Source organism: Amborella trichopoda, chromosome 5 (genome assembly GCF_054954075.1).
Source record: "Amborella trichopoda isolate Santa Cruz 75 chromosome 5, AtrichopodaSantaCruz75HAP2 v2.0, whole genome shotgun sequence".
NCBI classification, from domain to species: Eukaryota; Viridiplantae; Streptophyta; class Magnoliopsida; order Amborellales; family Amborellaceae; genus Amborella; species Amborella trichopoda.
Window position 1 is genome coordinate 23,035,748 of NC_142340.1, and position 72,089 is coordinate 23,107,836.

Here is a 72,089-nt window from a genome sequence, read left to right on the forward strand (position 1 = left end):
GGTCTAGCTGTATGACCTTAAATCATAGTGCACGTTCTGGCTGCATGATGATAAACTGCTTTTCACAGGTCCAAGAGGCATGACCATAAACTCGCCCCCACATATGCGCACACGCCTTTTACGTGTACTTTTCACGCAGGCCTTCCCTAACCTACCTCTTAGTGTGCGCGTGCCACCTTCATTACCTCCCCAAAGAGTTCATTCACTTCATCACCATACCTCATTCCTCAGTGAGTCTCACCGGCGCTCACAAAACGGGGAACCATCCTGCCATCCATACTCGTTGTAAGTTAGTACCATCATCCACTCACATTCATACATCATCCATCTCTCATAGGTAGCCTAATGCCAATTTACCAAGTGAATCAAACCGCCACCATACTCACTCCATGGCCTCTACAGCCTACCATTCATCACCACCACGATCCAGCTATATGACCTTAAACCATAGTGCACGTCTTGACCGCATGATGTTAAACTATTCACACAGGTCCCGGAGGCATGACCTTAAACACGCCTTCACACAAAAAAAAAAAAATGGAAAAATAACGAGCATGGTGTACACCTTAAACAAGGGAACACTATGAACAAAAATGACAGACGGACATGGTCACGAAACCATGAGTAAAAGAGTTCCGTGAATAAAAACCAGGCACGATGAAAACCCGAAAGTGCATCATGAGTAAAAATAGATGAAAAGGGTGGACATAACCGAAAGGTTATGAGTAAAAGAGCCCAAAAAAAAAGAAGTTGGTGAAAACCGTTTCCACGACGCCGCTTCCTAAGTTCAAGTGAAAATATGTAAAGGACGTTTGGATCAATAAACAGGTTGATATAGCACTTGTCTCAACAAGCGACTTTAGCCCTCACTCAAAAGAAGAAAGTCCCTGGTGTCATAAATGTCAAGACTCCAAAAATATGAGCTTCAAGGAAAGGATTCACATCGCCTGAGTCCAGTTGCCAAAGGACTCGAAACGTAGAAGACTCATCAAGATGGCAAGACAAGTCTCATGAGGAAGAACATTATTCCCATAAGGTCACAAATACACTCTAGAAACAAACATTACAAAAGGCAAGAAATTGATAAAGCAAGGGGAGAACCTGCCAAAGATGTCAGCTCTCTTAGCCAGCACGACGAGACCTTCGGGATCGGCTAATAGAACCTGCCCCTGACTAGACTCGGTAGACAAGACCCATAGTGGTACTCTGAATGTCAAAAGCAAACCTAGAGTAGCTGCAAACAATGCCTACCAAATCAAACCAACGAACCCAGACCAAATGGGAACAATGACCATCTACGTGGCACTCAATTGCCAGACAGGCCTGATTTTGACTGATGAGGTTTATACAAAACCCTCAACATCAAAATCACCAATAGTCCACACGAGGGTGAGGACTTCGACAAGATCCCTCAATAATGTCTCTTCTTCCCTTAAAGTATCCATGAACAGACCCGCAAACAATGCATCCCTACGTCTGAGCAGCCTAGTGACACCATTACGTGAATCTCCTAGGCGTGCACGTGATCCTGTGGCTAGGAAAAAAAATAGTAAAAGGCGAAAGAAATTTTTCAAATGATTGACCTGCTTACTTATCTTGAAGCACAACATTTGGTGGGGCAAGTTGTTTAAATGCATTTTTCAGCACCTTGGTCCCTTATAGGAAGGAGGTTAATAAAGCCTACAAAAAAGTGGAAATTCCCAACATTCTCATAATGGCCCTAGAATTGCTCAAGATATTCATCGGCACTTCAAATGACCACCTGCCAAGTTTTATCGCCATCAGACAAGTCTAAGGCAGTGAACACAAAGAAAAACATTTCAGCAAAATTGGTCTGTAACACCCTGAAATGGATCCCGTAACCAAATCTATACTTTTGGTGTGTTAAACAGTTGTGGGACCACCTCCATTAGATCCGTCATGGTCAAAAACCCCTATGGGTCAAGTTTCGGCTTAATCGGGCACTCCCGGACAAAGTTATGGGTAACAGACTAAAAAGGGGTAGGCCGCACACTATTCTTGTGTGGCCTCACTACACTTAAACACCATTAAAGGTGGTTGTTTTTACAGTCACAGGTAGTCACTTTCGAGGCCCATATCTCACTCGTTCTAAGTAGGATAGGTCCAAATTTGGTGAGCGTGTTCATCTAATCAAGACGAACAATTCGATATGCGGTACGCCCCATGACAACTCCCGAGCAGAGAGAAAAACTAAATGAAAGTTACTGATTCGTGAAGGAAGTGGCAGGAAATTCAGCAACAGCACGCCTCATTCAAGTAGCCAAATCACGACGCTCCATACCCGATCGACACGAAACTAATTGCATTATGTGCGTAAGGTCCGAGGCTATCTCTGGTATGAACCTCACGTGGATTTCAATTCTCATGATCATTGCTCAAAAACATGATTCATGGTTCGAAGTTGGTATCAATTTTGATCGTCATGCTTAGCCCTACAAGAAAACAATAATCTTTCGATCAAATGGGCATCAGAAAGACCTCGGGTCAGCCACGGAAGATCACGCAAGTTCTTAGGCAGCAGCAGGGACTGCTCTTGAATTCCACACATCGTTAGGCACAGTCTTTTTGAACCCATTTTAAGAATTTCTTTAGATTCAATAAAATTGTAATTATCTTCAATTCTAGGTAGTTTTGGGGCTGACACCCACGTTTTAGCCCAATTCTATATAAACAGGCACTGTCTTATTGTAAAAAAAAAAAAAAAACAGAGAAGAAAGGGATTCATTCTTCTTGGATGAATCAATTAAATTCTGATTTCTTACTTGAGCCTGTGAGTACGTCTTGGAGAGAGAGAGAGAGAGGAGAGAGAAGAAAGGGGCTGGTACCCTTTGAGAAGGTAACTTTCTCTCTCCATCCCTCTTTCTCTCTCCCCTCTCTTCTCTTCTCTTCTCGTCTCTATCCCTTTCTCTCTCTTGTTCTCGTCTCTATCTCTTTTTCTCTCTTCTTCTCATCTCTATCCTTTTCTCTCTTTTCTTCTCATCTCAATCACCATCCATCCTCTTCTAATGCAAACAATGAGGCCAAGCGTGGGTTGGTTTTCTCTTTCTATTGTCACAAACGATGAGGCTTAGTGACGGTTGGTTTTCTCTTTCTTTTATCACAAATGGTGAGGCTTAGCGCCGGTCGGTTTTCTCTTTCTCCTATCGCAACTGACAAGGCCTAGCACCCTTTGGTTTTCTCTTTTTTCTATCACAACCGACGAGGCCTAGCATCGGTTGGTTTTCTCTTTCTTTTGTTAGTCGGTAAAACCTAGTGCCGACTGGTTTTCTCTCTCTTCTTCTTTCAATCGATGAAGCTTAGCACCGACTGATTTTCTCTCTCTTCTGTTAGTCAGTGAAGCCTAACGTCGACTCATTTTCTCTCTCTTCTTCTGTAAGTCGATGAAACCTAATGCCAACTGGTTTTCTCTCTCCTCTTCTATCAATCAACAAAACTTAATGCCGACTAGTTTTCTCACTCTTCTTTTGTCAGTCAATGAAGTCTAACACCGACTGGTTTTCTCTCTCCTCTTTTATCAGTCGGTAAAACTTAGTGTCGATTGGTTTTCTCTCTCCTCTTCTATCAGTCGGTAAAGCCTAACGTCAACTAGTTTTCTCTCTCCTTTTCTGTCACAGTCGGTGAAGCTTAACATCGACTGCGTCTACTCTCTCTTCCCCTCTGTACAACACAATCGGTGAAGCCTAGCTCCGACTGTGTTTTCTCCCTCTTCCTTTTAACGCACTCGGTAATGCTTAGCCCCGATTATGCCTTCCTTCCCTCTCTCTCCTTATCCTCTCATCTTTCATGCTCTTCTCTTCCTTTCTTCTCCGTCCTTTTTTCTTTTCCTTCTTCTCTTCTTATTCTTTCCTCATAGCCTTAATTCTGCCACTCCTTCGTTCGACTAAGAGGGATTGAGGTTAGCCTCTCGTGGCAGTCCTGTCGTCTAGCTGTAATGTTGTTGTGCTAAGATTACTTGGCCTGCTTTATTGTCATGACAGATTGACCAACGTGCCTAGCTAGTCGGCATTAGTAATTATGTCTAGTAGTGATCCTATGAGCCGGTCTTAGTTAGCGAGCCCATTTTGGTACCACGTCAGGCCACTTATCCACCAGCCTAGTCACCGCTCTGATCCTCTCGCTTAGTCGAATTCTTCTCTCCCCCGTATTTCTTCTCTTCTTCTTTTTGAATGCGCATACTTGTGTACCTTCATCAAAGAGGAAAAGGGCGAGGTCTGACCCACCTGTCTTATAACCTTTACCATATATGTGTGTGATTATAGAAAATTAGAAAAATACAAGCTAAGGGAGGAGATTTTGCACCAGTTTTATTACTGGGGGGCTTTCTTCGTGATCTAAGAGGGCACCCATGCAGTCAGCCCGAATAAGTCCCAAACCCACCTTTAAATTCCTCTCTCATCGGTTGGTAACACCTGCAACCGTTTTCAAACGAGGTTCCTGAAAGAGTGATATCAAAAACATCTCGGGTCTTCCCTCAAAACCCGAGACGAGCACCACCCAATCCCCAGAGATCCGGAGGGTGAGATCGAGGCACCTAACTACCTCCGTCTAAGTACATTCATAAAGCTTTCCAATGATGGTAATTTCAAGGTTTTTGGATACCATTAACTAGGTCAAAAGCCTTGCCCAAGGAGGGCCACAGTGCTGAAAAAGCAGCGACTGTGAACAGTGTCATGCCTTGACATTTAGGGCCATATCTTTTTATCCATGCAAAATATTATCATGACAAAAAAATTAAACTTGGAGTATACACACATGTCTTTCATTTGGGACCGATTTGGTCCTATTTAGATGCTATTTGGTCATCGAACATATAGATGCAAAAACATTCACAGTTCTGGAAATTCACATTCTTAAGTTAATATACTTTTAAATAACACTAGCCAAGCTACACTTTGGGCTTGTAACCTTATTCGTGATAAGGAGTCTCACAGTGAGCGATTTCATGAGTTTCCATAAATAAAAAGATCAACATGTGGTAGACACAATCATGGCATTGAGAAGCACAAACTGAAACTTCAACCTCATGTTAACCCATTCATTCTTCACATTTTCCTTTATATCATCTAATTCATTTCAACATTTTTACAACACTCATGGATGCATAAAGCTAAACCCACTTACCTTGACTTCTCACAGTATCACAAATCCTCACTCATGGCCTTCACAGGTTGTCCTTGGCTTCACCAGTGGGCTATCTTGAAAGAGGCATCAGTGAACTTCAAGAGAGAGGGAGAAGTTGAGAAAAATGGGAGAGACCCATGTTACCCAAGGCTTAAAAGGAGAGGGTGGTTGGAAAACATTGTGGCTGATGCAATCACTCATGGCTCTGATACGTACAGGGCGGCTCTGACATGTACAGAGGTTGTACGTTTGACTAAGACACTCTTGGCACCGCACTATCAAACATCCAACTGGCGCTGCTCTCTTCTCTTCCAACCGGCGCACTACTCTCTTCTTATCCCATCAACGCTGCTCCAACCAGCGCTACTCTCTTTTTATCCCAACGATGCAGCTCCAACCGGCATTACTCTCTTCTTATCCCACCGGCGCTGCTCCAACCAGCGCTACTCACTTCTTATCCCACCGACGCTGCTCCAACTGGCGCTACTCTCTTCTTATCCTACTGGCTCTGCTCCACTCGACGCTGCTCCAACCGGCACTACTCTCTTCTTATCCAACCAGAGCTGCTCCAACCGGCGTTGCTCCACCCGACGCTACTCCAACAGGCACTACTCTCTTCTTATCCAACCGATGTTGCTCCAACCGGCGCTGCTCCACCAGAAGCTGCTCCTTAAACACGCGTGGCAATGCCACAGACGACAATACTCCATACGCCTTTTTGCGAGCGGCGAAAATCCTTATGCCTCCTCGCTCGACATTACATCTCTCTTCTCGCGCGACAATACTGGCTTGGGAGAAAATTGTGGCTCTTACAGAGATTATTGATGAAAAGTGAGATAGGCAACTACATCGGCCATTGCATGCAGGTGGTTATTATTTGAACCCAGCTTTCTTTATGTTGATAAGGATATACACACAAATGACACAATTATAACTAGATTTAATAAGTGTGTAAATGTGGTAGTCCCTGATCTAGATATCTAGGATATTAAATGTGCTGATGAGCTGATAAATTACAAGTTATCATTAAAGTCTTTTTGAGAGTCCAATGGCAATGAGGCAAAAGGATCAAAATTGATCCAGGTAATAATATTCTTAACTTAAGTTCATCAAGTTCAACTATTCAAGTTATCAAGTTTCATTTCTATAATTTTATTATTTATTTATGATTTTATTCTATATCTTTACAGCCAATTGGTGGAGCCAACAAGAGTGTAGTTCTCCCAATTTACACAGTTGGCCATTCGGATCTTAAACCTAATCACTTCCTCGTCCAATTGTGAGCAGAATAGGATTACTTTTGAAGGGTTAAGGGTAATTTGTATTCGTAATGTAGTACTTTAGTAGTTATTAGTTTTGACTATTATGTAATATTACGATTATATATTTAATAATTTTAATTATTTAATATTCTATTAATTAGTTTCATTTGATTTTATTAGCTTCATACAAAGAAAAAGAACATGCTTGAATCAAAGAGGCTCAATAACCTAGTCTATGTCAAGTATAATTAATTCTTGAAAGACATGTTTGCTAAAAAAGATAAGAGAGACCCCCCTCAGATCAAAAAATATGGACAATGCTATGGAGTGGGTGGTTGATGATGATCAGGTCGAAGGGCATAAAAGATTGACATGTGACTTGGTCATAGATGCTTCTAAGACATCAGCCGACCTTCCTCGGCCCACTAGGCCTTCTACACAGAAGGCGAGGGTGGAGGAAGAGGAGGAAAAAGAGACAGATTCAGACGAGACAGAGGAGGACGACCATTATGTCAAGGAGGGTGATGACAATGATGATAGCAACAACCCTGATGCATATGATGCAAATGCAATTGACCCTATTTTTTTTTCTGATGATGAATGATAAATGATGATTGATGAATTGATGATTAAACTTTGAACATTGATTGAAGATTATTTTGAGCATTTAAGTATTTCTTTCATTTTTGTTTTCTTCATCTTGATTGTGTATTGTCGATAGTGGATTTGTGATTCCACTGGTTTGGTATTTGGTAACGTTGCTTTGGAAATTTGGTTGGTAACTTGGTAAATTTTAAGTTTTAACTACGTTTATGTGTAGAATGTGGATTTGTGGAGTGTGGATTGTGGACTTTCAATCAGATTATGGATAATTCATAACTCATAATTTGTAATTCATAATTGGATAAGGACTTATGGTTATGCTTATGAAGTGTGTGCTCTTATGTGTTGTGTAGTATACTTTTGAATTTTAATGTGCCATAAATCCCTAGTTCTTATATTTTATACAATAAATAGTTATACTTAAACTATTAGAGACTATAGAATCTTTTTTTTTTTTTTTCTATTGGGCACCTAGGTTCTGAGCGTCCGCCTAATCATTGGGTGGCCTGGACCCCCTAACCGCCTAGGACCCACCTAGTCCTTTTTGAAACACTTGTTAGAACATACTTTTTTCCTTTCTCCATGTTTTTGAACAAGATCCAAATTCAAGGCAACACGCAGTTAATACCGAAATTTTGTCATACCTGGAAATTTTGTAGTTCGATACAATTTTTTTTCCTGCAAATACCTTGATACACCACCGTCTGGTGAATTTCAACCAAGTTAAGATAACTTTCACATGAACTTCACCATAATGCCGTAGAGAATCATATGGAATTTTCGGGAAGCGATTACATTTGGCCTGCAATCCAGACTCAGGTTCAACAACAACGCCTCACAGCCCCAAATACTTCAGCACAAGAGCAACCCTAATCTTTGACAACATCTCATATTGCCATCAAAATTCCAAACACCACAGCATGAATAACACATAAGATCAGCAAAAAACACAAGGAAAAACTCACAATTTATTAAGTTCAACCACAATGAGAAGATAAAAAATTTTTGGTGTTTGTAGAAATGGCAGCATACACAAAAAAAATCATGCAAACTTATCTAGGGTTTCAAACTACATGATTCTGAGAGCAGTTGTATGGGAATTTCTCTTGCAGCTACCTTCTTGAGAGAACCATGAACCAATGGTACCACGGCTGCTCCCAACATTACTGCTATTACTACTACTATGGGTAAAAGGCCAATTATCCCCCAGTCCAAACCCCAAACTAGATGCCGAAGAAATGATCGATGCTTCATCGACTCGACAAAATACATGACACAAGATAAAGGCTGGTGGTGGCCCCCCAACTCTCGTTGAGATCAAAGCTCTCGCAGTCTCAAATTAGGGAAGGATGGCATCACTCACATGAGTCACGTCGATGCCAATTAGCACATCAAATCCTTCAGGGCTTAGTTCCTTCACTGCATTGATATGATCTGCATTTCCCCATTCTAGTTTCAGGCAGTGCAGCTTGTCGAGGATTGAAGGCTCCAGATTTGAATTAATATTTTGATGTAAAAGGTTGAGAGATTCTGAATCGCCATTGGTTGCAACTACAAGGTCCGCAAATTTGGCCACACCAAATTCCACCTGAGCCACAACCCAATTCTAGGATCCTCTTCCCAGCAACAATTTTTGGATTTTCTGATAACTGAGGACATCAGGTGAGCGGACTCCCATAGCATCAAACCAGTTGATTTGCAGGTGTGCTGGTGTTCTCTATGAAGCCCTTTTATTTTGAAGTTGAACCCATTCAAAGTGATCTCTGCGCACTGAAAGATAGTTCAAGATCCCCAAAAATAAATAAATAAATAAATCTATAAATACTTAAAAGAAGCATCATAAAAAAAACCGGGTAAGCAAGTGAGGATTTACGCCCCCTACCCTTTGGTAAGAATGGAGTCAGAGACTTCATCATAGAGCTCGTTGGTACTACTGTCAAGGCCCCCCCAGCCCATTCTCATAAAAGGTAAGTCAGTGGAGATTTAAGCCCCTGCCTTTCGGTGAGAATAGAGTCAGAGATTTCATCTTAAGGCTCGTTAGTACTACCACCAAAGCCCCAGCCTATTCTCAAAATATGTTGAGAGTGAGATTTGAACCCTTAAAAGAAGCATCATATTCAAATCTAATACACATCATAGAATTCATCTTAAGAGAATTTGTGAGGATCCCTTGTCCATGGCATGTTTCTTGAAAGCCATCTACATTACAACACAAGACATAAAGTTGCTATCAACTTGGGTACTGTTATGTATCATTCAACCCATCTTAATTGCTGTAAAGACCTGAACCAATTTGTTTATTCTCAAATTATAAGATATGGAAGTCTTTTTGGGACCGAAAAAGTAAGTCAATGCACTACTTCCAATAAAGGAATTGCAAAGGGGATCCAAAGCCTCATGAACCCCAAGAGGAGCATATGCCATAAGCTCTTTGAGCTGATCTCCCATGTGTCATGCGTCATCGCCCACCTTGCCCCTTTTATAGTTGTAAAAGGTTTGTCCTACATCTCTTAGCATATCAGCAGTGCTTCCATTTTATTGAAATAAGAATGTCTATCCATCACCAGACCATTCAAAACCCATAAGTATGCTTATTTTTATTTACTATTTTATTTATTTATTTACTTATTTGTTTATTTACTTATTTATTTATGATTTACGTAAGTGACTTTCTGTAAGGGTATTCAAATTTATGAGTAACAACTTTTACCATTTCATGAGAGGTTAATACCCATGCAACCATCCAGTATTGTATTTCGAGTTCCATAACAAATAAAAAAGTAGAACTTTCAAGAAACTGTGAAATTAGAATCCATGCCTCATAAATTAGAATTCTTTAACTCATTATAAATTTGCTATTCTCCCAATCAATCTCTCACAATTTAGTTTCATGGTGAAATGGATGCAGCTATTTCTTATAAAAAAAACAAAAGAACAAAAGCTCACCGCATCATACTCATCGGGAATTCCGAACATTTCAGCCAAGCTATATGACACGTCTTTAGCACCATCAGCTGGCTTCTTAAGTGTTCTGATATCAGACTGGAAAACAGAACAGTTCATGATTTGGACATGGCTCTTAACTTCTTCTCCACCATTACTTGTCAGGGAAGGTGAAGATTCAATATCATCTACATAGCTGAATACGGCTTGAATCCAGCACCTGAGATTGGATAAATCGCCTAGAATTGAAGCAATACATAGAAATCAAGCCAAACAAATTAGAAAATGTCAGTCTTTTAGATCGTTTAAACAAATATTTGGGTGGTGCAGCAACAACATTTATGAGTTATGATGCATGGATAAAAAAACTGACAAACATATATGGGATGCAGGGATACAACTCAGATTTTCCAAAATTCAGGACATGGATTTTTGGAACAACAGAGTGAAAATATGTAAATATCAAGTTAGGAAACTAAAACACAAACAGGATCCAACTTAGAAAAGGACTAACAATAACCTCACATTAAAAAAGGTTAAAAGGCATAGAATGGGTGATTCAAAGGGATCATGTACGCTTCTAAAATTTCATAGCTACAAAATCAATAGTGCATATATTATATATATATTCGTGTAGCTGACCCCGTATAATTGGGATAAGGCTCGGATGATGATGATATATATGTTGTCAATGTCAAGTTCATACTATGTTTTATTGTAGCTATGTACCCAAGGACTTGTGTGTCTTTTCCCACTTAAAGGACATCATTGTACACAAGCAAAAACTAATAATACATATATATATATATATATATATATATATATATATACATATATATTGCAGCAATTTCATGCAACGGTTGTATAGTAATATAATGAAACCATCTTTAAAAACCATGTTAAGACCATTTGTTTACCCCAATTTTTAAATATACACTACTCGTTCCAACGAACAATTAAAAGGAACAAAAAAACAGAAAAAAAAAAAATTGAAAACACAACCGAGAAAGTGTTTTTTAACCCAATTAACACAGGGAATATATTTTGCAAAGATCCTTAGATTTAAGCTTTAGAAGGAATTTTCTTCCTTTACAAATTTTTTAGATCGTATCTATCATTGATGAACAATGTTAAAAAAATAAAAAATTGATTTTGAGTTCGTAAACCCCTAGATCTTGAAATTCACCAAATGGATGGTCTAGATTCATTGTTAGAGGAGACTCATTTTGATTATATCTAGGGTACAAATTGAATTTTATTTTTTTGGAATTGATTATTGGGATAATATACAATTTTTTGGGTCATACAAATGCCAAAAACATGGTTTTCTAGAAGTGTAGTTTCATTATATTACAATGACACAGTGACATGTAATCATTTCCTTTATATATATATATATATATATATATATATATATATATGTATATATATATATATATATATATATATATATATACATATATATATATATATATATATATATATATATACATATATATATATATATATATATATATATATATATATAGGGAATGATCTATTGCAACAGCTGTATAGTAGTATAATGCAACCACACCTCTAGAAAACTATATTTTGGCATTTGTATGACCCCAAATTTTACACACACATTTTCTTCATCCTCATAATCAATACTACGAAAAACAAATTTCAATTTGCACCCTAGTTATGGCAAAAATTAATATCCATCCAATAATGAATCTCGACCATCCATTTGATGAATTTCAAGATCTAAGCCTTAAGAAATTCAAAATCACTTTTTTCTTTTTTAGCAATTATTAATCTAATGATGATAACGCTATATAAAAATTTTGGGAATAAAAAAATCCTTCTAAGGCCTGTATCTAACCATCTTAATAAAATGGACGGCTTATATTAATTGGGCTAGAATGAAAACTTTCTAGAGCATTTTTTCAAAATTTTCTTTTTTGTGATTGTTCTTCAGAATGAAAAGAGTGTACATTTAAAAATTCGTGTCAAACAAATGTCTCTAACATGGTTTTTGGAAGATGGTTGCATTATACTACCATACAACTGTTGCATGAAATCATTCCCCACAAATATATATATATATATATATATATATATATATATATATAGGAAAATGACCTTGTAAGACCCTCCCACACCCATGTGTGTAGGACCTCAAAGGATCACCATTAAAATTGGCACAGATCTCTAGAAAAGTCAAGTCCCACACCCATATGATAACTTTTCTCAAGATCTGTGCCAAATTTAATGGTGATACTTTGGGGTCCTACACATATGGGTGTGGGAAGGTCTCATAGGATCATTATTCATATATATATATGGAAAATTTTATATAAGGTTGACAGCTTAAAATGTAGAATTAAGACGCACCTCTAAAATCCTTCGAAAATGGTTGTTTTGATATTGGAAAAACATCGAATTGATCATCTCCACATCAAGATGTATAGATATGGATAAAAAAGAGATTTCCAATGCTACAAATAATATATCTTAGAACACATTATCTAGACTTTCCATTTTTAAGATTTTCATGCATTTATAAATCTGCTTGATTTGAATCATTTGGAGTTTAAAGTTTTACAACTAGAGATAAAAATAGATTCTCATACCATCCTAAGAACTTTCGACACCAAAATTTCATCACATGACAAGGATTGGAGGTGCACCTTACTTTGATTGTTTAAGGTTAAAACCTTATGCAAACTACACCTATATAATATATATATATATATAGGAAGATACTACAAAACGCCTATAGGCGAAAATGAACAGTGATTCCACCTACCCTCATCACCGTCCAAAGTGCATCACATGGTCACAATTGTCCGATAGTGTTTCATTTTCATGTTTTTTCTACAAATCGGAATGATCTGAAATTTGGAATGTATGTTCATCAAAAATAAGCGAATCTACGAAAAATATCAAACAAACATTTTACATGAAATAAATTGACCAAAATAACCCCAAAAAGTTTTAGGGGTATTTTGGTCATTTTTTAGAATTATTTTTTGTATATTTTTATTAGGAGCGTCTCACTAAGATATACACACGCTCCAAATTTCAAATCATTCCAATTTTTAGAAAAATAAATAAATGATGAAACACTACCGAACAATCATGATCGTGCAACGAACTTTAGACAGTGACGAGGGTAGACGCAATCACTGTTCATTTTCGCCTATAGGCGTTGGGAAGACTTTTCCATATATATATATATATATATATATATATATATATATATATATATGGGTGCAGTTTGTATAGAGCCTAAGCTTTGAACAATCAAATTAGAGCCTACCTTCAAATAGTTTTGACAAATGTGCTTTCAATATTGGAAATCTCTGTGATAGCCTTAAATATATATTTATCTTTATTTTTAAAGTTTAAAGCTTCAAAAAATAGTGTAGATCGATAGATCTATGAGAACTTGAAAATCTTGAAAATTGACGGTCTGAAAATACGTTACAACGTTACAAAATACACTATTTCCAAAACTTGAAATCCATTTTCTCCCATGTCCATACATCTTGATATCCAAATGATCAATTTGAGGACATTTGAGCATCAAAACAACATCTTCTAATGAAATGTTTGAGGTAGGCTCTTATTTCAAAAAACGGTTCGCTCAACCCCTAGGTGCCTACACGAGTGCCAAGGTCGAGGCGTGCGGAAATTTTTTTCTCGGCGCCTAGGAAGGCTGTACCTGGGCGAGCTAGGCAGGCGTCCAGGGCAGTTGGTTTTTTTTTTAACTTCGCCTAAAAGGGCAAAGGGGGTCATTTTGACCCCCAAGTTTGTATAAAAGAAGTTTTGGGGTTTATTTTTGAACCCCAAAGTGAAAAAAAACAAGAAACCTTCAATCTTAAACTTATTTCTGAGAATCTAAAGTAATTTCTGAAAATCGAAAATACTTTTTGTGGATTGAAAAAGTTTTTTTTTCTCATTGAAATTATTTTTAGGGTGCTATTGGTGGCTTTAGAAGACTTTTGAGTTGATTCGTAGCTCGATTGAGGTAACCAACATTGAAAATCAAAAATTGGGTAGAAAACGTCAAGGTCAGCCTGTAATCTTTATTTGAGTTTTATTTTTCCAATTTGAGATGTCTTCTGCGGGGTCTACTAGGGGTGGAGATCCGGGATGAAAATATTGTGTTAACCCTGATAAGAATGACAAAAATAAAATTATGTGCAATTTTTGTGGACTTGTTTCTAATGCCGGCATAAATAGATTCAAGAAACATATTGCCGGTATTAGAGGTGATGTTGCCCCATGTAAGAAAGTCTCAGATCTTGTAAATAAAGAAATTTTAGAATACATTGAAGTTAAAAAGAGTAAAAAAATTGCAACAAAAAAAGATATAGCAGAATTAAAGTCAGGGGTCCATATTTCTTATGATAATATTGACACTGAAGAAGAGGATGAAGATGGCGAAGAAGAGGTAGCCATGGTTGGTACTCAGAGCTCTAAGACCAAGAGGGCTTTTGAGTCTAAGAAGGCCCGTACGAGAGGGCCTATAGATAGTTTTTTTACACCTAGCCCTGAGACAATTATTGAGAAAAGCAAGGGAGGAAAGGGGAAAAAACAAGTGACAATTGAAAATAGGTTTAAGAAGGAAGATAGAGCCAGGGTGATTCAGTATATTGCTCGGTGGTTTTACCATGCAGGCATTTCTTTTAACACTGCTCGCTTGAATAGCTTCCATACAATGTTAGAAGCGATTGAGCAATTTGTGCGAGGTTTGAAAGCTCCAATTCCTTATGAGATTGGAGAGCCACTACTGAAGAAAGAAGTCGAGTACACTAACGAATATCTCAAGACTCATAAGGAGGGATGGACTAAATTTGGGGTTTCTTTAATGACAGATATGTGGAGTGCTAGGAGGAGGAGTAACATGAATTTGTTTGTAAATTGTCCCACGGGTACAGTTGTTTTACGCTCAATCGATGCTTCCAATGATGTTCATGGTGCAAATTATATATTTTCTTTTATTGATAAGGGCATTGAGGAGGTTGGGGAGGAACTTGTAATACAAGTGGTCACAGATAATGCTGCTCCCAATCTAACTGCAGGTCATTTGCTTTGATAGAAGAGGCCTCGCATATTTTGGACTCCTTGCGCTGCAAGCAATTGGCGAATTGCCTACTATTAAAAGAATTACTTTTAAGGCTAAGGAAGTTACAATCTTCTTATACAGTCGCATACTTACCCTTAGCATGATGCGCAAGTTTACAATAAAGAGAGAGCTAGTGAGGCCTAGGGTCACTAGATTTGCCACTACCTACCTTAGTCTACAGAGCATGTATAAGAGGAGGATAGCATTAAGGTCTATGTTTGCTTCAGAGGAGTAGAGTAGGTGTAAGTGGTCTAGAGATGCCAAGGAAAAGAAGGCACGAGATATTGTTCTTTAAAAATATTTTTGCGATGGGAAGAAGCATGCGATATTAGTACTTCTTCCCTTGGTGACGGTGTTGCGCTTGATTGATGCTAATAAGCCCTCCATGGGCTTTATATATAATGCAATGGAAAGGGCTAAGAATGAGATTGCAGAGAATTTGGGCACTCATGCAGCGAAGTATGCCCCAATTTGGAAGATTATAGATGACAAATGGGATAGGCAGCTCCATAGACAATTGCATGCAGCAGGGTACTACTTGAACCTTACATTTTTTTTATGCAGATGCAGATATTGAGTCAAAAGGGGTAATTATTGATGGCTTTAATGAGTGCCTTGAGAAATTAGTTCCCGATCCACATATCGAAGATAAGATATCTACTGAAGAGTTAATTTCGTACAAGTGTTCTTTGATGTCATTCAGGAAAGATATGGCATTAGGACAAAGAAACAAAGACGAACCAAGTAGTATTCTTTTGACTTTTGTTTCATAAAATATAAATTTATAATTTTCTTTCAATTTCTAATAATGTTAAATACCTAAATTAATTATAAAGGTTGCCCACATATTGCAGCCCAATGGTGGAGACATGGGAGTAGCGCTCCAAACCTCCAGAAGATGGCTATATGTATCTTGAGTTTGACAACAACCTCTTCTGGTTGTGAGCACAATTGGAGTTGGTTTGAAATGATACTTTACTATTTTACAATTTTATATGTTTTTTTGTTTATAAGTTCATTTTGTAATATAGATTCATAAAAGGTAAGAACATCATAGACTCATAGTAGTTACTTATGCATTATTTTTCCTTATAAGTGCATACAAAGAGAAGAAATAGGCTTGAGCAAAAGAAGCTCAATGACTTGGTTTTTGTTAGAGAGAATCAAAGGCTCAAGGAGAAGAAAAACCAGCCAAAAACGGACCTATCCCTTCGAAAGACATGGAGAATGCTTCAGATTGGCTAGTTAGTGACCCTGGTATTGAGGTCTTCCCTGAGAAGGGTTTGACATGGGAAATGGTCGAGGATGGGAAATGGTCGAGGAGGCTTCGGGGCAAGCTTCTGATCCTAGGAGGGCTGCTCAAGCAACTTCTGTTGGTTCTCCACGGAGGGAGATAGAGGAAGAGGAGGCAGATTCAAAAGAATCTCTAGAAGAATAAGAATATGTTGAAGAGGGTGATGAGGGTGATGATTCTAATGATAACGGCCTTAATTCTAATGCAGATGGAAACAATGAAGATGATGATTCTAATTCTTATTGATGTCTTGATTGTCTTCTCTCTTCTTTTATAGTAACTTTATTGCACCACCTTGGTTTAAGCTTTAGACATTTGGACAATTTTTATTTAGTTATATGGTTTGTAATTCTTTTGCCTTTTTGGACTATTTCGTTGTGTGGTTTATTGGTTTTTTATAGTTTTTGAAGTCAGTTTGTTGAAGACTTGGAGAGTTAAAGACTTCGATGTTATTATGGTTTATTTTATGGATATGGAATATGGAGAATATGAGAATTGGAGACCTTACAATAGCCTATTAGACTTTTAAATATTTTGTATGGTTTGAAATTTTGAATAAGTTTATTCTCAACCTGATTACCTGAGAGGCTGAGACATGTGATATGTTTGTATATAAAAACGTATGTTGCGAACTTGCGATATTTTCAAATGGAATAAATTACAAAATTTGACACAAATATATGCATATATATGCATTTGGATAGAAAATATATTAAAGAAAAACTAAGAATTTGCACCATAAGGCGCCCGAGGTTCTGAGCGCCAGGCAGGTCGCCTAGCATTTTTTGAAACCTTGTATATATATATATATATATATATATATATATATATCTAGATAGCTATGAAAAAATCTTGGGTGAGCCCACTGCTCATAGGAAAAAATAAGCCCATCAGCCCAGATTGAATCTGAGCCAATCTGAAGATCACGGATGGCTGTTAGTGTTTGAATTTTAATTTTTTTTTTACAAATCTAAATCACTTGAAATTGTAGCCATGTGTTCTTCTCATCAAGCCACACCTAATAAAAATATAAAAAAAAAATAATTCGTGAAAAAATAAATGACCAAAATACCCCCGAAACTTTTTAGGGGTATTTTGGTCAATTTATTTTGTAAAATATTTTTTTGATATTCTTCGTAGATTCATCTATTTTTTATGTACACATGCTCCAAATTTCAAGTGATTTGGATTTGTAGAAAAAAATTAAAATTCAAACATTACCGACATCCGTGATCGTCAGATCGATCCAAATTCAATCTGGGCCGTTGGGCTCATTTTCTCTTGTAAGCTAGTTGGCTCACCCTAGGTATTAGAACAAGAGACTTCAGCAAAGGGTGGTCTCACAACAATAATGATGTGATCTCACCGTGCTAGGGTCTCCATCAGCCGTACAATCAAAAACTCTAAATCCGAATAGACAAGTATGGAATGTAAAACCACGGTTTCAAGTTCTTTATGTTGGATGAAAGACCCTAGATCTGATTGGGATGATTCAATGGTGTTAGAAACTATAGATCTGGTTGGGATGACTCCATGGTTTTAAAAACCCTAGACCTAGTTAGGATGATGTTCAACACCCTAAATCTGCTTGAAATGATTCGATGGTGTTGTCGGAAGCCTTAAATATGTTGTACCCATGTTCTTGAGTTGTGAAACTCAATCATTTTTTACATCTCTTGTATGAATGTCTTAGATCCCTAAGGGAAGTGACTTGAGTTGCTAGTATTGATCAGTGTGTTTTTTAGTTGCTGATGGCATTGCATTTTCTTGGTTTGTATGTTCATTGTTGTGACCAACATGTCTAGTATCAGAGACTCCTCTACCATATCTAATAGTCCAGGTGCGACCTCCTGTATGAGTCTCCATGGAGATACTGAATTACATATTATGGCTGTCAAACTTGATGGAACAAATTATTTGAAGTGACCACAGTCTACAAAAATATTCAATAGTGGAAGGGAAAATAAGTATACATCAATAGTAAGATTATTGAACCCAAAGAAACAGATCCCTCACATGAGAAGCAGGATACTGAAAATCTGACTGTAATGTCTTGGTTAGGGAATTCTTGATCCTTCGAACTGTGAGGTCTCAGTATATCAAACCTACTCCCAAAGCAAAAATGTGGGTCAAGTCTACCAAGATAGGAAAACTCCCATCTTCGACAGGGGGAGAGGTATCTTGCTGCACATTTCTACTTACTTGGTAGCATGTGGGAGGAGTTTTCTTCTTTCTTTCTTTTTTAAAATTAAATCAGTGGGAATAGTTAGACCATTAGCATTTGTTAAAGCTAACCTGTAAGGAATTTGCAGAGCAAAAGCTAACCTGTAAGGAATTTGTATGAAAAGCATTTGTTAAAGCTAACCTATAAGGAATTTGTAGAGAAAAACATTTTTTTGGTTCCTGACAAAATCAAACCCTGAATTTGGGTTAGCTAGGGTTCAAATACTCAGTAGGAATGCTTTTCCATCACTCAACCAGGTGTATTCCTTTGCATAAAGTGAGGAGAGTAGAGAAGTGTCACCCTACCTGCTCAAGTAGCTAATCAATCTGTGCTTACTTCAGCCTCATTTACATCCTAAACAATTAGGGGGGTGGACCTCAGAAATTTCGCAAATGGGAGGCCTAATCAAGGAGATAAAATAACATGAAATGTGATTGTTTTAGGGAAAATGACCATAATAAGAAAACATGCTGGGATCTAGTTGGCTGGCTAGCTAAATTTAAGGGAAATTATAAAAAATATACCTATTTTTTCAGATTCTTAGAAATAAACCCTATATTTTCCAAAGGGTGTGGTTTCCAAAAGGTTGCAACCTTAAACAATCCATTTACAGTGCACCTTCTAATTTTATCATAACATATAATTTTGATGTAAAATATTCTTAAGATTATCTCAAAATCTATTTTCATATCTAATTATAAAATTTTAAACTCCAAAAATGATTAAAATCAAGTAGATTTATAAATATATGAAAATCTTGAAAATGGACGGTCTAGCTAATGTGTAGTGAGATGCACCATTTCTGAGACACAAAATCATGTATTTTTTCATAGTCATTCATCTCGATGTCTAGATGATTAATTAGAGGGCTTTTCAATATTAAAACAACCTTTTCCGATGGATTTTTTAGGTGCATCTGTAGTTCTACATTTTAAGGTTGCAACTTTATATAAATTTTTCCCTTTTCCGAAACCTCATCCATACCCTTTTTTCCACTATTTGCATTTTTTGACGAAAATACCCTTCACGGTAGTCTTAGATCTTAGAAGGCATCACAGTCTGTGATGGAATTTCAAACACCGTGAGCTTATAGAGCATCACGGCCTTTTAAATATTGTAATGCCTCCCTTGACCATCACGGTCTTTTAAATACCGTATGCCAGCCTTGACCATCATGGCATTTTAAACACCATGATGCCTCCCTTGACCGTCACGGCCTTGTAAACACCATGATGCCTTATAATCTCACGGTGTTGGAAATTCCATCACGATCAAAGGAGGTATCGAGGTGTTTAAAAGGCCGTGATGGTCAAGAGAGGAATCACGGTGTTTAAAAGGCCGTGATGCTCTATAATCTCAACCGTGATGCCTTCATGGATCTAAGACTACCATGAAGACTATTTTCATTAAAAAAAATGCAAATAGTGGTGAAAAGGGGTATGGATGAGGTTTTAGAAAACTTGGGGGTTATTTCTAATAGACTAAAAAAAGGTATATTTTTTATAATTTCCCTAAATTTAACCATTCAGTTTAGTTTAATGCTTATAACGCAACATCGATTGGGGGAGATTTTGTAAGCATTGATTAGCAATTACTCAATGCACCCCCAATTTCTACTCCAAAGGAGATGATATCAGTTCCCAAAGAGGAGATTCAGAGTGAGAGACTTCACCAGTTGTTCTTCTAATTATATCGCCCATCCACTACTTCTTCTTTTTCACACTCAGGTATTCATACTTCTGCTCATTGTGTCTCTCTTACTCAATCTGTACTATCTTGATTATGAAATCCAGAGCATCAGACCACATGACCAATATGTCTTCCTTTCTTAATCATTTTGCACAGGTAGAGACAAAGTTAGGATCAATGATAGATCTTTGTCATCTATACATAGAAAAGGAACTATAAATATTTCCCCTTAAATGTCAGTATCATCAATTCTTCATGTTCCCAGTTTTGCTACAAACTTAATGTCTGTCAGTAGCATTACCAAGAGTCCAAATTGTAGTGTAACCTTCTCTCTCTTAGAGGTTGAAAAAAAGAATAAACACCTTTTAGAGGTTGGTCGTGCTCTCCTGTTAAGTATGAATATAGCCAAGAAATTCGAGTAAGAACTTGTGCCCACCGCATTTATCTTATCAATTGGATGCCATTACACATCTCCTTATAAATTTCCCTGTCTTAACCATCCACTGCTTAGTGCTCCCCTAAAGTCTTTAGCTGTGTTTGTTTGCTCATATTTTTGGTCTGTACTGTACAAAGTTGGATCCAGATATGTAAAATGTATTTGTCTTGGCCATTCGTCTTCTCAAAACGATTATAGATGTTATGATCCTACATCACGGAAGAAATGTCTCCCTGGATGTGAACTTCTTTGATTCCACACCTTTTCTTCACATATCTCTTCAAGGGGAGCGTAGTGAGGAAGCGAAGTCTTTTACTTGTCTTCATATTCCTACGTTTACTGATTCTGGAAATCAGACCACAGTGGGGAGAAATCTCATGATGGTAAAGAGATGGAAATAAGTCCATACTCAGCTGAAACCAAAAACAAAACAAAAAAAAGTGGAGAGCATCATAGCTAACAGGCCTTCAAGCCAATAGCATACCTCTATCCGAGTAATCCACTACATCCCAAAGTGATGATTCTGATCTGCCCATTATTGTACGAATATTCAAATAAAGCTCTATTGTACACCCAATTAGCAACTATGTTTCTTATGAGTCCTTGTCTTCTCCCCCTATCATGCTTTCATATCTTTTGTTCTATTCCATCAAGTCTTTCTAAAGCCTTAGCTCATCCCAATTGTAAAGAGGCAATGTGCAAGGAGATAAGACCATTAATCAAGAATGGTACTCGGGAACCGGTAGACCCTCGTAAAGGGTAGAATCGGTAGGTTGCAAATGAGTTAAACTGTAAAGCACAACACTGATGGTATAGTTGATGGATACAATACATGATTAGTTGCCAAGGAGTTCACTCAGACTTATTGAATTCACTTTCGAAAGACATTTTCTCTTGTGGCTAAGACAAACTCTAATCGTATCCTTTTGTTCTGGCCAATCTTCAAGAATGCGGAGGGGGCCACCTATGCAGGCGCCCAGACACCTGCGACCTTCATAGATTATCATTTTTTTTATTTTGTTTAATAAACATCTTTTTATAGATTTTTGTATGTGATTTCTAGTTCAGAAAGATAAATCAAACTGAAACATTCGTGACTTTAACTGTGAATAAAGTAGTTAAAAGTAACACTAAAAGAATGAAATTTACTGGTCATGGCTGGGAAATGTTAATTTTCTATTATACTTATCCCAAAACTCAAGATATCTATTACATCTCGCAAGTCGCAACAGATAACTGATATAAAAAAGTCACAAGTGACAATTCAAAGGCCATAAACTAGAAAAGGCAGTCTTCTTCACCCTACAAATATGATGAACTCAAAGATTAGGTTGAGTTTTGTCATTGCTGGCAACATGAAATGTACCTGAATTTGATGATGATGCCAAGCCATCATCATCATAGTCATCCTCCCTCCTCCTCATAATGACCTTCTTCCCTTGTCTCCTAAGTCTGCATCCTCCCCCCCACTCTTCGTCTTTACCTTCTCCTTCTTCCCCTTTCCCTTCTCCTTTGCCATCGCCTTTTCCCCTCACTCTGAGTTTGAGATCTAGTAATTCAAATGGGGCATGATGCCATACCAGTAACCTCTTGTACTTGGTTCCATGTCAAGCTCTCTCCCTCGAACACAGGCTCATCCGCGGCATCCTCCTCAACCAACCATTTGCTTGTTTCATCCAAATCTTTCACAACCCCTACTCTCTCTTTCAGAATCAAAATAGAAATAAGCACGGTTGAGATAGTACCTTGCAAGGTGTAGGGGTCTCTCCAACTATAAATCCCATTTGTCATCTATAATTTTCAAAATGAGGCCATCTTTCTTTCATCTTTCTTCAAATTCATCTAGATTTCCTTCCTTGCAACCTCCATTGGCTTGTAAATATGCCCTATTGCTAGTTCCTTTTCACTATCCACAAGGCGCAATACTTTTACGAGTGGCTCAAAAAGATAGATGCAATATTGAACCCCACAACAAAACTTGGGGTGTGATAACAATATCATACACCTTTTAGCCCTTTGCCTCCTTAGACCACTTGCTTCCTTCCAATCTGAGGAGACAACAAGATTTCAAATCTTGTCCTTTTAACTATTAAGAGAATCCAAAGACAAGTATGAAGTTGCAAACCTTGTGATCCCCGGACTAACCAAGTTAGCCCCTTCTGCATACTTCCTCATCATGGCTAAAACATGTGCCAGTAAATCAAAGTTGTTGCAACTTTTGCTTTTGTATATGTCCCCTGTACCAATTTCTGCTTGGCAATTTTCTCAAGCATGAGGTCAATGCAATGCACAGCGCAAGGCGTCCAGAAAATGTGTGGCGACCTCATCTCCAACAATCTAACAAAGCCACATTGGCCTTAACCATAACAGTAACAACTTGCATAACATGTGCCGCCCGACCTCCTCAATACACTTATCCAGAATTCCAAATATGAAACATGTATCGTGAATCTTATCAAATGCGTCAATGGACATCGAAAAACCTCGTTACCATAGGACAATAAATCAATAAATTCATATTACTCCTTGACTTCGTATTGCTCTAACCAATGGCCCCTAACCGATCAACCTGGTGCCCAGTGGCCAGGCGGGCGTCAAGAACCTCAGGCGCCCTATAGTACAAATATTTTAAATATATGCATATATATGTGTTTGGACACACATATATGCATATATTTTTGTCAATTTTGTAATTTATTGCATTTGAAAATATTGTAACATACTTTTTTATAAAATATGACATATTGCATGTTGAGAATAAACTTGTTCAAAATTTCAAAATTCGAACCGTACAAAATTTAAAAAAATTTAAAAGTCTAATAGGCTATGTATTAGTAATACTCTTCAACTCTCCATATGAGAAAATAATTCCAATGAGAAAAGAAAAGTTTAGGAAGCTCCTTCAAACTATAAAAAATACTTTTGATTCTCATAAATAGGTATAGCTAAGAGAGCGAGGGCTTATGGAAGTCTACTTTCAACTTTTGGGGGTTGACAATAACCCCAACAACTTATTTAAACCTTTTTAGGGGTCAAAAATTACCCCTTTTTCCCTTTTGGGCATCCATAAAAATCGAAAAAAGGACCACGTCGCACGAGGCACCCACCCCAGTATAGCCACCTAGAGTGAGTCACCCAAGTCTAGGCATGCAGCCAGCGGTGTCTTGGACGCCTAGGCGGCACCCAACTAGGCGCTGAGCGAACCATTTGTTAGAACATGGCTCCAAGTATATGTCGAAATGGTAACCCCACACCTGCCTCATGCATCCTTGTGGGTCTTCAGATACTTGTTTGTTAGCTCCACCTCTTTTTTCAACAAAGGAACCTTGAGCTCATAAGGTGTAGGTGTGCCCTATATCGTGAGCCAAACTGCCCCACTGCCTCCATCATAGCTTGGAGACTCTTCAAATTTATTAAACAGCAGACCTGCTTGACAGTATCATTGTGCTAGACACTAATTAACCCGATCCCTATCCTGCTTCTTCAATTGACTCTCTAGACTAGTATGTGGCTACACCCTTTCTCAAACTGCCACCTCAAGATTTGGAGGGGGGAAGAATGTATCAATAGGCCTCCTTCTTCGAGGTCTCTTATTTACAAAGTGCTTGGTCTAGATATGGAGGCCCCTCCCTTTTCATTTTCATCTTCATCTTCTATTCCATAGATATTTACAGATCTCCAAATGTCTTCATATTGTTTCCTTGTCTCTTCTCTCTTTTTTTGGCCTTCTAAAAGGCCCAGCATCTCTTTCCTATCATCTCCAAGGTCTTGAATACATGGTGCTACATCCCCTCTCATGCCTGCCAAATGCTTCTTCAATTAATTAATGCCAACATTGTACCTTTTGCGAAAATTGGGACACAATCCATATTTCCAACCCATGTCAACTTTAGTTGGGAACTCGAGGAAGACATTTTCACCTACAATCTTTAGTTATTAACTTATCACCTAATCCTCAAAACTACACAAAACCACCAAAGTCAAACTTAAATAAATTTACAAGAACTCGAAATTGTAGATAAATACACAAAAGCAAAATTAATTTACAACTATGTAGTCTAAATATTTAAAATTTAAATTGATCATCCCAAGATTATTAAAAAATAATCATCTAAAAAATTAAAATATGCAATAAAGTAGAAAAAATACATTTATGGGAAATTTACATGCGGACAAGGTTTTAGTAACCTTTATAACGAAATAGCCCAAAAATATGTCGTTATTACCTAGAAGGACAGATCTCCAAATTTTTTTATTTTTTTCCAAGTTGCCCCTGGTCCGATGTTTGCACTCAGCCGGTGATTTTGTTTAAGTGAACTAAGTGGTCCGATATTAAAACCATCAGACCACATTCTGTTGATTTTTTTTTAAGTGAACTAAGTAGTCCGATGTTAGAACCATCAGACCGCATTTTATTGATTTTTTTAGGTGAACCATGTGGTTCTGTTGATTTTGTTAAAACGACAAAAGGGATCTTGATAAGGACTTCCCTTTTCAACTTGACATGCTAGCCTCCCATAGCACATTGTGAGCTGTAATTATGTTGATCCATACTGGCCCCATTATTTTGCTCATCAATTTGGGATTGATCAAGATATATACACGTGTCATGACCTAATACAGCCAAATAGCCCTCACTTTTGCTTTTGGTTTAGCAAGGATCCTCACTATCAAAAGCATTACCTAACACAATGGGAGTCAAGGGGCTTGCCACTGCTTGGTTCACATCAAAAAGATCCAACAGAATGCAATCCGATGGTTCGAACATCGGACCTCTTGGTTCACCTAAACAAAATCAATAGAATGCAGTCTGATGGTTCTAACATCAGACTGCTTAGTCCACCTAAAAAGAATCAACAGAATGTGGCCTGATGATTCTAACATCTGACCGCTTGGCTCACTTACACAAAATCACCAACAGCAAGCAAACATGGCAAAAACTAGAGAGTATGGGGATTACCAACAGGTGCGATGCACAACATCGGACCAGGGGCAAACTTGGAAACAAATAAAAAAATTCGGGAATCCGTCATTCTAGGTAATTACCGCCCATTTTCGGGCCATTTCATTATAACGGAACGAAAACCCAATCCGTGCATAAATTTCCCTAAAAATATTGCCCCTTCTCAATATCTAGCATGCTCAAGGGGGGGCGAATGGGAGGAACTAAAATAATGTCAAAAAACTCAAGGTAAAACCTACACATCAAAATTGCAATGATTTAACAAATTACGAATCACGCATGTAAAACTAAGTCATGCAACAAAAAAATATTAAATAGGTTTGGAAGCAATGGACTTTTCCCATTAATTTGGTTCCTCGATCTAAAAAACACAAATAATATCAAAGTAAACCCTACTCATCAATAAAGCTAGATATGGGGGGGGGGGGGGGGAAATGATGAATCATGCAAGTAAACTAACCCATGCAAAAAATAAAAAAAATCATTTGGTTTTGGGGGCAATGGACTTTTTCCATTGAATTGCTTTTCGAAACTAAAAATCAAAATGGGAGATTATTCCAAAAAAAAAAGGAAAACAAGAAGGAACATAATATCCTAATATATTTCACACAAAAAATTCATGACCCTAATTAAAAATATTGCAATACACCACCTTCTCGAAATGAAATTGGTATCGACCTAAATCAGTAACTTTTGGTTCCCAAAAGTCCTTTATTGCAGCCACTCCAAGCTTCAAAATGATTCAGGATGAATATCTTTCGATTTCGCGAGGACTCAAGGACGTTGAAAGAAATTACGATCGTTTGAAAAATCTACAAATCTATGTTTTCAGAGAGTTTTTCTCTCTAAAACTCACCACAAGGGTTTTGGAGGAAAGAATGCCCCATAAAACCCTTTTGAAATTACCCAAAAAAAGCCCTTGCCCGAGGACTATTTTCGGCCCTCGGCTAAGGGCACCTAGGCGGGGGTGCCTTGACATGCCCGCTTAGGACTCACAGCCTAGGCGGTCTGTCAGCCAAGCCACTTACAAGGCCGGGCGGCCAACTTTTTCAACCTTGGTTCTGGCAACTAACTTGGAGTGGCTGCTTAACAACTGTAAGTCAAGAATACATTCTTTCATGGGGAACTATAGAAAGAAGCATATGTGGTAACTCCACTTGAGTTAGAGCCACTAGACACGAGGGAAAAGTTTGTAGATTTAAAAAGGCCATTTATGGACTAAAGCAGTGTCCTTGAGCTTGACTTGAGAGGTTCAGTGGTCTTGCTCAAAGAATTGAGTATACACAGAATCGTACAAACCATATCTTGTTTTTAAAAAAAGACCAAAGTCAGTACCATAACCCAGATTGTATAGGTGGATGATATCATTGTAATAGGCAAATGTTCTAAGGAAATCCAGCAACTCAAGAGCTTTCTGGCAAAGGAGGCTGAAACTACTGATCTAGGTCCATTGAAGTACTTTCTTTGGATAGAAATGGCCACATTAACGAGGAGAACCTTTGTCTCTCAAACGAAGAATGTGTTGGACCTTCACAAAGAATAAGAAAGCTTGGGTTCAAACCAACTGATATTCCTATGAAAGAAAACACAAACTAGATGACCAAAGGGGTGAAGCTCTCAAACATGTAGTGTTTCAAAGATCAAAGATCAGCAGGTAGGTTGATATATCTTTAACTTGCACATCCAAACATGGCATAGCTGTGAGTGTGCGTACTTAGTTCATGCACACTACACAAACTACTCATCTTGAAGCTACTTATAGAGTTCTTAGATATTTAAAATCATCACCAAGTAAAGGACTATAGCTTGCTAATCATACACGCTTATGAGTTGGGGCTTACATAGATGCATATTAGGCTGGTTCTATTGTGGACTACAGATCCACATCACGCTCCTGTACTCTGCATGGGGCTAACCTTGTGACTTGGAGGAGTAAAAAACAGACGGCTGTAGGTCCTTCAAGTGCAGAAGCATGGTATCGAACTATCGACCCATGGCTCATGGTTAAAAATCATATTACAAGAGCTTGGTTTTCTTATGTAGAGGTCCATGTCCTTGTATTGTGATGACCAAGCAGCTAATTTATATAGCTCACGATCCAATCCAACATGATAGGAATAGAGGTAACCAACATTTCATTCTAGAAAGAGTTGTCATGAAAGAAATTTACCTTCCATATGTGAAAACTGAAGACCAGCTAGCAGATATTCTTACCAAGGCCGTTGAAAATCTCAACTACAAGTGATCCTATGCAAGCTCGACATGAGGGATAGCTATGCAGCAGAGGTGGAGTATAGTAAATGTCAAAGTTTATACTCTTTTCCTAGTGTATTTAAGCCACTAAGGACTTGTGTGCCTTTTCCCTCACTAAAAGGACATCAGAGTATGCACAAGTAAAAATTAATGATATATATAATAGAAGAAAAGGGTATGTGGGTTAGATTAGAACCAGACATCACTCCCTATCTTCTCTTCTTTTTGCTTCGACGTGATACTCTCTCTCTACACCTCTTTCTTTTTCTCATGATACACACGCACACACACGTTTTCATCCTAGAGAATTCTTTACAATTACTTCAATTTCGTTATATGGAAATTTTCTTGATATATTTACATGCTTTGAAGGGTTGCACAGGGGCACGGTCTTATAAAAGAGCGCCATGCCATGAAGTTGGGGGGTCATCCCATAGTGGAGGTTGGAACACGTGTTCCTACAAGGATGGTTGACCAACCATCTCTAATAAAGCAAAGCTTGAAAAGTTTAAGAAACTATGTAAACACAAGGGGTAGGTGGGCCCTGCCACCACCTCTCCCTTCAATAAAAAAAATTCAAATTTTGAAAACTACATAAAGACAAGGGAAAGCGGGCCCCGCCCCCTCATCCTTCGATAAAAAAATTTCAAAATTTTAAAAAAGGTGGTCGGTTTTGGTACACAATTGAACCGTTCAGTTCACTGACAGAACCCTCTATCAGTAAACCGGCTTGAACCCGACGATTTGAAGGGGGAACCGATCAGTTCCCGATATACCCAGATCGGCCTAGCCGATTGCTGGTCTGAATCGGACAATTCCAATCCAGATCACTGACTTTAAAACCTTGATTGAGCTAGCTAATGGGATCTTTTTTTTTTTCTTTCTATCGATGAAAATTTCTATCTATCGATGGAAAAGGAACTGTAAATATTTCTCCTCAATCATCATTGTTATTAGTTCTTCTTGTTACCAGCTTTGCTACAAATTGAATGTCTGCTAATAGCATTACCAAGAGTCTAAACTATAGTGTAACCTTTTTTTGCTTCCCACTATAATTTTTAAGACCTATATACAAAAGAAACGATTGGCCATGGTCTTGAAGCCGGTGGTCTCTACATTCTAGACTTGCCTACTAACACTCAAGCTCTTCAGTCCGCTTCAATGTTAATAAAAATCAATTTTGGCATTGGCATTCCCAACTTGGTCATTTGCCTTTTCAACAATTCAAAGTTTTGTTTCCTAAGGTATTTATTTCTATTAGTGTATCAGAGTTTCAATGTGAACTCTGTGAATTGTCATAACAATGCAAAAACTCTTTACCCAATAATAATAAAAACACTGCTTCTTTTGTTATTGCCAATCGTAATGTGTGGGGCTCCTCTCCTATTTCATCTATTTTTTTAGCTATTAGAATTGTTTCTTTTTTCATACCATTAGTTTAACTTGGTCTACCTTATGAAGACTAGAGTTGAAGTTCATGTCTTCTTGATTCACGGTCTTTCATAACATGAGGCGCTTATATCTAACCAAGGTGGGGATTACAAGAATGACAAGTTGTCTTATTTGAAAGAACATGGAATAGATCATCAAAATTCTTGCTCAGACACACCACAACAAAATGGTGTAGCTAAAAGGAAGAATAGACATTTTTGGAAGTCGGCCATGCTCTTCTCTTGAGAATGAATGTACCCCAAAAATTCTGGCCAGAAGCTATGCTCACTGCATGTTATCTTATCCTATAAACTTCTCTGCCCTAGTCATCCAATGTTCAATGTTCTCCCTAAAGTCTTTCATTGTGTTTTCTTTCATCCTATCCTTGGTCCATACCATATAGAGCTTGATCCCAAATCTATAAAACGTGTTTTTCTTGGTTATTCGTCCTATCAAAAGGGCTGCAAATACTACGATCCAATCTCAAGGAAGAAGTTCTCAGATAGATAACTTCTTTGAGTCCACTCCTTTTTTGCATACCTCTCTTCAGGGATAGAACAGTGTGGATCAGAGTTCTCCTATTCCTCTTCTCAGTCCTATGTTTCCTGAATTTGGACTTTAGGAGGACAATGGAGGGTGAACGTGCGATATTAAAAAGAAACAGTTTAAAATCTTTACTCATTAGAAACTGAAGGGAGAGACCACCAAAGCTGACAAGCCTTCAAGTCAATTACATATCTTTGATCTAGATACCAACAGTTCCCAGTGTGATGACTCGGATCTGCCCATTGTTGTACAAAAAGGCAGATGAAGTTGCACTGTACACCTAATCAACAATTTCCTCTCTTATGAATCTTTGTCCCCTTTCTTCCTGCTTTCGTGTCTAATTTGTCTTCTATTTTTGTTCCTTCCAGTTTTACAAAAGCAAATTAAGAATAGAAATTGGGAAATGGTAGATCCTCCTAAATAGTAGAAGTTGGTTAGCTGCAAATGGGTTTATATTGTAAGGCACAGGAGATTGTACAGTTGACAGATACAAGGCACGATTAGTTGTCAAAGGGTTGACTCAGACTTGTGAAATAGACTACCAAGAGACATTCGCACTTGGACCCTTTTATCTATGGCAGCTAACTTGGAGTGGCCATTACACCAATTGGATGTGAAGAACGCATTAAAGTGTACGTGGTACCTCAATCGAGCTCCTGGATTGTAGATTGAGAAAGGCAATCTACGGTCTAAAGCAATCTCTCTGAGCTTGGTTTAAGAGGTTCAATGGTGTTGTTCAAAGAATTGGGTATAATATGAGTCATGTTGATTATACCTTATTTTCAAACATACCAAGACCAGCACCATTCTCCTGATGGTATATATGGATGATATAGTTGTTACAGGTAATTCCTAATGACATTCAACAACTGAAGGTTTTCTAGTAGGGAATTTGAAATAAAAGATCAGGGTTCAATGAAATATTTCTAGGGATTGAAGTGACCAGTGCTAAGAGAGGAATCTTTATATCTAAAAGAACTATGCGTCAGACGTCCTCAAGGAAACAGGAAAGCTTGGGGCTAAACCAGTTAATACTCGTGTGCAGTAAAACCACAAATTTTACGGCCAAAAGGTGAAGCTCGCAAATATATGGTTATGTTTCAGAGATTACCGGGTAGATTGATATATTTCTAACTCACATCCAAAAATTGCATATGCTAAGTGCGATTAGTCGGTTCATGTATGCTTCACAAACTATCATCTTGAAACGCTTGACACGGTTCTTAGATAACCAAAATCGTCACCAGGTAGAGGATTGTTGTTCGCTAATCATAGGCATTTGAAAGTTAAGACTTATACAAATGCAGATTGGGCTGGTTTTATTGTCGATCAGAGATGTACATTACCCTATTGTACTTTGCTTGGAGGTAATCTTGCAACTTGGAGGATTAACTAACAAAGTTACATAAAAAGAATATACTATATCAATGGATGCTCTAATAAGATACGAATACAATAAAATTAGTAAATAACATATGCAAGACATCATATAGTGCTTCTTGAGCATGGGAATAGGCATTAACCTCTATTCCCATGAAAAGAGAGAAGCACCTAGTTGTTAAAGATCATATAAAAAGCAACCAACACATAGACTAAAAATACTTGATGAGTCTGAAAGTCTGCAGGAATAACTTGCAAGCATGCTATGTCAATAAAGTCACATATATCCACAATAACGAATAGAGTAACAAGTAAAGATCACATACCTTGACCAAGTCAATTGCACGTTGTGAAAAATCACATGCATGAACAAAAATATTCGGAAAGGTCGAAATCAAAGGAAACACAGTATTTCCAGCTCCACAGCCAACCTATTAGTTATCAAAATCATGTTATCTTGTGGAGTTATGGGAATTTATTCACAATCAAACTCCGCAATAGTCAAAATCATATGTTATTGAATATGAAAAAAAATTCAACATGATTAGTGAACATTTGTGAGTAAAGTGATCTTGGCACAATATGAAAAGCAAGTGAAATCATAGTAAATATCGGCAAACCAAAATATCAGTCATATATCAATTTTGTTCCGATAAGTCAAACGCAAAAGTTGGGGCCAAAATATGGGTTGCCAAAAATTAGTTAAGTTAAAGAATCATGAATATTCCAAATTTGACTAATAAAAAGTATTGAAAAATCAGTATGTAAAACTGACATAAGATAAAATTATGATTTGCAGTTATTGTGAGGATACATTAAAGTCATTGCACAATAATTTCATGTCCTTACTATTTACCCAAAAAAAGGTTTTATACCCTTACCTGGAATCATTTTGGGCAATACCTAACAATTTTTTATCATAATTTCAATTACATACAACAATAATGCTTCCTTGACAGTCACGACATAAGAAGTTAATAATTTTATTGGGAGCATACAATGAAACAACAGCAACGATAATAAACGCCACAATTACATTAAGAAATAACAAGAATTGTGACCTGACATATAGGATTACTGTTAGGAAGAAACAAAGAACCCCCATAGGATTGCAGTTAAGAAAAATAAAGAAACAATAGTTCATTCAATTGTAGTGCTGCACACACAGTGAAATAACAAGAAATTTAAAAACTGTAAAATTAATCAAACTTATGTATATAGAGAGAGCAACAAAATGCTTACTTGTAATGACCAATGTGTACGCAAACCACGATATTCAAACATCACCCCGAATTCTCAATTGCCAAAATCTTTAGTCGTGACTGAATCTCTCCCTTGCAATTTGTAATGATATTCTTGATTTGGAGAAAAAGAAGATTTTTCATTCGGTTACTCTTCCTCAAACTCTGTCGATTATTTTGAGATATATGGTTGTTTTGGGAGAATACTTTTTTCCAAGGAGTACATTGCTAGTGTTTTTTTCTTTTGAAATACAATTCTTTAAGGGAATATGTTGGTGAAAATGTTTGATGGAAGTTTTTTTTCAGATTCTCAATTTAATCCCACTTTTCATGTGCTTTGTCTCAAAAAACTCAAAGATATTAAACCAACATATAACAAGAAAATCCTAGGGAAGAACTTTTTTTAAGAAGTTTTTTTGAAATAAGATACACATTTATATCGCTTCCATAAAAGAACGTGATTTTTTAAAAGATGCTTTGAAAAACTTGGAGTTCTTAATGGATTGCAAAAAATCTAAGATTTTTGAAAAAATCATGTTTTAATTGGAGACTTGCTAAGTATGAGTGAAATATGATAGAGGTAATCATTGAATTCAACCCAGAACGTCCTCATTCTAAACTTCATGTAACAAGTAAAACAATTTTTTTTTGTTTTTGAGAATGTTAAACAAAAGTGAAAAACAAGTAAAAATATTTGAAAGAAAAAAAAAATGAACAATTCTTAATCTCTCATTTTTTACCGTAAATGAATGCAATACTGAGTAAGATGGCTCAAGGCAGAACACAATAAAGATAAAAAAATATTCGCCGTCAAAGAGTACTACCTCTGAAACAACCTTTCTCATATCAGAATTTCTCCCTGTGTACAACTTGCTTTCATCATTGTCTTGGGGACACTGAAATAAAAAACAGAAGAATATAGGAATAGTTTCCAAAGAGTTCAGAGATGAGAGAGAGGGACAGAGAGACTTTAATTCATAAAACCCCAAACAGTGTGATAGTTTGCAAGTACTCCGAGAAACTAAAGAGAAAGAGGGGGAGAGAGAGAGAGAGAGAGAAAGAGAGAGAGAGAGAGAGAGAGAGAGAGAGAGAGAGAGAAAGAGAGAGAGAAAAGAAGAAAGACAAAATCAGCAACCACAAGTACCTAAACTACTCACAGTAAAATAAAGCCCCCATTCCTTGTCCAAATAGCTCCGATCTTTGAAGAACTGCAGTTTCAAAAAAACAAGAGTGAAATCATGAAAATTTGGAAACAATCATAACCACCGCACTTTACCTTGTTTTCATAGCCCTTATAGAATACATCCCAGTATTTTCTAGCATTCTTTTCATATTTCTCTGCAAATGAAAAAAAAAAAGAAAGACGAAAACTCTGATATAACAAGATCAAGCTTAACAAACAAGCTCAAAAACAAAGGACTCAAGAAAACCAAGAAAGGGTCCCATAGAAGATTACCAAGTTTAAGAAACCAAGAATTTGAGAAGAGGAAAAGCAAAACGGGAAGAAGAAGAACCTCTCCAAAAAGGGGAAACACGAGCGGGGGAAGTAGGATAAATCTGCAACAGCTGGTCGTTTTGGGAGGTCGAGGCCGCCATGGTGAAAGAGGAGGAAGAGGGAAACGACGAAGGAGATGAGAGAGGGAGAGAGTTGGGGGTGCACCTCATTTGATTACGGGCACATCCTTTCCGGCAATTCTTTGAACTTTTGGGAGGTTTGTCAAGGGGTTTGATTTGCATTTTTTTTTTTTTTTTACCAATAGTTGATTTGCAGTTTGCCCAAGGTTGCAACCCAATCAAACGTGGGTGGGGTGTGGTCTCAAATATTGGTGTGGGTTGCAACCTAATCAAATGTGGGTGTGGTCTCAAACATGGGTGTGGTTTGTATGAGGTTGCAACCTTAAACTACCGATTAAATGAAGGTGTACTTCTAAAGTCTCTCATGAGATGTAACTTTTGTATTGAAAATTTTTAGGATGACATGAAAATCTATTTTTATTATAATTATAAAATTTTAAACTTTAAAAATGGTTCAGATCTATAAACACATGAAAATCTCGAAAATAGACAGTCTACATAATATGTTTTAAGACGTATTATTTTTAGGACTCGGAATAACTTTACTTCTCCATATTTATATATTTCGATATCGAGATGATCAATTAGATGTTTTTCCGACATCAAAATGACATTTTCAGATGGATTTTGGAGGTGCGCCTTAAGTCTACATTTTAAGGCATCAACATTATATAAACTTTTTCTATTAAATAAAGTTGCATCCCCGAACTTTGTCACGAGATGCACCAAAAACAATCAAAGTAGGGCACACCTTCAAATAGTGGTGAAGTATGTTGTTTCAATATAAAAAATATTTATGATGGATGGAAAATTTATTTTTATCTCTAATTATAAAATTTAAAGTTAAAAAATAGTGTAGATCAAGTAAATCTATGAACACTTGAAATTTGATGGTCTAGATAATATATAATAAAATGCACTATTTCCAACACTCGAAATCTATTTTTTTCTCGTATCCATATATTTTGAGGTTGAGATGATTGAAATTGAGGACTTCTCATCATCGAAACAACCTTTTCTAGTGAATTTTTGAGATGCACCTTAATTTGATTGTTTAGCGCCTCACCCTTATCTGAATTTTTTCCGTCTTTTTTTATTTTTAGCTATAAAAATTTAAACGTTAAAAATAGTTCAATCAAGCATATCTTATAACACAAAAATATTGGAAATTGACAGTCAAGATAATGTGCTACAAGATTTACTATTTTAAAAAATTGAAATCTCTTTTTTTCTTCCATATCTATATCTTGATGTCGACATGATCAATTAGATTTTTTTTCCAACATCAAAATAACTTTCTATGACGAATTTTAGAGGTACACCTCAATTCTATATTTTAAGGTATCAACCTTAAATAAACTTTTCCGTTTATCAGAGGGTGAGATGTATATTGTGCAAGTACCGAAAAATGTAGTTCCAATGTCTAGAACTTTACAATGGCTTGATAATTTAAGTTTAACCATAATTATGAAATTTAAAATTTTAAAAATAGAGCAAATTGAGCATATCTATAAACACTTCAAAACGTTGGAAATAGACTGTCTAAACAATTTCTTACAAAATGAACTACTTTTAAGACTTGAAATTTTTATTTTTTTTAAATTGTACATCTCGATGTTAAGATGATCAATTGGAAAATTTTCCAACATTAAAATACTCTTTTCTACATATTTTTGAGGTATACCCCACTTCCATAGTATAAAGTTGCAACCTTACATGAAAAATTTCTTTTGAGGAGATTTATCAAAAGAAAAAAGTTGATATAAAATATGTTAAACTTATTCTATTAAGAAAAGGTGCACCTCAAAGATCTCTTCTAGATAAACGTGAACATTGGAAGGCCATCAGATTGATCAACTCAACCTTGAATGCATGTCAACGAATAGAAAAAAATTTCAAGTCATATAAATAGTGCATCTATTTTCTTTTTTTTACACTAATTATGGATGCACCTTCCTTCTAGAATATAAGAATGGTGCCTTATACAAACTTCATCCTCGTCAAAATACTTAATTTTATTGATCACCTAATTACCCTTACCAACTATTTAGATGAATATTGAATGCAATTTTTTTAATTGAGAAAATTATGTGTATATCTCTTATTTTTCCATTATTAAAAAGATCCCTACCAAAAAATTTATGATCGTGCGCAACATTTTGTTTTTTATTTTCAAAACTACCTATTGTTCAAACCTTCAAAGTCCAAAAATTTCAAGGCATATACACAAAAGAAAATCCAAAAATATTTTGGGCATCCTCGAAAAACAATACAACATACTTTTTATAAAAAGAGAATTGAAATTTTCATTATAAATCATGCCTTGGAAATTCATGAAAGTGTGAAGTACCAACCACCAGCATGCATTTGCTCGATTTTCATATGGGATGTGACCAATAAGGGAAACATACTCACTGATTTATGGATATTTAGGGGCTTGGTCAAACTTGAGTGAGTCTTAGTCAGATAGAAAAGATTTTTTTCTTTTTTTTTAAAAAAAAGTATATAAATAGTATATAAATAGGCTATTTACTTTAAATACAAGGAGGCCATATGTCACGACCCCACCTCCTGACCCCAACCGTATATTCCGGAGAGCACTAAGGTGCAGAAACTGCGACCAGAGGTAGCGCATGTCACTCAAGTGGGAGTGCGCTCAACGCTTTTTAGGAAATGGTAATCACATCAAACCACGAAAGAGAGATAAAATCTCCAATATAACCACAACAAAACTAGACAAACTAAAACCGAAACTTATATATATACAATCTCAAGGTATTACAAATTGTCCAAGGCACTAAAGGCCCAAAAACAGAAATACATATCTTCACAACAAAAAGATTATATTGCCAACTGCCATCTAACAGCTACAATCACAAGGAAGTTTTCTCATCAAGCTCGAGCCTTCAATCCGCCAGTCACGATCACTACCCATCCGTCCTCGACCTGCAGCGGTCAATCTACAAGGATGGGAGAAAACGGAATGAGCTATAAAGCTCAGTAAGTAGATCAAAGCGTCAAGCATTCCTGCCCATACACTGTTATTCCTATCTGTCCTAAAGTTTTATGTAGGTTTTACAATATAAAGCCACGTGTCACAATTGTATTAGTAACGTGTCGTGAGTAATTTCTTTTCAGGGATGAGCAATTACAATACAACTATCACATGAATTTGAAATTTATCAAACCCCTTTCATCTAGAGCATCATAACAAATTACCATAATTATAACTCAATAAGTTCAATAAGTGTAAGCAACATTAGCAAGCATTAACTAACTCACTCCCTAATTCGCCTACTCCCGAAGTAGAAGCTTTATCCATCAGGCTAAGTTAATCCTATTTTTTATAACTTCTACCATTACTCAAGAGGGAAGACAATGACAAGTGGATGACCCACTTTATAATACCTTCACTCACGCACACACAGTCCCCAACGACTTCGGGGCTTTCGATAGGTGATGGCCTTGCAAGACACTACCCCTTACGCTACCATGGCTAGGAGTTTTACACCTTTTAGGTACCAAATCACTATGAATGGGGGAGCGGCCACCCAAACATCATCTACCCTGACTTCCGTCGCATCATTGGGCGAGTCAGAGAGGTCACAAGTCAGGCAATGCAATACGCTCAAAGCATGCCGATAAATCTCATATCACCTCATGGTCATGCAATACACTCAAAGCATGCCAATTAATCACATTTACAGTGTGGTCATGCAATACGCTCAAAGCATGCCAATCAATCACATTCACAGTATGATCATGCAATACGCTCAAAGCATGCCAATCAATCACATTTCACATGTCACATAGCTAACCACAAGGTCTTATCACATATCATATTCTTATCATATCACATTTCTATCATATCACAATACACTACCAACGGATGACCTATTGCGTAGTGCTTCATATCACATTCTTACCTTATCACATTACTATCTTATCACAATACACTACCAATGGATGATCAGTTACGTAGTGCTTCATATCACATATGCGGCATGTCTGATTACAACCATGCACACTCAATATCTCACAAGCATTCACCATTTTATAAGCATTCACTATTTCATAAGCGTGAACTATGCTCATTCAATATTACATGAGCATTCATTATTTCATAAGCATTTAATAGTTCATAAGCATGTCTTATTACAATCATGCATATTCAATAATTCGTAAGCATTCACTATATCATTAGTATGTCTCATTGCAACCATGCATATTTCATAATTCATAACAGAACAAAATTTTCAGTATGATAGCCTCTTATACAATTTGGCCTAACTTACAATCCATATGGAATTTAGTCATGGTCCCAAAACCAATTTGAAAATATACTTATTCATATTTCATTTAAAAGTGGTTTGACCATAATCAGAGATATATTGGTCAGTGAACAACTTTTCATAAAACATATGACAGTTTTGGAAACTTCATTGCAACCACAACAGAGACATCGTTATACAAAAAGGAGCGTAACTCCAAAATCATAGAGAATTTCAACATGGTTCGAAAACCATTTTGAATTAGACACACCCAACTTCCATTTAAAAGTGGTCCGTGATCATTTGGACATCATTTGGTTAGTAAACAGTCCATTACAAAAACATGTACAGTTTCTAAAAATTCATTGCAACCACCACAATGACACCTTCATAGAAAAAGGGGCATATTTTTTAAATCATAGGAAATTTCATTATGGTCCCAACACCAAATTTGAAGTATACATATCCATATTTCATTTAAAGGTAGTTTGAGCTCAATTGGACACTATTTGGCTAGCAAACAGTTCAGTAGAAAATGTATAATGGTTCTAGAATTTCACTGCAACTCACCACAGTGACATATTCATACATACAGGGGCATAATTCCCAAACTGTAAAGAATTTTAACATAGTCTCTAAACTATTTTTGAAGTAGACAAACTCATATTTCATTTGAAAGAAGTTTGAGATCATTTGGGCACTATTCGGTCAGTAAACAATCCATTACAAAAACACATACATTTTTTGAAATTCACTACAACCACTGCAACCGCCATAGTGACACTTTCACACAAAAAGGGGCATATTTTCTAAATCATGGGGAATTTCAATATGGTCCCAAAACCAAATTTGAAGTAGACATATCCATCTTTCATTTGAAGGTAGTTTGAGCTCAATTGGTCAGTAAACAATTTAGTATAAAATGTGCAATATTTCATGAATTTCACTGCAACTCACCACAATGAAATACTCATACAAACAGGGGCATAATTCTAGAACTATAAAGAATTTCTGCATGGTGTCAAAACTAGTTTTTAAGTAGACACACCCATCTTTTATGTAAATTTAGTTTGAGCTCAATTGGACATCATTTTTCTAGTAAACAGTGCCAATTAAAAACATGCAAAGTTCTTGGAAATGCAGTTTGCAATTTTGGCATATCATAGAAAATGACCGGTAAATTCTAGACCAAAATGAACATTAACATAAGATGTTTTCCATCTTAAACTAGAAGCACAGGGTTACTTTCCCACAATTTTTCACAGTCAACATAAATGTTTTCAGTAAAACTATCATGCCGATAAGAAGCATAATCCTAGAAAAACAGGGCAAAGCACGCAACCACTTCCTCATTCAAAGATCATACTTGAATTTCATGCAAAAAAAAAAAAAATGGAAACTTGAATATTAGATCTACTTACCTTGTGCCAAAGGACTCCAACTTCCCCCACACGGGTTTCCTCTCAAAGTCAAGACTCCAAGCCTAAGGTTTTAAGTGTTTTTGAGAGAGAGAAAAAAAACTCTTGAGAGGTGAGAAAATGGGGTTTCTTATAAGCAAGGATGAAGGGGCAGCATTGACAAGTGGTATACTAGGTACACAAGTGGCAAATGGTGGGCTACAAGTGGCTTTCATGTGGCAAACATGCAAGAATAAAAGTTCCCCCAGCAATCGCGCACGGAGGTGTCGCGCTCGGCGGCATTGCGGGCACGGCAGCGTCACACACGGTGGCGCTCCCCTCTATCTCTTACTGTCACAACCCCGCCCCCTGAGCCCATACCATACATGCCGGAGGGCAGCAGAGTGTGGGACCGCAACATGAGGTGGCAAACACCACCTAAGTGGGAGTGGCTCAACGCATAAAAACACGGAATCAAGAGAAAACTATGAAATAAAACTAAAATCCAAATATTGGGACAGATAACAGTTCAAGAGCACAACCATTTCATTAACATCTAATATCCAAAAGTTTCTTACAATTTCTCCAAGGAACTAATGGCCCAAAAATACAAGGTTAAATATAAACATCATAGTGGCATAACCACTAAATACTATGAAAAGTTTGTAAAGGAAACTCCACAAAACTTCAAGCTTCAACCATCCGAACACGGAACAACTACCCGCCTTCAAATAAGAGACTAACACTCTTCACTCTACAGTCATGGGAGTAAAATGGAATGAGCTAACAACCCAGTAAGCAGATCTACACCATTGCCTTCCAACTTTATAAACAGTGCTCACTAATTTACAAAGGTATCAAGAAAATTTCATCTATTATGTCGCTTAACACATTCATAATGAAAGGATAAACACAGTTCAATTATTAGGAACATGCAGTGCATAAATCATAAATCATTTCATTTTTAACAGACAGTAAGATTAACAGTTCACCGTTTATGCAGTGAAAGCTAGAGAAGCCTACTCATAAAATAGAAGTTTCATTGATCAGGTCAAGCCAATCCTGTAGCATGAAACTTCTACCCTCGTTCAGGAGGGAGGACAATGACAAGTAGGTGTCCCACTTTGTAATACCCTCTCACACACACACACACACGTCTCCAACGCGCTTTGGGGTATTCGATAGGCAGTGGCCTTGCAATAGACGACTCTCTCCCTATGCCCTTTTGGAGAGAGAGCGTTACACTACCATTGGGTGTCCCAATGCGTAGTGCCCATAACAATTGAGAGGGGAGCGACCCACCCGATTATCTAGTTTCACTTCCCGACCCCATTCATATCATTGGGGTCGAGGTACAGTCAAATCAGTAGCCGACAGAGCAATATTCAACCACCAATGGGTGACCCATTGCGTGGTGGTCAAAGGCACAATATCTCATGATATAAAGAATATCACATTACCTACTACCAATGGGTGGCCCATTGAGTAGTGGTTAGAGTCAGTGTCAGTTTCATGATCATAGTACAACAGCATCCACTACCAATGGGTAGCCCATTGCGTAGTGGTCAATATCAGCTCAACATATCAGCATCACAATATCATATTCACAGTGTCACAATATCATATTCACAGTATCACAATGTCATATTCACAGTTCGCATTTCCTGTAATTTCAAAACAGTGACGTTCGATCATAATTAGGGTCGTAACTTTCATTTTGTATTGAATTTGGAGGCAGTTCCAAAACCAATTTTATACTAGACAAATCCATCTTTCAAATGGGGTTGGTTTGAAGGTAATTGGACCCTGTTTGTTCCTTTAAAGACTCAATAAAATATGCGTTCATTAGCTGTACCCTGTTGTGCTTGCGAGGCAGCGACATATCCTACTTCACACCACTATAACTTTCAATCCATGAGGTATTTTAAGATAATTTTCAAACCAAAGTTTAAGCCAAGACACGTATCTTTCCAACAATGGCATTTTGAAATCATTTGGGCTCAATTTGGTTGTTCAAAGGTCCGTGCCCACTAAAGTGATGGTTCTATGTTTTATTAAAAATTGTCCATAGTGACATACTTTATAAATAATTGTGTAGCTTTCAATCTAGGAAGAATTTCGAAATAATTTCTACATACAAGTTTAAGCCTACTCAGAGATCTTTCAAATGGAATTGGTTTGAAAGAAAATGGAATTTATTTAGTTAGTCAAAACTGGTGGCAACAATAGTGACAGTACAAATATCCAGGGAGAACAACCAATAGTGGCATACTTATATATTTTGGAACATAACTTCACTTTTCTAAAGAATTTCAGCAATGGGCGAATATGAACATTTGACTAGACTCACATATCTTTCTAATGGCAGTGATTTGAGGTCAATTAGACCTCATGTGGCTATTCAAAAGCCTCTTACAAAAACATACTTGTTTTTGAAATTTCACAATAACACTTTACATGCCTCAAGAACATGTTCCATAACCATCAATTCTTAGTGAATAACATCATAGTAACTGTTCCTTCACAATATACACACATAAACATACATTTTCTACAGAATTTTTAAGTCATACATTTATTTTTCACCGCTAAAATTCATCATAGAGCAAATGCACCAATTTCAGTGAAACAAGGCATAGGAATTACTACAATACATTCACTTTTTATTACTCATCATGTAGACAATCAATTTCATGTATTCTCATGGCAATAGTGCTATGGTGGTGGATCCACTTACTCAAACAACAATGGTGCCCTCCAAATCTTCTTTTATAGTCTTCTTCAACTCCAACAATGGTTGCTCCAACAATGAGGTAGAGAACTTCACCAAGTTTTGTCTTAGAGAGAGAGAGAGATGAGGAAAAAAAGAAGTGACGTCAGAGTGAGAGGGGAAGGCTTAAGTACTGCTGGCTGAGTGGCAGCCTAAGGCTGGACAAATGGCAAACATGAGGACAAGTGGCGTGTGTGTGGCGGGCAGGTGGCAATTTTACGTCATACATTGCAGTGCCACACACGGCGTAGCTCTTTCTTCTCTTCCAAATGGCATTGCCCCCCACTCTTCTCTCTTCTCCAAACGGCAATGCCTCTCTTTAACTTCACGCACACGATGCTACTCCTCACGCGCACCAGTGGCGTTGCCCTTCTCTCTCTCTTCACAACCAGTGTTACCCTTCTCTCTCTCTTTCTCTCCACAGCCGGTGCTGCCCTTCTGTCTCTCTTCGCAGTTGGTGTTACCCTTCTGTCTCTCTTTACAGCCGGCACTGCCTGTCTCTCTCTTAAGAGCCATCGATGCCCTTCTGTCTCTCTTCGCAGCTGGTGTTACCCCCTTGACTTGCACGACGATAGGCTTCGTTCTGCTGCACGTGCTTCAATCCTTTCAGACTCCTGCCGCCGTATGTGCTTTCGTGGCCGCGAAATCATGGTCCTTATATTATCCCTCCCTTAAAAGGATTTTGTCCTAAAAATAGCTAGTCAATCAATAGATGGGGGTACTTTTCCTGAATTTCATCCTCTCGTTCCCATGTTGATTCTCCTCGTGAATGATACTACCACAAAACCCGAACCAAGGGAATCTCTTTGTTGCGCAATACTTGAACCCTCCTGTCTAAGATTTCAATTGGTTGTTCCATATAAATTAAGTCTTCCCTGATTGGGATCAGTTCATATTTCAACACATGAGACGGGTCAGGCTGATACTTTCTCAATAGTGACACATGAAACAGATCATGAATATTGGCCAACTTGGGCGGTAGGGCTAGTTGATATGTCATGACTCCAATTCTTTCTAAAATATCAAAGGGTCCAATAGATCGTGGATTCAGTTTCCCTTTCTTGCCAAACCTCATTATGCTCTTAGTTGGTGATACCTTCAAGAAGACCCGATCGCCTACTTCAAATTCAAGATATCTTCTCCGATTGTCGGCATAACTCTTCTGCCGACTCTGAGCTGTTTTGAGCCTTTCTGAAATTAAAGCAATCTTTTTTGTTTTTATTTGAACAATCTCTGGCCCTAACAGTCTCCTTTCGCCAACCTCGTCCCAATATACGGGTGATTTGCACTTCCTCCCATACAATGCCTCAAAAGGTGCCATCTGGATACTGGCTTGGAAACTGTTGTTATAAGCAAACTCTATCAAAGGCAGATGATCGTCCCAGTTTCCTTTGAAATTTGTAACGCGGGCCCTCAACATATCTTCTAGGGTCTGAATAGTTCTTTCTGACTGTCTATCAATCTAAGGGTGGAAAGCACTACTGAAAGTGAGTTTGGCCCCTAAGGCCGATTACAAACTGTTCCAAAACCTTGAAGTAAATCTGGAGTCCTTGTCGGACCCAACACTAACAGGTACCCCATGCAGTCTTGCTATCTCTTTTATGTATAATTGAGCCAACTTATCCAGGCTATATATAGTGCAGATCGGTAAAAAATGAGCGGCTTTAGTTAGTTGGTCAACAATGACCAAAATGCTGTCATGTCCCATACCCAATCTAGGCAGGCCAGACACAAAGTCCATATTTATGTGCTCCCACTTCCATTCTGGCACAGGTAACGGCTGTAACTGCCTGGCAGGTTTTTGATGTTCAGCCTTCACATTCTAACATGTCAAGCACTTGAAAACAAACTGTGCTACTTCTTGTTGGAAGATATTTTTCATCATAATGGGTCCCCGGTCAATAAAGCCTAACAAACAGTGGAAATTTTGACAGTCCTAGAATAGCTCAAAAACAGGTCAATATCTTCATAAGGACTCTCAAAAGTGTGTTGCCAATTTTCATCTCATTTCGACATGTCTAAGGCAGTACAAATTGAGAAACAATTCCGATAAAATCAACCTCTAGCACCCTGAAATGGACCTTATAACTAGAGCTATAATTTCAGTGTCTCAATTTGCTATGGCACCACCACCATTGGATCGGGCATGGTTGAAAACCCCCAGAGGTTAAATTTCAGCTTAAATGTAAACTCAAGGAAAACGTTATAGGTGAAAGAGCGAAACAGGAGGAGTCGCACGTTATTCTCATGCAGCCACCCTGCAACTCAACTCCAATGAAGGGTTGGATTGTGCTTAAACTTTGTGAGCGTGTTCGTCTCATCGAGAAGAGCATTTCGATAGGTGGCACGCCCCGGGACGATGCCCGAGTGCTAAGAAAAGCTAGAGAAATTGCTGATCCGTGAAGAAAGTGCAGGAAAATCAGCAGCGTGCCTTGTTCGAACGGCCAAATCACGCCACTTGCAAGCCCTATCGACGTGAAACTAGTTCCATCGTGTGCATAACATCCATGGCTACCATTGGTCTGAATCTCACGCATGATGAACAATCAGATTCCGTACACGAAGCCGATGAAATGACTGTAGATTCCATCGCTGGAATTCCATATTCCGGCCAAAACTCTAAAGTTGCAAAATCTTCATCCGGGCACGGAATCGAGCTACGTTTGTTGTCCCGCGATCGTGACGACATGCTCAGTGTGATTCAGCGAAGAAATCATAGAAAAGCATCAAGGAACGAGCACACTATCGATCCGAAATTTCAAGATTCATTCAAATTTCAAGTCACATGATCGTGGCCTAAAAACACATTCTATGGCTCGAAGTTGGTATCAAATCGATTACCATACTGAGCCCTACAAGAAAACAATCATATTTTAATCAAACGGGCATCAGAACAACCCTGGATCATTTATAAAAGATCACGAAAGTTCTAGGGCAGCGCATGGATTGTTTTGAAATTCAACAAATTGTTGGGAAGAGGCAAATCTATCATTTTGCACCCAATTTTTCTATTTCTTTTAATTCATCTAAATCTTAATTTCCAGCAAATAGGTTTAATTTTGATCAATCCACCCATGTTTGGGCACAATACTATATATACCACGTACCACCATTGTACGTTGACCCTTCACTTAATAAATTTTTTATCTTGCCTATTGAGAAGAAGGATAGAGAAACTTTTGGGTCGATACTCTTGAGCTTTTCTCTCTCTTCTATTTCTCTCTCTTATCTTTCCCTCCCCTCTTTTACAGACGTCGGAAGCCTATCGCCATCTGCATCACTCTTTCTCCCTCTCTATGGTCCCTCATGATGACCCTTCATTTCTATCTCTCGATGGTCCTTTTGGTCCACCTATCTTCTTCTTCTTTTCGTTGTACTACTTGCCTAATCATTTCCCCTGTGCATCCTCGAGTTCACTTGCCTCACATTTTTTTAGTTGTCCCTCATGTCCATCTTCCTCTCTTTTCTTTTTCTTGCGTATCTCACTATCACTATCGCAGCCCCCATCTTCCCACCTCTTCTTCTCTTCACTGCCGCCCATCTCTTTCCGCCATCTCTGCTGCGACCAACTGCTACCTCCGCTGCCAATTTTACATCTCTGCCTTTTCCTGTCCTCTCTTCCATTCGCCACCTTAGGCCCTCTCTCTTCCGGCCAGAAAACTCCTGTTGCCCTCGCCGTGACCTCATGTGCCTCTGTTTTCACCACCCCCCCCAAGCCATCTTCTTCCCACTTGCTGCAATTTTGCAGCCTTCATCTTTGCCCCATCTCGATTGCAACCGCAGTTACTATCTCCAACTGCAACTTCCGCTTCTCTCTCATTCTTCGGCGGCCTCTGTTCCCCGCCCCTTTTTTTTTTCCACTCCCTCGCTCAGTTACCATTTCTCTTCCCTGCAACCTCATCACTCTCTCTCTTAAAAAAACCCACATGCCAAAACACTCGTTTCCTTTGTTCGTTTCGTATCTTTCTTTTTCATTTTGAGTTTCGCTAATTTCGTCCGTCCACTCCCCCTCACGAGCAACTCAACAAAACACCCAAATCAACTAACTCTCTTTCTCTCTCTTAACTAATTCTTTCTTAAAGGGGTGTTTGATAAAAGGAAGTGTCGTCACGAAAGTTTAGAATCTCTTAATACTGTTTAAGTTTCGTGTTTGATAAAAAAATTAAACTTCAAATAAAACTTTAAGAAACTGTTCAAGTTCCAATATTGTTTTAAAAAAAAAGTTCTAACCCAAAGATTGGAACTTACACTTGGAATATTTTTTCTTATGAACCCCCCTCATATATAAAATGTATATATTTTATTGTATAATACACAATATAATTTACTGTATAATATATAATATATTTTATTTATATAATAGATATTTATAATATTATATAATAAAAATATATAAAATGTATAATATGTTATATTATTTTATATAAATAAATATATATATATATATAAATATAAATATAAATATATATATAAATATAAATATAAATATATATATAAATATAAATATAAATATAAATATATATATGTATATATATATATATATATTATAATAAATAAATAAAAGTACAATATTATGTTATATATATATTATATTATTTTATGTATATCATATAATAAAAATAAAGATTAATAAAATAATTCACTATATAATATATCTTATATAATACAAATATATATCAATAAAATAAATATAAAATAGGCTATATTATATTTTACATTACGTTATATATGATATATGTATATATTTTATTGTAAATATATTATATAATAAAAAAAAATATTATTATGTTATATATATATATATATATCATACATTTCTGTAATATAATATATTTCATTATATAATATATAATATATATTATATAATAAAATAAATATAAAATACACTATATTATATATTATATTATGTCATATATAATAATAATAATAATAATAATAATAATAATAATAATAATAATAATAATAATAATAATAATAATATAAATATAAAATACAATATATTATATATTATAGTATGTTATAAATATTATAAATATAATAGATATTTATAATATTATATAATAAAAATACATATTAATAGAATAAATATAAAATACAATGTACAATATACTATATTATTTTATGTAAATATATAATAATAAAATAAATAAAAAGTACATTATTATGTTATATATATTATAAATTTATGTCATATAATATATTTTATTATATAATACATATATTATATATTATACTATGTTATATATATTATATAAAGTATATTTTTATATATTATATATTTATGTAATATAAGATATTTTCATATATATATATATAATAATAAAAATATATATAAAATACTGTATGTCATATGTTATAGTATGTTATAAATATTATATATTTATATTTAAATTATTATCAAAGTAAATATAAATATAAGATATTTACCATATATCTCAAGAGTTATCAAACGCAGAAGCTATGAACTTCTTAACTTCCCAGGAGGTTATCAAACAAAGATACCATAAACTTCTTAAGTAACTTCTAATTTACCGTTCTTCAGGAACTTCCAACTTACAGTGCATGAACTTGCTTCCAGTTATCAAACAGGTCTTGAAGATTACCTTTTCCCTCACAATAAAACAACCCAATAACCCATCGCCATACCTTTCTCTCTCTCTCTCTTAAGTAATCCATTTTTATTTTTATTATTATTTCATTAAGATAGTTCATTTTACTTCTTCTCCCCCTTCCCTTTCATTTTATTCCATTTTTAACTTTTTATCTTCATTCTTTATTTTCTTGTTCCATCTTGTTAAATTTATTTCACTTATTTTCACCAACTCTATTTTATCTTGTTTACTTCATTGATTTTATTCTATCTTATTTTTCTATTTTATTTCAATCACTTATTTCATTTTATTTATCTCCTTTATTTTAAGTATCCCATCGTATTTTATTTTCTTCCATCCCTTTTATTTTATTTTACCTCAGTCCATTTTATTTTAATTTATTTATTTTATTTGACTTCATTTACCTCTTTTATTTTATTTACCCCATCTTATTCTATTTCATTTTCTTTTATGCCTTTTATTTTATTTTCCTTTACTTCATTTTATTTAATTCATTTTTATTCTTATTTCATCCTAACTCTATCTTCTAATCTTATTTTATTTCAATTCATCTTTTTCATTTTCATTTCATCTCATTGGACTTTACTTTTCATTTCACTCCATTTTATTTTATTTTATCTGCGATAAGTCAAGGTCCCCAGACCCACTTGTTGGGACGTCTTCCGAGTGTGTGTGTGTAATAGGAAAGGAGAAACAGGTCAAGGGAGGCGATTCCAGATTGGCCATAGGGGGGCTTTCCAACGTGATCTAAGAGGGCACCCATGCCAGCCAGCCTGAGTATGTCACGGACCCATGTGAGGTAAGTCCCGCGTCATGACCCAAATTCCTCTCTCATTAGTTGGACACCTGCCCTTGTTTTGTGAACAAAGTTTCCGAGAGAGCGATCTCGTCTGAACCCGAGACACGTGTCATCCGATCACCTAGATCCGGGGGGGCGAGATCGAGACACCAACCACCTTGGAGACTCCACTGAGGATACGCTACTCCATAGTTGCATCATTCTTGTTTGATCTTCATTTCTTTTTATTCCTGCTCACTATACACACACCTGTCTTTGGGGTTACTTAACCCCTTCATTCGAGTCGAGGATTTCGTAATCCCTGCACTCGTGCATCTTCATCAGGAACAGGTTCCACGAACCTCGTGCCTGACCTTTCTATTGAGCATCGACCATGTGTCACTCTCCCAGGTCATCACCAGGATAAATGCGATGATGGACAAATGTATCCCTCACTCCCTACCTCTGTAAGGGCCACAATTTTCTACCAAGCTAGTATTGCCACGCGGGAATAGGGATGTAATGTCGAGCGAGAAGGGGTAAGGATTTGCAGCTCGGGAAGAGGGATAAAATGTCTCGCGCGAAAGGCGTATGGAGTATTGCCGGTTGAGGAATTGCCGCATGTGTTTAAGGAGCAGTGCCGGTTGGAGCAGCACTAGTTGGAGCAGCGTCGGTTGGAAGAGAAGAGAGAGCAGTGCCGGTTGGAGCAGCGCCGATTGGAAGAGAAGAGAGAGCAGCGCCGGTTGGAAGAGAAGAGAGAGCAGCGTCGGTTGGAACAGTGCCAGTTGGATGTTTGATACTGCGGCATTGACAGTGTCTTAGTCAAACGTACAGCCTCTGTGCATGTTAGAGCCGCCCCGTACTTGTCAGAGCAATGAGTGATTGCGTCAGCCACAATGTTTTACAACCACCCTCTCCTTTTAAGCCTTGGGCAACACTGGTCTCCCCCTTTTTTCCTCAACTTTTCCCTCTCTCTTGAAGTTCACTGCTGCTCCTTTTCAAGATAGCCCACTAGTGAAACTAAGGAAAGCCCGTGAAGGAATGAGTGAGGATTTGTGATACCGTGAGAAGTCAAAGTAAGTGGGTTTAGCTTTATGCATCCATGAGTGTTATAAAAATATTGAAATGGACTAGATGATATAAAGGAAAATGTGAAGAATGAATGGGTTAACATGAGGTTGAAGTTTCAGTTTGTGCTTCTCAATGCCATGACTGTGTCTACCATATGTTTGATCTTTTTATTTATGGAAACTCTTGAAATTGCTCACTGTGAGACTCCTTCTTACGAAAGGTTCCAAGTCCAAAGTGTAGCTTGGCTAGGAAATATTAAGTGTTCTTTAAAAGTATGTAAATGTGGGAATGTGAAGTTCCAGAACTGTGAATGTTTTTACATCTATATATTCGGTGACCAAATGGCGTCCTCGGTCCCAAATGAAAGACATGTGTGTATACTCCAAGTTTACTTTGTGTCATGATAATATTTTGTATGGATAAATAGATAGGGCCCTAAATGCCGAGGCATGACACTGTTCACAGTTGCTGCTATTTCCAGCAACTGTGGCATTCTTTGAGAATTGCTTTTGACCTAGCTAATGGTCTCGAAAAACCTTGAAATTACAGTCATTGGAAAGGTCTACGAATGCACTTAAAGTTTCATTTTTTGAGGTGTTTGAAACTCCCCACGGATTTTGAACTATGACTCGAAATGCTCGAACATGTCACTGCGCACTGCTGCAGGGAAATTTCCAACAACTAAGGCTCACTTTATACTGAGCTACTGACCCATCAAATGCCACCCAAATTTCTTCAAATCACTATTTTTTTAAAGAGATGTGTATTAGCACAAGGTTTCATGTTTGAGGCATCTTAAGACTCCCCTTACATCAGGAGCTACGCCCTCACAAAGAGGGGCATGTTACTGTTATTTGTCACTGCCTCCTTGTATGACCATGCGACACTAAGTTATCTTGATATATGATAAATGTGAATGGCATATGATAAATTCCATGAGAATGCCATAAAGATGTGTGAATGATGCTGTGTAAATTGCACTTTGTGAGAAAAAAGAGCCACAAGCGCGATAATGATGAAATGAATTAACAATGAATGCCAAATGTTACTGAGAAAGCTTATGTGTAAATGCCCTGTGATAGGTTATGAACTGCATTTCTTTTGCTAAATACTATGACGTTATGATGAAATGTGATTCATCTGTTATGAGACAATGAATGACCACTACTTATATTGTTACAAACCGCTACACAGTGAGACACTCACCGGTAGTGCATACTGTTATGATGATGTGACGAATGACCACTGTTTATATTGATATTGGCTACTACGTGGTAGGACACTCACCAGTAGTGGATATTGTGTTGTTATATTGATGAGAGAGTGTTGACCACTACGCATTGGGACCCGAGCCCTTTGGTAACGGATATTGGACTTATTGATGGGAACATTGGCTTCTATGCAGTGGGACCCGAGCCCTTTGGTAACGGATATTGGACTTATTGATGGGAACATTGGTGGCTACGCAGTGGGACCCGAGCCCATCAGTAGTGAGAGCTAGGTTCACCAAGACATGATGAGGATATTGGCCACTACGCAGTGGGACACTCACCGGTAGTGGATGCTACTATGATATTGCATGTTACGCGATGAAACACTCATCGGTAGTAACGAAAGAAATGCTGCCATATCCGCTAACCTGCATAATGATATGAACGGGTTAAGGAAGAGGATAAAAGGTCGCACCCTAGAATTATGAAATGATATGTTATTGATGCTTTGCAAGGTAAGGGTCTACCGAAACCCAATGCGCATTGGGGACTGTGTGAGTGTGTTGAAGGTATTACAAAATAGATACCAGACTTATCATTACCTTCCCTCCTATGCTATGGTAGAGGTCTTAAGCAATGGGATTGGCTTAGCCTGATGGATAGGGCCTCTACTACGGGAGTAGGTTATTTAAGAAGTGCGTGAGTAATGATTAAATTTCTTTATAAGGAATATTTAGCATTATAATGATGAAATGATTTATGATTTCATTAATTGAAGGCTTTGAACTCACGGATTTAGAGATGACTGCCGTTTAAATAAAATGTTCACATTAGATGTCTTGACTTGATATGCATTTATGCTAAATTATGACTCTATATTGATAAACTGTACTATTGTTACATATGGATAGCACCACCATAGATGTATAACACTAGACTTGCTTACTGGGCTGTATAGCTCATCCCATTATTTCTCCTATGCTTGTAGATTGATAGCGGCAGGTTCAGGGCTGAAAGTTCGTGTTTGGCGGCTCGAAGATAAAGCTAGTGTTCTTGAAGAAGGTGCTTAGACCTTGTTTATGTCTGGGCCGTTTGGCCCTGGTTTTGTTTTGTTCCTGGTTGATATGTGTAATATTTGGCCCCGAACTGAATGTAATATTTTGGAAGATTTTTATATTATGAATTTTGATGTGTGGAGTTTTTCCTTACTCTTCTACTAGTTAAGCTTGTCGCTTTAGCTTTGTTCCATGGTTTACTAGATTTCCGAATATGAAGGTGTTGAGTCCACTCTTACCGGAGTGATAAATGTTACATTGAATCACGAACCCACGCTCGATCTCCTGTCGCCACTTAAGGTTCGGCGGTCGGGGATCGTGATAGTTATGGTATTAGAGCAGCCAGGAGAGGATTCTTGGCTTAGGAACTTTAGGAGAGTCCTTATATTAGTTTTGGGGTAAGCATGTGACTGGGTGTTCTTGTGACTAGGTTAAAGGATGCCGAGAGCTCGTAATCACAACACGAGTTCCAGTAGTGAAAATGCCAAGGCACTCGATGAGTTTTACAAGACTCTGAGGGCTATGACCCAAATGATGAAAGAATTGATGCCAACCTAGTCTACCCCTACACCAGAGCAGAATGACCGTAGCCTCATAGAGAGGTTTAGGAGAATGGCACCCCCAACCATTTTGGGGCATGGAGGAGTGGAGAAGGTCGAGAGGTGGAAGAAACAAATAGAGAAGATCTTAGAGGTATTACACTGCTCTGATGAGCAAAAGTCAAGCTAGGGGCCTTTATGCTAGAAGGGGAAGCAGAATACTAGCGGGACTTGATGAGGTAGGCTTGGAGAGAGACAGGGACCGAGGTCACCTGGGAAAACTTCTTGACATCATTTGATGTTAAGTACTTCTCCGATTCAGTCAAGGAAAGGAAGGAAGTAGAATTTATCGAACTCCAGCAAGGGAGTATGACTGTGGAACAATACGACGCCTGATTTGCAGAGCTTTCTAGATATGCACCTCACATCATAAATACCAAGGCACGAAAGGCGGCTAAATTTGACAGGGGCTTGCGACCAGATATTAGAAGTAAGGTGATGTCGGCCAATATAAAGTCGTACATCCCGATGGTAGACTATGCTCTGAAGATGGAAAAAGATTTCAAGGATCGCAGGCTAAGAGACGAAGGAAAAAGGAAAACAGTGCTGTTGGGAAAGTTTGGGAAGAAACCCTAGCAGTCTTCTAGGAGAAACGCTAGAGGGAGATCGTACCCACCTAACCCAAGAATTTCGTGGAGTCTTCTGGGCAATATAGACTATGACCAATGCTCGATTTGTACTTATTGTGGGAGAAGCAACCATACTGCAGCGGAATGATATCGAAAGAAGAATGTATGTCTGAAATGTGGCAAGCCTGGCCACTGGGTGAAGGACTACACAATGATGAAGACCGAGGATCGCCCGAAGACCCAAGGACGAGTGTTTGCACTCACTGAACAAGAGGCTAAGGCATCCACCTCGGTGATCAGAGGTATGCTCTCAATTTGTGACATTAATGTTAAAGTCTTAGTTGACCCTGGATCCTCTCGTTCATTTGTTGCACCCCATTTTGCTCGTTACATGAATGCTGCACTTGCTTGTCTCAATTACCCTTTAGTAGAATGTACACCGGCGAGAGACTCTATCGAAACTAATAAAGTATATAAGCAATGTAATATTACAATTGATGGGTGTGACCTGCCAGTAGACTTGACCCACTTAGATATTAAAGACATTGATGTAATTCTAAGCATGGATTGGTTGTTTACACACCATGCCACCGTCGACTGCCATGAAACGGTAACCTTTAAACGTTCAGATCAAGTAGAAATACACCTTGACGACATTAGGAATACTTCTCCACTGCACTTTATCTCTGCCCTTTGGGCCTCTCGCCTCTTGACTAAGAGATGTGTAGGATATTTGGCATATGTAGTAGAGAATCGGGATGTTCAGACTCAGTTAGAAGAAATACCCGTAGTAAAAGAATACCCTGAGGTGCTCCCAGAAGAATTGCTATCCCTACCTCCAGAAAGAGAAATTGAGTTCAAGATAGAGGTAGTACCTGACACCGCTCCCATTTCTAAAGCCCCTTATAAAATGGCTCCAACGAAATTGAAGGAGTTAAAAGAGTAGTTGTAGGAATTATTGGATAAGGGATTTATTCGACCTAGTGTGTTGCCTTGGGGTGCACCGGTCCTGTTTGTGAAGAAAAGTGATGGGTCCTTGAGATTATGTATTGACTATAGGCAGTTGAACCAAGTGACGGTGAAAAAGAAGTACCCTCTGCCTAGGATTGATGACCTCTTTGACCACCTCCAAGGAGCCTATGTTTTCGAAGATTGACCTTAGATCGGGTTATCACCAATTACAGGTCAAGGAGGGAGACATTCCAAAGACCGCTTTCAGAACTCGATACGGTCACTATGAGTTTCTTGTGATGTCGTTCGGGTTAACCAACGCCCCTACTATGTTCATGGATTTGATGAATAGGGTGTTTAGACCCTTCCTAGATGACTTTGTAGTGGGGTTTATTGATGATATCTTGATATATTCGAAGAGTCAGGAACTGCATGAACAACATCTAAGGATGGTCTTGCAAACTTTGAAGTCAGAAAGATTGTATGCTAATTTGAGCAAGAGCTAGTTTTGGCTCCTCAGTGTGCCCTTCCTTGGACACATTATTTCTAAGGATGGGATCACGGTCGACCCCTCTAAGATTGAAGCCGTACTTAAGTGGGAAAGGCCAACAAATGTGACTAAGGTTTGTAGCTTCCTGGGACTGACATGGTACTATAGGTGCTTTGTAGAAGGATTCTCAAAGATAGCGCTCCCCCTAACTCGGTTGACCTAGAAGAATGCAAAATTTGTATGGTTAGAGGAGTGTGAGAGGAGTTTCTAGGAATTTAAGAAGAGATTAGTCACAACCCCAATATTAGCCTTGCCTGAAGGGAATGAAGACTTTGTGGTTTATATCGATGCATCCCATAAAGGGCGGAGATGTGTACTTATGCAGAGAGGTAAAGTTATTGCTTATGCCTCCAGATACCTAAAGCCACATGAACAGAACTATCCCACCCACGACTTGGAGCGCGCGATAGTAGTGTTCGCGTTAAAAATCTGGAGACACTACCACTATGGGGCCCAGTTTAAGGTGTTCACGGACCACAAGAGCCTCAAGTACATGTTTTCCCAAAAAGAGCTAAACATGAGGTAAAGAAGATAGATGGGCTTATTGAATGATTATGACTTTACAATTGATTACCAACCAGGCAAGACTAATGTGGTAGCCGACGCTTTAAGTCGAAAATCTGTGGTCTCCATAGCACATTTGACGGTTCGACAAATGAAGCTGTTAGAAGATGTGGTGGAGTGGCACCCATCTCAGCCCCATAGCACGGGGAAGGAATGCTGACATGTTTAAGAATGGAACCCCAACTCCTTCAACAAATTCGAACGGCCCAAAAAGGGGATCCCCAGCTGACAAAATCCTTGAAGAAATAAAAATGGAAGGAAAAGGAGAGTCTTTATGAGCAGTGATGACTTGTTAAGGTTTAGAGGCCGAGTGTGTGTCCCTAATGATGAGAAGATAAAAAGGGTTGTCCTAGAGGAAGCCCACCACTCCCGTTACAGGGTACACCCAGGCAGTACAAAGATGTACCAAGATTTGAAAAGACCTTCTGGTGAAACAGCATAAAGAGAGATGTGGCACAGTTTGTCGCTAAGTGTTTGACATGCCAGCAAGTGAAGGCGGAACATCAGAGACCTATAGGACTATTACAGACCCTGCCCATATCAGAATGGAAATGGGAACACATCACGATGGACTTTATTTCTGGATTATCGAGATCAAGTGCATGGAATGATAATATCTGGGTCGTGGTGGAGCAATTAACTAAGGTAGCTCACTTCTTACCAGTTCGCACGACCTATGCTCTGGACAAACTGGCTCAGTTGTACATCAGAGAAATTATGAGATTGCATGGAGTCCCCAACAACATTGTGTCAGACAGGGACACTAGATTCACCTCCAGATTTTGGGCATCCAGACATTTGAGGACTTGTTAAGGGCATGTGTCACTGACTTTAAGGGAAGCTGGGAAGACCATCTACCTCTGATAGAATTTTCCTACAATAACAACTTCCAAGCCAGTATTCATACGGCACCTTATGAGGCCTTATATGGAAGAAAGTGTAGGTCGCCCGTCTGTTGGGACGCGGTGGGCGAAATAAGATTATTAGGGCCCGAAATGATTCAGATGACTTCGAAGAAGATCGCTTTGATTAGAGAGCGGCTCAAGTTAGCCCAAAGTCGGTAAAAGAGCTACGCCAATAATCGCTAGAGAGACCTCGAGTTTAAAGTAGGCGATCGAGTCTTCTTGAAGGTATCACCAACCAAGGGTGTTACGAGATTTGGTAAAAAGGGGAAATTGAGCCCACAAGGAATTGGAAGTGTGGCTTACCGGCTTGCCATGCCCCCTAAACCGGCCAGTGTCCGCAATGTGTTCCATATATTACTGCTAAGGAAATATCAACTTGACCCGTCCCATATCTTAGAGTATAAACCAATCTTGCTTAGGGAAGACTTGACCTATGTTGAGCAACCAATTGGGATTTTGGACATAAGAGTACAAGTGCTGCGCAGTAAAGAAATTCCCCTAGTCCGGCTACAATGGCAATATCGGAATGTGAGGATGAGATTAGGGAGAAATACCCTACGTTTTTCGTTAATGTTAATATGATTTTGAGGACAAAATCCCTTTAAAGGGGTGGGATGATGTAAGGGCCACAATTTTCTCCCAAGCCAGTATTGTCGCGCAGGAAGAGGGATGTAATGTCGAGCAAGAAGGCGTAATGACTTGCTGCTCGGGAAGAGGAATGTAATGTCGTGCACGAAAGGCGTATGGAGTATTGTCGTTTGAGGAATTGCCGCACGTGTTTAAGAAGTAGCGCTGGTTGGAGCAGTGCTGGTTGGAACGTCATTGATTGGAGTAGTGCCGGTTGGAAGAGAAGAGAGAGCAGCGCTAGTTGGAAGAGAAGAGAGAGCAACACCGGTTGGACCAACGCTGGGTGGAAAAGAAGAGAGAGCAGCACCGATTGGAAAAGAAGAGAGAGTAGCGCTGGTTGGAACAACGCCAGTTGGATGTTTGATAGTGCAGCACCGGGAGTGTCTGAGTCAAACGTACAGCCTCTGTTCATGTCATAGCCACCGCGTATGTGTCAGAGCAATGAGTGATTGCATCAGCCACATTATTTTCCAACCACCCTCTCCCTTTAATCCTTGGGCAACACAGGTCTCCCCCATTTTCCCTCAACTTTTCCCTCTCTCTTGAAGTTCACTACTGCCCCTTTTCAAGACAGCCCACTGGTGAAGCCAAGGAAAGCCCGTGAAGGCCATGAGTTAGGATTTGTGATACCGTGAGAAGTCAAGGTAAGTGGGTTTAGCTTTATGCATCCATGAGTGCTGTAAAAATGTTGAAATGGATTAGATGATATAACGGAAAATGTGAAGAATGAATGGGTTAACATGAGGTTGAAGTTTCAATTTGTGCTTCTCGGTGTCATGACTATGTCTACCATATGTTTGATCTTTTTATATATGGAAACTCGTGAAATCGCTTACTGTGAGACTCCTTATCACCAATAAGGTTTCAAGTCCAAAGTGTAGCTAGGCTAAGAAATATTAAGTGTTCTTTAAAAGTATGTAAATGCGAGAATGCGAATTTTCAGAACTGTGAATGTTTTTACATCTATATGTTCGGTGACCAAATGGCATCCAAATAGGACCAAGTCTGTCCCAAAAAAATGACATATGTGTATACTCCAAGTTTACTTTTTGTCATGATAATATTTTGTATGGATAAAAAGATATGGCCCTAAATGCCGAGGCACGACACTGTTCACAGTTGATGCTATTTCCAACAACTATGGCCTTCTTTGGGCAATGCTTTTGACCTAGCTAATGGTATCGCAACACCTTGAAATTACCTCCATTGGAAAGGTCTACGAATGTAATTAAAGTTGCATATTTTGAGATATTTGAAACTCCCTACGGAGTTTGAACTATGACCTGAAATGTGTGAACACGTCACTGCACACTGTTGCAGAGAAATTTCTAGCAACTAAGGCTCACTTTATACTGAGCTATTGACCCATCAAATGCCACCCAAATTTCTTCAAATCACTTTCTTTGTAAAGAAATGTGTATTAGCTCAAGGTTTCATGTTTTGGGCATCCTGAAACTCCCCCTACATCGAGAGGTACGCCCTCGCTAAGAGGCGCATGTTACTGTTATTGGTCACTTCCTCCTTGTATGACCATGGGACGCTAAGTTATCTTGATATATGATAAATGTGAATGCCATATGATAAATTCCATGAGAATGCCATAAATATGTGTGAATGATGTCGTGTAAACTATACTTTGTGAGAAAAAGGATTCACGAGCGTGATAATGATGAAATGAATTAACAATGAATGCCAAATGTTATTGAGAAAGCTTGTGTAACTTCCTTGTGATAGCTTATGAAATGCATGTCTTTTGCTAAATGCTATGACGTTATGATGAAATGTGATTCATCTGTTATGAGACAATGAATGACCACTGCTTATATTGTTACTGACTGCTACGCGGTGAGACACACACCGGTAATGGATACTGTTATGATGATGTGACGAATGGCCACTATTTATATTGATATTGACCACTACGCAGCGGGACACTCACCAATAGTGGATACTGTGTTGTTAGATTGATGAGAGTGTTGATCACTACTCATTGGGACCCGAGCCATTTGGTAACGGATATTGGACTTATTGATGGGAACGTTGGCTGCTAGACAGTGGGACCCGAGCCCATCGGTACTGAGAGCTTGGTTCACCAAGACATTGATGAGGATATTGGCCACTACGCGGTGGGACACTCACTGGTAATGGATGCTACTATGATATTGCTTGCTATGCGATGAGACACTCATCGATAGTAAGGAAAGAGATGCCAGCATATCTTGCATACTGATAGGAATGGTTTAAGGGAGAGGATAAAGGTTCACATCCTAGAATTATGAAATGATATGTGATTGGTGCCTTGCAAGGTAAGGGCCTATCGAAACCCCAATGCGCGCTGGGGACTGTGTGAGTGTGTTGAGGGTATTACTTAGTGGATACACCACTTGTTATTACCCTCCCTCTTGTGCGATGATAGAGGTCTTAAGCAATAGGATTGGCTTAGCCTGATGGATAGGGCCTCTACTGCGCAAGTAGGTGATTTAGGGAGTGCGTAAGTAATTATTAAATTTCTTAATAAGTAATGTTTAGCATTATAATGATGTAATGATTTATGATTTCATTAATTAATGGTTTTGATCTCATTGATTTAGAGATGATTTCCATTTAAATGAGATGTTCATATTCGATGTCTTGACTTGATATGCAGTTATGCTAAATTATGACTCTATATTGTTAGATTGTACTATTGTTACATATGGATAGCACCACCACAGATGTATAACACTAGACATGCTTACTGGGCTGTATAGCTCATCCCATTATTTCTCCTCTACTTGTAGATTGATAGCGGCAGGTTCAGGGCTGGAAGTTCGTATTTGGCAGCTGGAAGACAAAGCTAGTGTTTTTGAAGAAGGTGCTTAAACCTTGTTTATATCTGGGCCTTTTGGCATTGGTTTTGTTTTATTCCTGGTGGATATGTGTAAATTTGGGCCTTGATGCCCCGAACTGAATGTAATATTTTGGAAGATTTTTATATTATGAATTTTGATATGTGGAGCTTTTCCTTGCTCTTCTATTAGTTAAGCTTGTTGCTTTAGCTCTCTTCTGTCGTTTGCTCGATTTCCGAATATGAAGGCATTGAGTCCACTACTACCTGAGTGACAAATGTTATATTGAATCACTAACCCGCGTTCGATTGCCTGTCGCCACTTAAGGTTTGGTGGTCAAGGGCGGGGTCGTGATAACCTCCTTGCATTGGTGGACCCCCCCGTCAATGCACTTTGCATTGGTGGCACATATGTCATCACACACAGCACGCACCCTACTACCGGCTACTCACTTGCAGGTCCCATTGCTAGGGGCTGCTCGAGCCAGCTCGGAGGCTGCCGCTCCCTCTCCCGTGACTTACAATTCATTTGTCGTTACTCTAACGCGTCACCGAGAGGCTACCCCCCATTCTCTATCACTGCGGGCCTCTGTAATAGGATGCTCGACATGAGGAGGAGCCGGCTCTGAAGCCACCAACTCACACACACCCACCTAAACTAGTTGTCTACCCATTCTAGCTACACCTCGAGGCAACCCTCAGGTTACCTCGGGACACTGTCAAGGTTCAGGTCTTCTTGGACTTGGCCCTGCACATCCTTCACATGAACACTACAGCACTCGTAGCAATCCTCAGGTCTCCTCAGGATACTGTCATGGTTTGAGTCTTCTTGGACTTGGCCCTACACATCCTCGAAGCAACCTTCAGGTTCCTCTGGACACTGCTAGGGGTAGCCTTGTTGCTGCGTTTGCCCGAGCACATGAGGAGGAACCTCCTAGTAGCCCCTCCCAGCACACGCTTGCTCACTCTATGAGGGATGGTCACACGACCAATCCATCACACACACATGCTCAAGGTACCGGACCCCTTAAGGCCTAACACGCTACTTGAGCTGGGGTTGACCACCAGATCACCCGAAGTCCTTTTGCAGAGGGCGTACACGTGCCAATCCCCCTGCCCGCCCGGAGCACATCTTTGCACTATGCATGCACGCATGGATCTAGCATTCTACTCAGTTCCAAGGGTAATCACGTCAATGGGTTGGAAGAATAGTTCGCCTTTGCTCAAAGGCAGTACTACCTAACCATGAAGAAGGGAAATCATGGTCAAGCCCGAAAATGGGGCCAAGAGACCAAGATATTGAAAGCCCAGCTCTGGGGCAAAGAAGAAAAAATGATTGAAGAATTCCCTCTCAAAGATTCAAGCCCTTTTCCCCCTCTCATTCCCTCGATGCGGATGATGTTGGAAAAGCACGACATGAGATGAACACTAAAAGGATTGATCAAGGCATGATGAAGTCAGTTATCTATGAAGATCCAAGCTTGACTATGGGCAAAGGCGAGCCTCCATACGGGGTAAAGAGCCAGTCTAACCCCAGTAACCCCAAGCTAGTTGAGCCATCACCTGATCAAAATCTCAAGCCCCTCTTAAATCGGGGCTTTGAGAGCAAAGCCTTCTTCGAGCAGACTGAAGTCAGGGGCAGCTCATGGACCTGAATCAGTTTCCCCTAGACTCTTGATGAGCTGGAAGGCATCGCTGTGGGGTTGTCCCGGTGACTCAAGTGAGACGGAAGCCGAACCCATCGAGGGTGTTGCTCATGATCCCTTGGTGGTGGAAAGTTCGAATTATGAAGGGATTGGTCTTCTTCCCATGACGCAAGAAAATTGTCCACCAGCTCCTCTCAAAGTCTACCTCAACATCCCAGCTCCCCGAGATGAAACTAAAAAGAGAACCGATACTCTTGAGTTGCTTCATGTCATGACCCCACCACCCCTGACTCCTACCATCCCATACCGAAGGATGATAAGGTGCAGGATCATCATCACAGAGGTCACGAACGTCACTCAGGTGGGAGTGGATCAACGCATATGATAGGCAGAATCAAAAGAAAACCACGAAAGAAAACTAAAACTTCCACAAAAAACATAACAAAATCTGAATAAATTAAAACCATTCATATCCATAAACAGTCTTCAAGGTCATAACTACAATATCCAAAATATTACAGTCGTCCAAGGCACTGCTGGCCTGCCATCAAAATACATAATTTCAATAACAATAACTGCATGACTGACAACTAACAAACACACACTCAAGAACTACACAAGAACAGGGATTCACTCATCGAGCTCGAGCTTTCCGTCCACCAAACACGATCACCTCCCACCGCTCTCAACTTGCACCAGTCAAACTACAAGCGTGAAAGCAAACGAATGAGCTAAAAAGTCCAGTAAGTAGATCACATCATTATGCTTCGCTGCCTATCAGTATTATCATGTAGCACAGATCAAGATTCTAAGCCATGCTCATAAAACAGGAGTCATGCATCACAATTATGTCACAATTATAGGATGATGCTTTTCAGGTAGAGCAGGCACAATATAAGATATCAGAATTCACATTTGTTCTGTAATTATCATTCACATTCACAGTACAGATAATGGATATCACCTGAATTAGTAGTTCAGAAAGACCTTTCCTCAAGAGTGTCATCATATGCATTCCTCAATATTACTATTTCATTTATAGCTGAACATGTTCTACAGTATACATACTTATCACAAAGGAACATACTCTTATTTCATAATAATAAAGCATGTTTTCATCCCTTAGCACTCACATAGTCAGGTAGTGCATTACACTTCAAGGCATGTACCTTATTGGCATCATACATACAGGCCTGCCCTGTAATACTCTCAAAGAGGTGCCCACTCATACAACAAAATCAGAATGTCCAATATCAATAGAGGACCCATTAGGTAGTGGCCATAATTACAGTATTAGTCGATGTAGTATGTCTAAAGCATACCAAGAAATCACTTATTATCTCTTGGTCATGCAATACACTCAAAGCACACCACTCAGTTACTTAACACAGTATGGTCACATAATTAGTCCGTGCAATACCCTCAAAGAAGGCACCTCACTAATATCAAATAGTCACATATCTCAGTCAATGCAATACGCTCAAAGCATGCTGAGAAGTCACACATAGCTTATCACCTCATGTGCACCTCATGAGAAGTTACATGTCCCAGGCAATACGATACACACAAGGCATACCGAGAAATTCTCATATCACTAGAAATGTCATCATGTCACAGCTGGTCGTGCAATATGCTCAAAGCATGCCAATATATCAATATGCTGGTACCATCATTCACACAGTAGATACCCAATCACATAAGCAGCACGGTACCATCATTCACACAGTAAGTACCTATTCACATAACACATAAACTGCGCGGTACCATCATTCACATAGTAGGTACCCATACACATAACACATAAGCAGCACGGTACCATCATTCACACAGTAGGTACCCATTCACATAACACATAAGCTGTATGGTACCATCATTCACATAATAGGTACCCATATACATAACACATAAGCAGCACGATACCATCATTCACACAGTAGGTACCCATTCACATAACATATAAGTTGCATAATACCATCATTCACACAGTAGGTACCCATTCACATAACACATAAGCTACACAGTACCATCATTCACACAGAAGGTATCCATACACATAACACATAAGCTGCATGGTACCATCATTCACACAGTAGGTACCCATACGTATAACACATAAGCAGCATGATACCATCATTCACACAGTAGGTATTCATTCACATATCACATATCACATAATGACAATATCAATATCTTGTCATGATAGTAGCAATATCACTTTTTAGGTGTGGCACATCACATTTTAACAGTATCACAATGACCGTATTATAGTAACATTGACATTATAAGCCTTATCGCTCAATTTCCTGCCATCAAGGAAATGGCATGTGCTTATCATTGGGGTCATAATCATTGAACCATTTAGAGTTTGAAGACGGTTCCAAAACTAATTTTCCTCCTATCTTTCAAATCGGCGTAGTTTGAAAACAATTGCACCTTGTTTGGCAGCTCAAAATTTCAAAAGAATGAAAATATTTTATTTAAAATCTGCTGTGCAGTGAAGGCAGGGACATGTCTTTAAAATTTACTTCATAACTCACAATCTAGAAGAAATTCCAAAAAGAGCTCAACATGTGAATTTAAGCTTACTCATGAACCGTGCAAAGGGCAGCTTCTTGGAAGAAAATGGACCCCTTTTTGCTGGTCAAAATCCATGGTGACGGAGGCATAAATTCTGAGTTTCTGTGAATTCTATCAATAATGACATACCTCCACTATTCGGATCATAACTTTCCAATTGTACAGAATCAGAACAAGGTCAAAACATAAAAATCATAATAGCCTCATGCATCTTTCAAATGGCTATGATTTCATGTCATTTCGACTCCAATAGGTCAGGCAAAGTCTCAGTACAACAGAAGCAATGTTTCTGAAAATTTCATAGTCTGATAACAGTGATATTCATGCACATTTCACATCATATCTTCCAATCTATCAAAAATATCATTTAGACATTAGCATCAGATTCAAACTAGACTAAAAAATATTTCCAATGGGGGTGATTTGAAGCAATTTTGAGATCATTTGGTAGGTCAACAAAGAGATAAATAGAGCACAAACGCATATTTGCAATCCTATTCTTTCACACAAATTTCTATACAATCTCATGCTTAATTTCAAGCTTATTCATGCCTAAATCATTCTTCATACATGCTTAGATTCATGCTTCATACTAAAACACATAATAACATGGTCTACTTTCCTTGAGCTCTAAACTTGCTCCAAAACTCTTGCACACAGCCACTTCTCCAAGCTCCCCAACATGAGACTCTAAGTGTTTTAGAGAGAGATAGAAAGAGAGAGCAAAACGTGGGAGAGAGGGGGCCAAAGCTATTGAGTGGGATGAGAAGGGCTCTATATATAAAAGAGGAAAGGGCAGCAAGTGACAAGTGTCATTCATGCAAAGCGAAATGACATGCATGAGGAGAGAGAGAGAATAAGCATGGAGACATAATGACTATGGGTACAACATGCATGGGAAACAAAATGATTATGAGAGAGAAAGAGCTCTCTAGACTACCATGCACTCAACCACTCACGCATGGTGATGGATCCCTTTGCGGGCGGTGTTACACAACCGGTGATGGTCCATCTCTCTTCACAGCCGGCACTACACCTTCTCACACAGCCGGCGCTATGCCTCAACACAGCCGGTGCTAGCTCACTCAGAAACACAGCCGATGCTGATATACTTCTCGTCCTCTCAGCCAGCGCTTGCCACAGACCGTTCTTAAATGCTGTTCATGCTCATTCATACCCTTTGAATACACCAGGATATCATCGATAAAAAGCACTTCAAAGTCATCCAGGAAGGGTCTAAAAACTCGGTTCATCAAATCCATAGAGACAGCTGGTGCGTTGGTTAATCCAAATGGCATCACCAGGTATTCATAATGACCATATCGGGTCCTAAAGGCTGTCTTAGGAACACCCTTTTCCTTAACCCGCAACTGATGATAACTTGACCGGAGGTCAATTTTAGAAAATACTTGGGCTCCTTGAAGTTGATGAAATAAGTCATCAATTTTGGGCAATGGGTACTTATTCTTTACCGTAACCTGATTTAGTTGTCTATAATCAATGCATAGTCTCAAAGACCCATCTTTCTTCTTAACAAACAAAACTTCTGTGCCCCATGGTGATACAATAGGTCGGATGAACCATTTATTCAACAATTCTTGCAATTGCTCTTTTAGTTCTTTTAACTCAGCTGGGCCATCCTGTAAGGGGCTTAAGAGATGGGAGCAGTACCAGGGGCTACCTCTATTTCAAACTCGATCTCCCTGTCTAGTGGCAGAGAGGTTAGTTCTTCAAGAAAAACCTCTGGATATTCTCTCACCACCAATATATTTTTTAACTTGGACTGGACATCTCGGTTTTCTACTACGTAAGCCAAGTATCCCACACATCGTTTGACCAACAGGCGGGAAGCCCGAAGGGCTGAGATGATGCGTAGAGGGGAAACATCTTTAAAACCCATGAAACTCAATTCAAGCTGGCTCGGGTACTTAAAAGTAGTCTTATCGTGGCAGTCCATGGTGGCATGATGGGTGGACAACCAGTCCATGCCCAGGGTAATGTCAAAGTCTTGGATGTTTAGGAGTATCAGATCTATAGGTAACATATGCCACTCAATCACAACCCCACACTCTTTATACACTATGTCAGTTTCTTTTGACCCTCCCATAGGTGTGCATACTACCACAGTCTAATCAAGTTGTGTAGGTTTAACATTCAGGTGGCATGCAAAGTGTGGTGCAACAAATGAATGGGAAGATTCATGATCAATTAAAATTCTTGCTACAATTCCACACATCGAAAGCATACCTCGAATAACAGAGGTCGACGCCTTAGCTTCTTGCTCTGTCAGGGTGAATACTAGACCTTGAGTCCTCGATCGGTCCTCTAGCTCTTTGACTGGACAGTCCTCCACCAGATGGCTTGCTTTGCCACACTGAAAGCAGTCCCTGGTCTTTCTGAAGCACTCAGCTGTCATATGATTACCTAGACTACAGTGAGGGCAGACTAAGTGTCGGTTGCCCTTTACATCACTCGAGAAAGCCCTCTAGATCTTGACACCACCCTGATCATTCCTCCTCTTCAACTCACTCCTTGGAGGTGGTCAGGCTGTACTCTTAAAATTCCCAGGCTGTGCGACACCCAATCTCCCTTCTCTCTTTTCTTGAAAGTCTTCGCAATCCCTTTCTATCTTCAGGGCAAGATCCACTAGTGGGGAGAAGGTCTTGAGGTTAGCCGAAATTATCCTCCCCCTTATATCCGAAGGCCCCTCTCAAATTTACTAGCTTTTCGAGCCTCTGTGGCAATAATATGGGGCGCATATCTTGAGAGCTCAGCAATTTTTGCCACGGACTGCTCTACATACATCTTTCCATGCTGCAACTCTATAAGTTCTACTTTTCTTTCCCTTACAGAGTCGAGAAAATACTTCTCATAAAAGGCTTCTAGAAAATTCTCCCAAGTATTTGCAATTCTTGACCTCTCCCACGACTATTTTACTAAGCTCCACCAGTGCTCAGCTTCTCCTTCAAGCATAAACGTACCTAGCCTCACCTTCTGCTCATCTGTACAATTTAGAAATTCAAAGATCTTTTCTACCTGCCTTCTCCATCTCTCAGACTTCTCTACTCCCTGATGCCCCACAAAGTTTGAAGGTGACATCCCCCTGAATCTTTTTATCAAACTACTATCACACAGGTCAAGGGTAGGGGTAGATGGGGTTGGCATTGATTCTCTCATCATTTGTGTCATAGTCCCTAGGGTTCTGAAAAATTGACCGAAGGCCTCGACGTTCTCAATGCTTAAACTCGCATTGTGGGCACGAGTCCTCGACATCTTCAACCTAAAACACAAGCACCCAGTTACTAGCCTATTACAGAACTATCCTAAAGACACTTCTAAAACTTCCTAAGCCAATAGTCCTATCCTGGCTGCTCAGATACCATAAACTATCACGACCCCACCCCCTGACCCCATGACGTACATATCGGAGGGCAGTAGAGTGCGGGATCGTAACATGAGGTGGCGAACGCCACTCAAGTGGGAGTGGCTCAACGTATAAAAACATGGAATCAAGAGCAAACCCTGAAAGAAAACTAAAATCCAAATATTGGGACAGAGAACAGTCCAGAAGCACAGCCATTTCATTAACATCTAATATCCAAAAGTTTCTTACAATTTATCCAAGGCATTAATGGCCCAAAAATACAAGGTTAAATATAAACATCACAGTGGGATAACCACAAAATACATACTATGAAAAGCTTCTGAAGGCAACTCCACAAAACTTTAAGCTTCAATCACCCGAACATGGAACAGCTAGCCGCCTTCAGATCAGAGACTAATACTCTTCACTCTACAGTCATGGAAGTAAAATGGAATGAGCTAACAACCCAGTAAGAAGATCTACACCATTGCATTCCAACTTTATAAACAATGATAGCAGTGAATAGTGCTCACTAATTTACAGAGGTATCAAGAAACTTTCCTCTATTATGCCCTTTAACACATTCACAATGAAAGGATAAACACAGTTCAATTATCAGGAGCATGCAATGCATAAATCATAAATCATAAATCATTTCATTTTTAGCAGACAGTAAGATTAACAGTTCACAGTTTATGCAGCGAAAGCTAGAGAGCCTACCAATGAAATAGAAGTTCCAATGATCTGGTCAAGCCAATCCTGTAGCATGGAACCTCTACCCTCGTTCAGGAGGGAGGATAATGACAAGTGGGTGTCCCACTTCGTAATGCCCTCTCACATACACACACGTCCCCAGCATGCTTTGGGCTATTCGATAGGCAGTGGCTTTGCAAGACACGACCCTCTCCTTATGCCCTTTTGGCGAGAGAGCGTTACACTACCATTGGGTGTCCCAATGTGTAGTGCCCATAACAATTGAGGGGGGCACGATCCACCCTATTGTCTAGTTTCATATCATTGGGGTCGAGGTACAGTCAAATCAGTAGCTGGTAGAGTAGTATCCAACCACCAATAGGTGATCCATTGCGTGGTGGTGAAAGGTACAATATCTCACAGTATAAACAATATCACATTACCTACTACCAATGGGTGGCCCATTGCGTAGTGGTCAGAGTTAATGTCAATTTCATGATCATAGTACAACAACATCCACTACCAATGGGTGGCCCATTGCATGGTGGTCAATATCAGTTTGGCGTATCAATATCGCAGTATCATATTCACAGTGTAATATTCACAGTGTCATATTCACAATATCACAATATCATATTCACAATATCATAGTTTCATATTCATAGTTCGCATTTCCTGCAATTTTAGACAGTGACGTTCAATCATAATTAGAGTTGTAACTTTCATTTTGTTTTGAATTTGGAGGGGTTCCAAAACCAATTTTACACTAAACACACCTATCTTTCAAATCTGGTGGTTTGAAGGCAATTGGACCCTGGTTGCCCTTTTAAAGGCTCAAGACAATGGAGGTTCACTAGCTGTACCCTGCTGTGCTTGTGAGGCATCGACATATCCTACTTTGAACCACTATAACTTCGATCCGTGAGGTATTTTAAGATAATTTTTCAAAAAAAGTTTAAGACAAGACACATATCTTTCCAACAAGGATATTTTGAAAGCATTTGGACTCCATTTGGTTGTTTCAAAGTCAGTGCCCACTAAAGTGATGGTTATGAGTTTTTATTAAAAACTGTCCACAGTAACATACCTTTATAAATAGTTGCGTAGCTTTCGATATAGGAAGGATTTCGAAATAATTTCTACATGCAAGTTTAAGATTACTCAGAGATCTTTCAAATGATGATAGTTTGAAAGAAAATGGACTTTGTTTGGTTGGTCAAAACTAGTGGCAACAACAGTAATAGTACAAATATCCCGGGAGAACAACCAACAGTGGCGTACTTATATATTTTGGAACATAACTTCACTTTTCTAAGGAATTTCAGTAATGGGAAGACATGAACATTTTATTAGATTTGAGGTCAATTGTACCTCATTTGACTGTTCAAAAGCCTCTTACAAAGACATACTTGTTCCTGGAATTTCATAGTAACACTTTACATGCCTCAAGAACATGTTCCATAACCTTCAATTCTTAGTGAATAACATCATAGTAACTGTCCCTTCACAATATACACACATAAACGTACATTTTCTACTAAAGTTTTAAGTCATACATTCATTTTTTAGTGCCAAAATTCATCATAGAGCAAAGGCACAAATTTCAATGAAAAAAGGTATAGGAATCACGACAATACATTCACTTTTTATTATTCTTCTTGTAGACAATCAATTTCATATATTCTAATGGCTATAGTGCAATGGTGGTGGATCCACTTACCCAAACAACAATGATGCCCTCCAAATCTTCTTTTACAGTCTTCTTCAACTCCAACAATGGTTGCTCCAATAGTGAGGTAGATAACTTCGCCAAGCTTTGTCTTAGAGAGAGAGAGATGAGGAAGAAAAGAAGTAGTGTGAGAGTGACAGGGGAAGGCTTAAGTACTGCTGGCTGGGTGGCAGCCCAAAGCTGAACAAGTGGCAAACATGACGACAAGTGGCAAATGTGTGGTGGGTAGGTGGCAGTTTTACTTCATACATGATAGTGCCACACACGACATTGCTCTTTCTTCTCATCTAAACGGCGTTGCCCCCCACTCTTCTCTCTTCTCCAAATGACAATGCCTCTCTTTAACTTCACGCACGACGCTACTCTTCACACTTGGCGTTACACCTAGGACACTGGACCTGCGGTGTTGCCCTTCTCTCTCTCTTCACTCTCTCTTCACAGTCGATACTGCGCTTCTTTCTCTCTTCGCGGCCAACATTACCCTTCTCTCTCTCTCTCTCTCTCTTCGCAGTTGGTGCTGCCCTTCTCTCTCTCTTCGCAGCTGGTGCTGCCCTTCTCTCTCTCTTCGCAGCTGGTGCTGCCCTTCTCTCTCTCTTCGCAGCTGGTGCTGCACTTCTCTCTCTCTTTGCAGCCGGCATTATCCCCTTGACATGCGCGGCGGTAGGCTTCTCCCCTTTTTCTATCTCACGTGCTTCAATCCTATAAGACTCTTGCCATAGTATGTGCTTCTATGGCCGAGAAATCGTGGTCCTTTCACTTACTGTCATGTGCGCACTCTCTCTTCTTTTATCTCTCACTGCCACGCACGGCGGCACCTCACTGCCACGCACAGAGGTCTCTCACTGTCCCCCTTAAAAAGGATTTTGTCCTCAAAATCATATACTTGATCATCATTTAAATGGGGGTCCTAAAGTGACACTCTACTCCAATTAATCTACTAGGGCATAAGCACACAACCCACCAATGCCCAGGAAGGCGTCAAAATCCTAGACATCTAAAAGAATCACATCTAGGGGCAAGACTCTACTTTCCAAATGTACCCCCAATATCTAAACTCTGAGTCGGCCACCAAGGAGGTGTGCACCCACTAAGTTATGATCAAGAGTTGCAGATTCAATGTTTAAGTGATATGCAAAATGTGATGCTCTAATAGAGTAGGGAGGCAACCAGCTTCAAACAAAATTCTAGTTTCTCTAATAAAAAACAAAGAGCTTACCTTGGATCTCTGAGGTAGAAACCTTCGCCTCCTGTTCCACAAGTGCAAACACCCGACCTTGAGTCTTTGGCTTAGGCTCATTCCTCCTCATGGGGTAGTTTCTACTCAGGTGGCGTGGTTTGCTACACTTGAAGCACGCCTTTATCTTCAGCCAGCACTCGGGAGCCGCATGACCAAGCTTCCCACAAAAGACACAATGCACCGGCTGGTTTTGCTTGACATCGCCCTGAAAGGTCTTTTGGGCTTTATCATTTATCATGCCTCATCTTTCTTGGAAGTCTCTCGGAGACAGGGGCCTTACCTTCTGCTTCTCCCTCAGTTGGTAATCATCGCAATCTCTTTCTATCTTCCTGGCCAAATCCACCAATGGGGAGAAGGTCTTAAGATTGGCCACCATTACTCTACCTTGAATATCTGGCCTAAGGCCCCTCTCAGACTTGCTTGCCTTACGATCCTCCGTATTGATAATGTGCAACGCATATCGAGATAATTCTAAGAACTTAGCGGCATAATGATCTACAATCAGTTTTCCTTGCTGCAACTCTATGAACTTGACCTCCTTCCTCTCATTTACCGAGTCAAGGAAGTACTTTTTGTTGAAGGCCCCTAGAAATTCCTCTCAAGTAGGTGCTGTCCCCACTTCTTCCCAGGCCTGCTGGACTGAACGCCACTAATGTTCTGTGTCCTCTTCTAGCATGAAGGTTCCTAGCCTCAACTTTTGCTCATCAGAGCATTGCAAGACTCCAAAAGTTTTCTCAACTTGCATCAGCCACCTTTCGGCTCCCTCCACTCTGCCATGCCCCGCAAAGGTTAGTGGCCCAAACTTCTTAAACTTCTCTATAAGGTAACTATCATTATGTCCTAGGTGGCCAGAGGCAGTAATAGCTAGCGTACTATCTCGCATGACTTGCGTCATGGCTCCTAGAGTCCTTAAGAACTCCTCAAACTTCCCAGGGTTCCCATTTCTTGTGCCCGAGCTGCTCACACGAGTTCTTCGCATCACAGG

At 38.7% G+C, this 72,089-nt stretch overlaps 2 protein-coding genes across 13 annotated transcripts; one reads left to right on the forward strand and one right to left on the reverse strand.

Annotated features, from left to right (window-relative positions):
- Positions 1-7,952: 7,952 nt before the first annotated feature.
- On the reverse strand, positions 7,953-34,214 carry LOC18444752 (tRNA N(3)-methylcytidine methyltransferase trm141-like). 12 transcript variants are annotated; one of them, XM_088867680.1, is made up of 9 exons: positions 34,041-34,214; positions 33,803-33,864; positions 33,684-33,734; positions 33,351-33,422; positions 32,528-32,640; positions 31,612-31,716; positions 9,954-10,189; positions 8,890-8,998; positions 7,953-8,777 (listed from the first exon to the last, which is right to left on the reverse strand). In XM_088867680.1, the coding sequence occupies exons 1-5, from the start codon at positions 34,189-34,191 to the stop codon at positions 32,569-32,571; spliced, it is 408 nt and encodes a 135-aa protein (XP_088723806.1). In that variant the 5' UTR covers positions 34,192-34,214; the 3' UTR covers positions 7,953-8,777; positions 8,890-8,998; positions 9,954-10,189; positions 31,612-31,716; positions 32,528-32,568. The 12 variants fall into 12 exon arrangements, with proteins under 12 accessions (XP_088723806.1, XP_088723808.1, XP_088723805.1 ...); XM_088867682.1 differs by having other exon boundaries at positions 7,953-8,770; positions 8,890-9,206; XM_088867679.1 differs by having other exon boundaries at positions 8,890-9,206.
- Positions 34,215-53,645: 19,431 nt separating this feature from the next.
- Positions 53,646-54,380, forward strand: LOC148782025 (uncharacterized). Its single transcript, XM_088866263.1, has one exon. The coding sequence runs from the start codon at positions 53,646-53,648 to the stop codon at positions 54,378-54,380; it is 735 nt and encodes a 244-aa protein (XP_088722389.1).
- Positions 54,381-72,089: the final 17,709 nt, after the last annotated feature.

What these genes read in the sequence shown, in the direction of transcription:
- LOC18444752 (XM_088867675.1), bottom strand. Translation starts at nt 34,191, where the DNA reads ATGAGGTGCACCCCCAACTCTCTCCCTCTCTCATCTCCTTCGTCGTTT. An exon ending in TGTTTCCCCTTTTTGGAGAG is followed by an intron (nt 33,865 to 34,040) that starts GTTCTTCTTCTT and finishes TTTCATTTGCAG; the next exon opens with AGAAATATGAAAAGAATGCT. An exon ending in TGAGAAAGGTTGTTTCAGAG is followed by an intron (nt 31,717 to 33,350) that starts GTAGTACTCTTT and finishes GATAACTAATAG; the next exon opens with GTTGGCTGTGGAGCTGGAAA.
- LOC148782025 (XM_088866263.1), top strand. Translation starts at nt 53,646, where the DNA reads ATGATGAAGACCGAGGATCGCCCGAAGACCCAAGGACGAGTGTTTGCA.